General features: G+C 36.8%; 1 protein-coding gene across 3 annotated transcripts; it reads left to right on the forward strand.

Moving 5' to 3' along the window:
• The first annotated feature begins 6,356 nt into the window (after positions 1-6,356).
• On the forward strand, positions 6,357-57,331 carry LOC149239028 (uncharacterized). Of its 3 annotated transcripts, XM_089373294.1 has the most exons (3): positions 6,365-7,583; positions 24,324-24,403; positions 24,759-25,320. In XM_089373294.1, exons 1-3 carry the CDS (start codon positions 6,732-6,734, stop codon positions 24,850-24,852), a joined length of 1,026 nt encoding a protein of 341 aa, XP_089229420.1. In that variant the 5' UTR covers positions 6,365-6,731; the 3' UTR covers positions 24,853-25,320. The 3 variants fall into 3 exon arrangements, with proteins under 3 accessions (XP_089229421.1, XP_089229422.1, XP_089229420.1); XM_089373295.1 differs by lacking the exon at positions 24,324-24,403 and having other exon boundaries at positions 6,357-7,583; XM_089373296.1 differs by lacking the exons at positions 24,324-24,403; positions 24,759-25,320 and adding an exon at positions 57,175-57,331 and having other exon boundaries at positions 6,360-7,583.
• The last annotated feature ends 14,758 nt before the right edge of the window (positions 57,332-72,089 follow it).

Below are 72,089 nucleotides of genomic sequence, written 5' to 3' on the forward strand. Positions count from 1 at the left end.
AAATTTGAATCTTTTTATCCAAGTAGCACGAGTTGTGTGAGACAACAAATTCTATAATTTTGGACAAATTTTTGAGAGAAGAACCAACTCTAGTTTTGTTTGCATGGGGACATGCAAATACATTTGTCTAGGGGAGACGTTAGGTGCGAGTTTTGACATTTTATTCACCATCTTACTTAGCCTTCCATCTTCATTTTTGAACCAAAACCCCTTCTTTTTACCAAATTTTATAGGGAGAATGGCATAGAAGACATAATAAAGGTGATTGATCATTCTTAGATAATTTTCTTCTTTTTAATTCATAAATATCGATTAAAGGCATTTATTGAGTTACTAACTTTGAAACTTAGCAGAACTTGGAATAGAGGGAGTGCGGACGAAAAAAAACCCTAGCCTCACGGACTCTGCTAATGGTGATGAATACGGTGAAGGTCGTGAATGTTTCTCTTAGGACAAACCAGAGTGATATTCAGGGATCCTTCTCCTTCCCAGGAGGAATCGAACACATTGAGTTGCAGAGGGATACCGAGCATTCTCAGGTGGCTCACGTTACCTTTAAGGACCCTTAGGCACTAGAAACAGCTTTGCTTCTTTCGAAAAAGAAGGAACTGGCGGAGCGCGGAACAGAGGGGCATGGCGGGTTTAGAGATCGCGACCTGCGGCAATGGAATGGTGAGACTTGGCAGGCTGAGGGGGGAAAAGACATCAAGGTCGAAGGCGGGATCCTCATCGTATCTCGGATCCCATGCAACGTCAGCCCAGGAGAGGGAGATCTGAAGGAAGGGGTGGCCTCACATGCTGACATAACTACGACTCTTGGAAGTCGGGGAAGCTTTGGCAGCCCTGGACAAGGAATACGCCCTACTATTAATAGAAGAAAAGGCGGCTACGCAAAGGAGGTCAGACAGACGCTGATGCGTAATAGCCATCACTCAGAGGTTAGCAGCTCTATTCATTAGCAAGGATCGATTGTACTTGATCCAGAATGGAAGTTCAGTCACGGATTGAGACACATCCTATCAAATCTCATGAGCCAGAAGACAAACCTGCCCTCGATATGGCGAGATCTAGAAGTATCTACTAGATCCAGCAATCCCCAATATCTTTCCATTGATATTAAGCCGTTTATGAGGACAGATCTGGATTTTTTCTAGGGTTTACTAGACCCTACGGAGTTGGATCAACATATTATCATGACAATACCAGAATATGCCCCAGAATCGGCAAACATTGAACTCAGATACCAAAAGGGCTTCAAGGCAAGCAAACCAGTGGTGATATTGCCGACTGGAACATGATGGATCCCTGCGTGAAGGCATTGAGATGCTTAGATCTGACATATCCGGGCACAGGGACAACAGATACAGCAACACCTCAGACAGACACACACTCTAAAGAGGAGGATCTGATACAAATTTTCATTAAACCATTGGATGGCAAGACTATTTGTTGGAGGATCTGGAAAGGGAGAAAGATATTGGAGCTAAAAAACAAAATCTAGAACCACATGGGTATACCAGCATACTGGCAAAATCTGATCTGCTCAGGCTACATTTTACAGGACAATCTCACACTCTAGGATTATGGCATCACCATAGACTCGACCATCATAATAAACCTGCGTCTAAGGGGTGGAAGTGCCGGAACCAGCTCAAAAAGGACAGGATCCTTCAAGGAAGTAGTCAAAGGCAAGGAAAAAGCACAAGCCAAAACCACAACAATGCTCGAGCTACCAGAACCCTACATTGTAGAACAAAAATCTGAGAATCCCGCACTTACCATAGCAATGCCTGAGGTAAAATAACTGTATACAGATCTCTATTCCACATCAGTTATATGCAGATTTAATGGGTTTTGGCCTAAATATGATGTTTTGCACCAATGGATTTATGAGGCCTAGTCTCCAGACTGCGAGATATACTTATGTCCCAAAGGTTTTTTTATAGTCAGATTCAGAACAACACAAGAAAGGGAATATATCCTCAACAAGGGGCCATGGTTCTGGGGCAATGCAGGACTATTTATGATCCCTTGGTCTCCGAAATTCGATGCCAACACAATGGTGGTATCAAAGATGCTAATATGGGTCAGGTTGCACAACCTCTAATTACATTTTTAGCATCAAAATATATTAATCGCCATAGGGAATGTATTAGGGAAATTCCTAAAGACGGATGAGGACAGAATCACAAGGGGGATATTCACATTTGCCAGGATATGCGTTGAGGTGGACCTCAGTGAGGGACTACTAGAAAGCATAAACTTGAACTTCAATAATACACAGTGGACACAACCACTAGACTATGAAAACATAGCCTTCCGATGCTGTGGATGTCTACAAACAGGACACCTCCATAGTGCTTGCCCTAAAGTAAAACAAACTCCCAAATGGAACAAGAAGCAACAGAAACAGCCAAAAGGATGGCAATACACAACCCCCTTGGAGGAAGAAGTAGAAAGAACAAAAACAACAACATACAAAGCAGAAACTGAGGATCAAAAGGACCAGAACAACACGCTAAAGGAGAAGGAAGACCCCAGCAACCCAATGCAGCACCAAGCATCTCAACAAATAGAAATGGAAATATTTGGCATCAAGCGAACTCATGGATCAGAAGATCTGATTCGGACAAAGACACCCCCACTGAAAATCAACTTTCCATTGTATCGGCCACTCCCAACAAGGGAGGTTGGCGAAAGGTGGAAAAAAAGAAAGGGAGAAAAGAACAATAGTTAATTTTTATTTTTATTATTTTTTTGTCTGTCCTGCATCCTGTAAAAACAGGTACAGGCCATATGCATATGCTTCTCAGCCTCTACAAAATGTAATTTTTTCATATGAATAAAATTACGATTTTTCCAAGGGGAAAAAAACTTTGAAACTTAGCAGTTACATGAATTTCCTACATTCACAGGACATCGACCATAAGTGAATTCTTGCAATTCCTTCAAGGTTCATATGGTTCCATGTCAGCAAATTCAAATCTGACACTTGGGGGATGTTTAGAATGTTCATGAGATGGGTAAATATCTATTCAACCTTTTTGTAGTTAGTCGCAACCCTGAAGTCAACGTTGAGTCAACACATGGTGTCAGTTAAGTAATTCCCGCAACAAGTTAAAAATATAAGCAAAATTGTCTACAACAACTGGAATTCAAATATCAAGACTTAAGGATTAGGATTTGACATTAGAGAGGATCAAGGAAGACTATCCAACAACATATGTTGAACTAAGCCCCATTTTTGGCAAATTCAGTTCTAGCTTCATAGCTTTTGTAAAAAAATAATGAATTAGGAAGAAAAAAAGTTACTCAGTCATTTTACTTGTTATTTTGAACAAACACTATTATTTTGTACTAAGCTTTGAAGCTGTGTGAATATCAAAAGACCTCTTTTGTGACAATGGAATATCTTTTTCCAACTTTTGAGTATCTTTTATTGTAGCATGGTGCATGAGGGTCACCTGGTATGCATTGTTTATTCATTTTCAATTGTTTTAACAAGGTTACCCGTGCTTAAACTTATTTTGTTAATCATTCTTGTCAATTAATATGCATACTATGAATACTCTATTTTTCCTATAATTTCTTGTACATGATTGTTTAGCGACATAGTGTTGTTTAATGAGCGAGATCAAGTTAGAATTGTTCTCTATAATTGTTATTATGTTTTAGAAATTACCTTTAGTCATTAAATTAACTAGAATTATCATACTTTGAGTGATAATTAGAATATTAGATTGAAAAGAATTTGAATGTCAATTTAAACATTTGCAATTGTTTGGAGTGCATTTTCTTTTTACCCTTAGAACATTGGTTTTCATTTTAAGATATTTCATGCCTTTATAAACCACTTTGATTGAATGAAGTATGTTTCTAGAAAAACATCTACTCTAATTGTATGGTGTATTTATTTGGATCTGCAATTTTACCATAGTAAGGTTGTTATCACCAAAAAATTGATCATCTAGCCTAATTTACTAGATGGACGGAAGTACACCATGTAAAACCAATTTTACCATAGTAAAATTGCTTTCACTGTGAGAAATTACCTAATAAACCACATTTATTAAGTAATTTATAGTTAAACCCATGAAGAATAATTAAATAAATCACTATTTATTTGATTTTCTTATAGGAATAATTAATTAAACCATTGTTTTATTATTATTCCTTGTCAAATTTGACCCAATCATGAAAAATAAACAGATAAATCATTATTTATCTTATTTTCTCTAAGAATAATTAATTAATTATTATTCTTTGTTAAATTTGACTAAATCCCTTAGGAATAATTAAATAAATCCTTATTTGTTTATTATTCCTTAACTAATTCCTTGAGATGATAAATAAATCATTTATTTATTTATTATTTTTAAATAAAAGTTTAAATACTTTTTTCCTCCTAACCAAATATAATATTCCACGTGGTTATTCCAAGAATGGGATCAATAATATTTTATTATTGCTCATTATTCGAGGATAACTCAATATTTTGTTATAAATAGAAGAGTTTTCCTTTCATTATTTACTTTTGCTTATTTTCATTGTTGTACTCACTGTTGTAACTCTGATTATTTTCATTGTTGCACACCATATTTTCGCTGGGTTTATGAATTATAGAGGAGAGACTCTACACAAGCTGAAGACGTTTGATGATAGCCAAGAACCCATCCCATAGAGGGGGACTGGTAACATTTATCTGTTCTCTTCACGTGTTATAATAAAATTATTCTTTACATATCTGGTTTCCATTGGATGATTGAAGTTATTACTCTTTCTTTTTGCTGTCTAACTATGATTATGGCATAGATCCAGACTTTGACAAATTTTGTTTCTATTAGTTATTGTAGATCTACAATGTTTAGCAGCCATTTATATTGTTGAGATTAATTGTCATCCACAATCTTAAGTGAATTCTTTTTGTGCATCTTTGAGAAGAAAACACTACAACAAAGGTCAATAGTTAAATTCAAAACTATTAAAAACAATCTTAAGTGCAAATCAATTTTAGGAGCCACCTATCTTGAATTGCATTTTACTTTGCATAAAAACTTGCAAGTAACTAGTTTGCACACAAAATGTGTTCACTCACAGATTATTTACCGTGGATTAACAAATAAGTGTTAAGGCATTTGTTCCACTTTAACAAAAATCACTCAAAACTTGTACCTAACCCCAATATCCAAAAACATAAATATACAATAAACTAATCTTTGAAAATACCTTATTTCCAACCACAAATTTAATAAAATAACATAGAAACACGATGAAATGCCTCCAACCACAAACTCTTTCCAACCATAAATTTAATAAAATAACATAGAAACATGATGAAATACCTCCATCCACATATTATTTTTCAGCACGAAAAAAAAGCTATATATTTGTATTATATTCATCAAAATAGTAAATACATCCATATGCTTATATATGAGATGAGAGGAAAACAAAACCAACAACTATGTCAAGGGTGTGGTATAATGCCACAACATAGTGGAAAGGACATACATAGATAACCTGATCAACCTAATATGAACATGTTGAGGAAAGAGAATATATAAGAACGAAGAAAGATATCAAACTGTCCCTGTGACAAATATATGAGAATAAAAGAGGGAGAAAAAAAGTACATATAAGATATTCTTCATAAGAAAGACATTATGTACTCGGTAAGCAAAAATCTTGAATCTGGTAGGAGATATTGTCCACTGTGATTTACATTCTCCAAAAACCCTGGGGAGAAGATAGGCCGATTTTGGATAAAGTAGTTGCCTTTTTGTTTTTTTCCCTGTCAATATGTGTAATTGTGTAGTCCCTCCTGGTAAGTCATAAAGCCTCCATCCACATATTATGTATAATGAAATGATCCTTATGCGAATGATTCTTTTAAAGGTTTTATGCACATTAAAATGAGTAAAAGACTCAAATGGAACAATTTAATTAGAATTTTGAATCTCGATAAAAGGTTTGACTCCATATCCTATATTAGCATAATGTTTCATCAATTAGAAAGTAATTTATTACACAATTAAATAACTCTTACTTAATAAAGGTTAAACCTTAACTACTCCACTTTCATCATTTAGAAATTTTGTACATGTGCTACCTAGTACAAGCTTTCACGAGGCTGATCCCGAAGGACCACTCGCCAGGTAACCATTAACAATTTTTTAACAACACAAGGAAAGTTTTGCCCCCTCGATCATAAATGTGTAATTGAAATTTGAATAAATAAAACGTTGAAACGAATTAAAAAGCCTTTTTATTCCAATGGAATTTGTGTTCATGGTTGAAGCTACGGTGTCAATCGTCGGGTAATGGCCCGGGAGTGGAGTATTTGTTGGTTCGCTGCATTTTACAACATGTTGCGCTTTCAGTTTGGTGAACACGTGACTGAATGAAGGGGAGAAAGAGCTGGACGGAACGGGCTTCGATGATTTTATCATCCTTAGTAATGGGAAATAGTAATGGAATCGAGGTAGCCCGGACGATCGAAGATGGGCGCCTCTCAAAGGAAATGTGTGGTAATATATTTTCCAGACTCTTCTCATTAACAGAACCATCTAGAAAAACCTTGAAAGCACCTGACCCCATCGAGATATATATATATGGATATCTTGTAAGCCTTCGGCCATTTCATTTCTCCTCTTCTATTGCGTTTTGACCGACGGGTTGCTGTGGAGGCTATTGGCCATTGTGGTGAGCTAAGCAGAATAGGATTGGATTTGATGGCCAAATTTGGGCAAGGTGACAAGAGATGGATCGTGGAGGAGAGGCCGGATGGAACCAATGTCCATAACTGGCATTGGGTGGAGAAAGATTGCATGGAGTGGTCGAAGAAGACGCTGTCCCACCTCCTGGAGGGCATTGCCATCATGAGCGGAGAGGGGAATCTGTGGATCAAGACGACCAAGGTGGAGAAGGTGGACGGAGAGGCATATGTTAATATCCGGAAAGGGAAAATCATTCCGGGCTACGAGATTAGTGTTAGGGTCCTCTGGGAGGGCGAGGCCAAGGATGCCCAGGGGGGTACCCTTGCCAAGGTAAGTGGCCGAGTGGAATTGCCTTACATTGCCGACGAGAATGCCGGGGCGGGTGAAGATCCCGACATCAACATCACCGTGACAGACAACGGTCCCGTCGGTGTGCGACTCCGAGAAGCCTTTCTGTCCAAAGGGAAACCTTTCATATTGAAAAAGGTCAGGCAGTATGTCGATCTCATGGCTTCCGGTGGACCCGCTAAAGAGGAGCTCCAGAACAAGACGCCGCCCAAATCAACCAAAGCTGCTCAGACAGTCGATAAGAATTCCTCATTAAAGCCTGCTGTTAGAGAGGGATTTAAAACGATTATGTTAACAGAGAGATTCAATTGCAGGGCCAGTGATATTTATGATATTCTCATGGATGACAACCGGTGGAAAGGATTCTCGCAGAGCAATGCCAAGATAAGCAGGGAGGTGGGCGGATCATTCTCGCTCTTCGACGGGGCCATCACTGGCGTTAATCAGGAGCTTCAGCAAGGGAAGCTCATTGTTCAAAAATGGAGATTCAGCAATTGGATAGATGGGCACTATTCTACGGTATGCTCACTCACACTCTCTTTCTCCGTCTGCCCCTTTACATTGCCTGATGTTTTGGAGAACAATTTTAAATTTCGAATTTAAGCTCTACGCTTGCTTCCGGTCTGAAAGTCTAAATGGCATGGAAAAATATATGGGTATTCCGGAAACAACACATTACAGAAAATATAAAAAATATCATCAAGCTTCAGGAATTAGGTCTTTTATCTATATAGCATACATATACTGAATCCATATGTAGTCCGGATACAACACATTACAGAAGATATAAAATATTACAAATATCATCGAGCTTCAGGTATTGGCTCATATATATATACTTTGACATGTAATAGTTTGTGATCGAATATCTAGGCCGCACGATTTACTAAAAATTAAAATGCAGTCTTTTAGCTAGCTACCATCTACAGAATGGGTGCTGCAGTAAATCGTGTTGCCTAGATAGCCTACCCGAGATAAGATGCGATCGCAAACTATTACATGTCAAAGTAGGTGAATGAGACTGAAATAGAACATCCAGTGTAAAAAGTAAGTCAATGATACTTAAAGAAGTACGTCAGTGTAAAAAGTAGTGGTAGGTCAATGCCACCAATAGGAGTTATCCACCATGTAAATACAATGTGGGAGTGACAAAGCAACCCCTACATTCATTTCAGTATAAATACAATGTGGGTGTGCTTTTATCCTATGTAAATAAAGCCAGAGTCTAACTGTTAGATGTTTTTAACCTTTTCCTGCCGTTTTTTCCTGTCAATGCTAAAGTGTCCTCAAAATTTTGGAGAGACTTTTTGGAATTTTTAGTTTTGTAGTTTATAGCAAACTGGCACGGAATTCATTTATACATTCAAAAATTCATTTTAAACAACTAAAATTCATAAAATTCATATTCTGAACCTGGTGCCAAATTCTCTTTTAAAGTAGAAAAACTGTCTGAACTGTCTGATAGGTAGACTGCTCTGTAAATAAAATGTGGGAGTGTGAAAACAACTCCTGAGAGCAGAACTAGCTTTCTAGGCAAGAGAAGATTAAAGAAAGTGCATTCATTCCCCATTGCCAAACAACTAAAATTCATAAAATTTCTGAACCTGGCGCCAAATTCTCTTTTAAAGTAGAAAAACTGTCTGAACTGTCTGATAGGTAGACTGCTCTGTAAATAAAATGTGGGAGTGTGAAAACAACTCCTGAGAGCAGAAATAGCTTTCTAGGCAAGAGAAGATTAAAGAAAGTGCATTCATGCCCCATTGCCAAACAGAGGAGAGGATTTCTAGTAGCCACTGGAATTGGAGCGGGATTTGGAGCTTGCTGCTGAAGATGAGTAAGTGGGCAGTGATATAGGCTTGCCAGAGTCATCGATAACTGAAGGTATCAATACCCTGATGAATGATATCCTCGAGGGAGTGGCTGGAGCTAAGCTGGCCTCGTTCTATGAGCGCTGGGGAGCATTAGAGTGAAGAACGTGTATATTGGATAGAGTCACAGTAGTAATATTCAGGCATATTGGCCACTAAAGTCCAATACTTATAAGGTATGGCCAACTTACTATTCCATACCCATGGACCTATAAACCCCCAAAAGTCCAAAAGTCTCAAAATTATAAAAACACACTTAAAAAAGCAATAAAAATTTAAATATAAACTACATTGCAAAATTTTCAAGAAATGAATTCTCTTCTGGTTTACTGAGCTTTTGTGCCGCTGAAATTCTCCTAAAATATGGAACAAAATGTATATTTCAGTGTGACTATGGGTGGAAAACAGCCTCTTTATGTGGCCCTGTATGTGTTTTGAAGGAAAATCACAATCATGGCTGCAATTAGAAAATGAAACTCAGAGTACATAGCCACAATGAAAAATTATTATGCACTCAAAATTCTCACTAAAACGGGCACCATGCACACACGCAGTCATGAAAATTTCATCAGCAGATTTATAATAGTTTCTGAAGATGGAGATTTATAGTCTTCAGCCTCGAGGGATTCTACAATTCTTAAATAAAGGTATGCAGCATGCCCTCTCTAAGTCTCTAAGTCTCATAAAGAAAAACATCTAAGAGAATATTCACTAGTCTCTAATTTTTTGCAGCTGGACTCTTCAATATTCTACTGCAAATTTTTCCCTTCTCCTTCGTTTCCTTATTCATTCTTTCTCTCCATTTTTTTTTTAATGTTCCTCTCTTCATATGTGCTCCCTCACCCCTGTAATAATAGCCCCTTCCTCGTACATTTATGTTTCATAATGAATTAGGGTGGGATTCCATCAAATGATTCCACACACCCACACTCCACCGACCTAAGTACTTCCCCGCTTAATTTTGTTATTTGATGATACTGGGTCATTTAAATTTGGGCATTGGAGAAAGGGTGGATGACATTGGATGGTCATATATACACATCACTGAGAAACAGCGTTAGGTTGATGAGGGCTAAAATAATCCTACGTGGGGAGGAATTGTGGGCCAAATGAGCTGATGTCAACATGGGGCTGGCCTCATTCTGTAATTCACGTGGGCCACTTATCACGGGACTCAATCCAGTGGTGAGGAGGGATTGCAGAGATCCAAAAGCAGTTCCCTCTATGTATGCCCAACCATCTGCAATGCACAAGCTCCATTGGATTGATAGGCCATATCCAATGCTGGAGAAAAATTGTAGAGCACGTGCATAAAGTCTCATAGGTAAGAAAGAAGTGAGTTCTTGGTCACAAGATTGGTAGGAAAATCAACAGAGAACGGTTATATTGTTCCAACTCCCTTTCTGGAATCCGTGTGGCTTCATCTAGGCCTTTATTCTTCCAATGAATTACATATTCCTTGGCCTTTTGGCTTCATGTTCTTTTTGCAATCCGTTTTATCTAGAATTTTTGTGATTTTCTCTTTCTCACGTTTAGGAATCTGCCCCTTTCAATTAGTTATATGATCATCACATTCTTCAGTTATCCCTTCATGATATTCATATAAATCAACAACATTAACTTTGGGTGAGATGCCCGACTCTGCGAGCAGCTCCAAAACATAAGTTTATTTACGAGGACCAATCTTCTTCATCTTCAATGTTTCATAAGAGCCTTTAAGAAATTTTTCTTTTTTCAAATGTGCTAAAGCTAGATCTCCTTCTTGGCAACTTTTGATTCTTCCTGTTGTATCAGCACTCTGCTTGTATTGTTGGCTGCTATTTTATAACTATTCCTACACTTGTTCATGAAATGCTTTCATGTGATTTTGAAAGACTCGGTATATGCACTCTTTTGGTTTCCTTTTGATAATGGTACCAAGTCAACCACTTGTTTTGGGGATCTTATAGCAACAATTTTGGACTGGACTTCTACATGTAGATTTATTTAGTAAATTACTATATGCAAATTCAGTTTGTGCCAACAGTTGATCCCATTGTCCCGGTCCTTCAACAACCAAGAATTTAATAAGTTTCCAAGACTTTGGTTAACAACCTCAGTTTGTCCATCAATTTCTGGATGATGGGCATAGCTCAATTATAATCTGGTATTTAATTTCTTCCATAGTGTTCTCTAGAAATGTCTGACAAACCGATGTTGTGCTTCTAAGCAATCTGTGCAATCTTACAGTTTCTTTGAAAATACAAGACAACTGTGCATCATTAATCTTGTTGCAATGGTATGCCATTTTAGCAAATATGTCAACGATAACAAATATTGAATCATTACCTCATTGAGTTCTTGACAAGCCCAACAAAAAATCTATGCCAATGTTCTCCCATGGTGCTTTTGGTAGTTGGAATGGCATGTATAGCCACGTATTTTGATAGCTATCTTTTGCATATTAACAAATTGACTTAGTTAGCCATTCTCAACTAGTAGTACTGCTCCTCAACTAAAGCCTGAGTCTCATCAATCACCAAAATGTCCAGACTCCTCTTAAACTAACATTAGGCAACTCTTTAATCAGATTTCCCTTGTAATCCTCTTGGAATATACAGTTGATGATTTTTAGTAAAAGCCTTTATTGATTGAAAAAGTCTAAGTAGGGAGTTATATCAATGCTCCATGACTCTTTACTTGCCTTCCATGCTTAAGTAAAATCTGGATCTTCTTCATACATTGTTTTTTAATCTCTGCCAATCCTATTACCAGGATGATTTCCTACTCAAGGCATCTGCAACTCTATTTGATTTACCTGATCCGTGCTTCAACAAAAATGTATAATTATGCATAAATTCAACCCACTTCATATGCCCTTGATTCAACTTACACTGATTGTTTAAATACCTTAATGCTATATGTCAAAATTGGAAGTTTCAATTTTGGCAAAATTGAATCAAAATTGGAAGTTTCAATTTTGTTGATGGTTTTGAAAATTGACTTCCTTTGGTCTAGCTGCTTCTTTTCCACCTAGCTTTCTAGCTTCAATAATGTTCTTCTAAACATCAAGTTTAGGTGTGCCCTTAGCTCCTTGAGCCACTTGAGTCTTAGTCACTTGTCTTCCATTAGTATGTAAATCTTTTAGACATTCAGAAGAAGTGTCTTCTACATTCAAAGGTTCCTCTACCTTTGAAAGCTTGCTTCTTCCAAATCTTTGTTACACAACCTTTTCATTACTGCCTTTCTCACTCTTAATCCCACTACTTTGTCCTCTTCCAATTGTACCTCTACCCTTACCTCTTATGGTTTTCCCTTACAGCACTTTGTTACCTTCTTAACAATTCCTCCTTAGACTTCAGGGCAAGCTGATAGGTTTCTCCCATTATCCTAATTCTCATTATGCTTAGGTCATCTTGAATGACATACCGTAAGCCATTGATATACCTAATTACAACTCTCTCCATCATCACTATTCCATAAGGATGCATGTCCTTTCAACATCATCCAAGCCATCTTCGCTATCTTAGGGTCTTCAATTTGCTCTATAGCAAAGAAAATGTCCCTTATTCAGTCAATTAACTCCTATGGGTTTAGGCTTTCTGGATAGGTAGGGGTTTCCATGTTTTGTGTTCCCTTCAAATCTGATAAGGCTTTGACGATTCTCTGTTTTGGGGCTTCAACTGTCTTAGCTTCTTCTTATGGAACTAAGAGTTCATTATCACTCACATAATGAGCTTCTACTGTTGCTCATTTTCTCTAGACTATGTATATGGTTCTCAAGTTTCAGCCTATCTTGGATAGCTCTCAATTCCCAGTTCCTGGGTTACCTCATCTGTAGCATCTACATTTGCTTTCTACCTCTCCATTGCTTGCTTGTTCCTCTTCTATTAACCATACTGCTACTCTTACATAAATTCCCTGTTTTTACAATTTTATCCAGCAAAACTACCTTGTTGGAGTTGCAAATTCCTCCAAGAACAAGCACTTTTCAAGCTGGATTTGTTCTCTACAGTAGGTCACTCTAATACCAAATTTGATGTAGCCTTGTATATTTGAAAAGAAACACACAAGCAAGGTTGTAATTGGAAAATGAACCTTAGAGTACGTAGCCACAATGAAAAATCATGCACCCAAAATTCCTACTAACAGGCAACATGCAGACAGCTAGTCATAAAAATTTCATTAGAGATTTATGTTCGTTTTTGGAAAATGGAATTTTATAGTGTTCAGGTCTCAAGGGATTATGCAATTTTTAAATGAAGTTATGCTCCCTGATCTCTTAAAGAGTCCAGATGGGCTCTTTTAAACTCAAAAAATTTACATAAAGAAATTTATGTTAATTTTACTCAACCCCAGCAACTGGCATTTTCTAGTAAATTTCCTTCCTCTAAATTAATAAAAATTTAAACTTACTAAATAAACAACACTGTTGGAATTTTAGCAGTAAATTAAAAATAAATCAGTCGAAGCAAAAATTAGTCAATCTCACACATGCACGCAGAAATTTCTGCCCTTTAAATCTGTTGTTCAGTAATAACTTTAAATCCTGTCGTGCATTAATCTGGGAAATGATCTGCTCACCGAGAAAATCACAAGCTACAGGAAAATTGAGCCAACTCCCCCTAGAGAATTACCTGTTTTCTGCCTGTCGAACCTGCTACCCGTGGCTTGTTCTGGTTTGGCCGCGGGGCCGTACATTTACATGTGGTATTGTACGCCTGCCTGTGTGGCTGTATTTCTATCTGCGGCTTGTTTCTGGGTTACTCACAGCCTGCTGTGGCTGTATACTGCTGCTTGTGCCATGCTGTGTCTACGCTGTTGTGGCTGTACCAATGTCGCACGAAGCGGGGCCGAAGCTGATCTGTGGATGCATCATTTTCCAAAAATCTGGGAAGCTGAAGGTTCTCTTATATATATATTTTATATTTTTTTTGTATTTATATTTAAAAAATATCCAAAATACCAAATTAGTGGGAGATGATATGGAAACATGTGTATTTGTACATGAATCAAGATAGATATGACCTCCATTATAAATTAATGATTAATTATTAGAGCATTTAGATCCATCAACCTTCTAGAATCTTGATTCTTGTTCTCTTGTCTAGCCTTTGTTCATTAATTATTCCAGCGTAGAATCTTGATTCTTCTTCTCTTGTCTAGCCTTTGTTCATTAATTATTCCAGCATCAACCATCTAGATGCATTAATCATTTAGAATCTAGATTCTTCTCCTCATGTCTAGCCTTTGCTTCTACCTTGATGGACTAGGGATATTAGTCAACATTGCTCAAGTTTGATCAAACTATCTAATCCAAGCCTTAAAATATGGTAGAAAAAGCTTAACATGCTTGATTGATGATTTTGACTTGATTGAAAGGTAATTTTTTGCTAAGGGCATGACAAAGGAGTTCAACAATTAATGCCACCAACACTAGGGTACATATAGGGCTTGGTGCTCTTGATTAAATGTCAATCACATACCCTCATACATGATATAATCTAATGAAATGCCCAATCCCATTGATCCTGAATTTTGAATAGGATGTGAAACTATATTTTCTCCATATGAAGTCCGATGAGGCTGGAACCACTTTCAAACACCATGAGTCATTTCATGGTGATGTTAAAAATTTAAGTAAAAAGATGAAAATGAAAGATAAAGAAAAATGTTTCTTTTATTTTAAGAATTTAATATTACTACAAGGGAGCATCTAGGAAGCATCTAAGGAGCACCTTGGAAGTGTTTGAGAAGCCCCAACCCAACTTAAGTCGAAGAAAAAATTAGGAAAATTTAGAACTATGTGGAACCACTTTTCTCCCTTTGGATCCGCTTAGGATCCATGCTGATCTGCCGCAGATCCAGGATAGATCCACCGTCAGATCGGGCCGACCCAGTTCTGAATTTCCAGGAACCATCTTTGCTGGCCTGATCTGTGGTGTTGGATTTCTGAACCGCGGATCTGACGGTGGATCCCCCACTGATCTGTACGGGATGCAGTTCCCAGTTTGGATCCTTTTTGTGCAACATTGGGCTGTACACTGCTGGCTGATGTTGAAAATTGTAGCTCAGGAGGTACTTAGGAACTTAGCTGTGTATTTATTCAGTAAATCAGTTTTTAGCTAGGAACTAAATACCAGTTGCTAGGTTTGCAGGACTTTAACACCCAACTGCTGTGCACAGCTGTTTAATCCTCTGCATTGCTGCTGTATGGGCCCCTCTTGCGGCTCATGGTTGTTGGGTTATCTTCCTCTTGCTGCAATTTGCTTGCATTCTCCTCCATTGAGTTGATCTCTAAATCAAAGTCATTCATTTTTGCTGAGATCTCCTTGAGTCACAATATTGTGTCTCAAACTCTCCAAGTCATTCATTTTTGCTGAGATCTCCTTGAGTCACAATATTGTGTCTCAAACTCTTTCTTTTTTAGCCTTGCTTTTCTAAGCTTGAGTCTTGTGTCTTTCTCTTTTAACTTTGCTTCTATAAGCTTGAGCTTTTGATTGAGTCCACAATTCTAATCTCCAAAATGGTTGATGGTTGAAATTAAAATTAGTGGTTAAAATTCATTTAATTCACTAATGCAACTAATGCAAATAATTTTTATATGTTATTAGGTTAAACTCACTTTATTTTAATTATTCTTTTGTTTGAAATAATTTTGTTATGATTAAATCACTTTGAGAACTTCCAAATGTATGTTTAAACACCTTGACCTGTGTAAAAGTAATTGTCTAATGCTACTATTATCAACAATTCCACAAATGAAATTTTCACTAGCCTTTATTCTTCTTTTTCAAGTTTTCTTTTTACTGTTTGTCGCCTTTTTCAGCTTTTCTTTTCTTTTTTCCTCCTCTCTTCATATGCACTCCTTAAGTAAAATCATGCAACCTCCTACCAATACCCTCTTCTTCAGACATGTATGGCTAATAAATAAAATTACTGTAGGCTTCCACCAAATGATGCATTTCACCTACACTTTACCTTCCTAGTACTTCCTCGTTTAATTTTGTCCTTTAATTGGCACTTGGGTCGTTTAATTTTGGGCATTGGAGCAAGGGTGGATGACCTTGGATGGTCAAATGCACAATCACCATGAAATAGCTTTTGAGAAATAATAGTACACGAGGAGGAATTGCAGGCCAAAATGAGGTGACGTCAACGTGGGTTTGGCCTCCGTTCGTTCGCAATTCATGTGGATCACTCGATTGTAAGACTTATTCCAAGAACAAAGAGGGAATGTGGCGGTCCAAAAGTAGGGCCCATAACATAAAAAAGACAAAAAAAAAATTGTAAATAGTAATTCATAATTGAAAAGTATATATAAAATAATGAATATTTCAAAAAATCATAAAATAATAAATAATACGAATTATATATATATATATATATTTTTAATAATATGAATTATATGATTACAAAGCCATCATGGTGCATTGATTTGTCATCATGGTGGATAGATCATGTGTTACAATGACATTATCCCAAGGCAGTCTATAAGGCAGTCTATATGTTTTGTTGTGGGAGTATATGTCTGGTGAATTATTGGTTGAGAAGTTTATCTATATATATATTATAGTTTTTTAAAATTTTTGATTTCGTTTCGAAATTTTTTGATGTCAATTGGATTGGTATGGTCTCCTCTACTGGGGTTTGGATTTCTATACTTGATTTCTATATTTCAATATGGATAGTCGTTGTCCTCATTAATCATTAATTTTTTTCATGGTAAGTTTCTTAATGTTTGTTGTTGTGATTTTTTTTTTTTGAATTTATATGTTAATTTTTCACAAAAATTCGTAAGTTTAGAAATTTATGTTTGGATTTCTATACTTGATTTCTATATTTCAATATGGATAGTCATTGTTTCCTTATTAATCATTTTTTTACTTTCCCACTAAGTTTTTTTAGTGTTTGTTGTGTTTTTTTATTTTTATTTTTTAATTTTTCAATTTATATGCTAAATTTTCACAAAAATTCATAAATTTATTTGTTTTTTTTTATCAAAACAACTTTGTTTTTTTTCTTATTAGCTTCTGATTATTGTGCAAAATCACTATTGAAATGTTGTTAAAGTCTTCTAGTGTTATAATGTTACTATAACTGTCGTAATTTTAACTTCCTACAGTGCTATGTTTTTTTGTAAGAGAATGTCAAATTGCTACTTTAGGTTTAATATATAAGTCTTAGTGGTATTAGATCGGTGTTAATTGTAACTTCTTACTATGTTTTTTTTTCTTACAAGAAAATGTTAAATTACTACTTTATGTTTAATATGAAAGTCTCTGCTACTTTAGGTTTAATATGGAAGTTTTAGTGGTATTAGATTGGTGTTAATTGTAATTTCCTACTATGCTGTTTTTTTTTTCTTATAAGAAAATGGCAAATTACTACTTTATGTTTAATATGAAAGTCTCAGTATTATTAGATTGATTTTATTGGTAACTTTTGACAATGTTATTTTTTTCCCTTATAAGAGAAATTCTCTAATATTTCTACTATGTTATTTTTTTTATAAGAAAAGGTCTCTAATATTTCCACAAAGGTGAACTTTGATATATGCCACTATCATCATTAAATAAAGATTTAATTGTGAAATACATATAGAAATAAGAGTTCCAATATTAAACTATAAACTTTAAACTTTGATATATATCATTGTCATCATTAAATAAAGATTTAATTGTAAAATACACAGAAAGACTTCAAATATTAAATTATATGTTGTTTATATCATATGTATAATTTTTATTATTAAATTGTAAATAATATAATAATTGATAAATTTGGTACTAATCATATGTATAATTTCTATTATTAAATTGTAAATAACCTAATAATTGATAAATTTGGTACTAATAGAAAAATATATTTGAGAGCAATATAAATAATAATATCTTTTCTATGAGCACACCTTTTTATTTAAAGCAGCATTGATCTTCTGTAAAACCTTTTTATTTTGATTAGCAATTCGGTTAAAGGACACAGATACTTTGATCAAATGTATATCCTTTGATATTGAAATTTTAATCTTTTCTTTAATAATTGTTTTTAATAATATTTTATTTAGACCCTTGGTAATCTTCTTTCGCAATGGACTTAACAGAATATCTTAAATAAACTTTTAAAAATCCCTATATAAAAATTGGAACTCATAAGTTATAACCCTTTATGGCCCAATGGACTTGACAAAAGATATTAAATAAACTTTTAAAAATCGCTCCATAACAATTGTAACTCATAACCCTTTTATAACCCTGTATGACCGAATATTGACTAGATTTATAACCCTTTTTATGATATTAACCACTGGACTATGGTAATGGCCATTGTTGAAACTTGTTAATATTTGAAATGTTTGATATTTCGTTGGGATGCCTATGATACCTCCTTGACTTTTTGTTTATAACTTTTTGTAACTTTCTTTGTTTTAAAGAAACTTTGAATACCCTGAATACCCTTCTCACTTCATAAATGACATCCTCAATAGTTTTAGATATACCTTGATAATTGCACAAATCTCATAGATATACCTTGATAATTGCACAAATCTCATATATCTTCTGTATTTGTTTTGGTCTCCCTCCACTTAGAAATAGGGGTTTTTTGGTCTCCCTCCACTTAGAAATAGGGGTTTTTTGGTCTCCCTCCACTTAGAAATAGGGGTTTAATAACGATATTTATTGTATTAGAACCTTAACAGATGTTAATAATCTTGGAATATAAAAACTGATTTTGAGAAAATTTGGCATAAATTTTTGAAAATCTGGGTTATATCTGTCAAGCTTCATGATCTCATATATCTTCTGTATTTGTTTTGGTCTCCCTCCACTTAGAAATAGGGGTTTAATAACGATATTTATTGTATTGGAACCTTAACAGATGTTAATAATCTTGGAATATAAAAACTGATTTTGAGAGAATTTGGCATAAATTTTTGAAAATCTGAGATATACCTGTCAAGCTTCATGATTTTGAGTGTCCTAGGGCTTCCTGATTTTGAGAAAATTTGACATAAATTTTTGAAAATTTGGGTGATACCTGTCAAGCTTCAGGATTTTGAGAGCCTCAAGAGTTCTTGATAGTGCTGAATCTATTTTTGCCAAACGATTTATTATTTAACACTGCAACAGTCGGATTTTGAGTGCTGCTTGAGTTCTTGATAGTGCTGAATCTATTTCTGCCAAACGATTTAAACACTGCAACAGTTGCATTTTGAGTGCCCAGGGTTCTTGATGGTGCTGAATCCATTTATGCCATAGAAAAATGATGTAAACACTGCAATAGTGAGATTTCTCGAATTTTGTTTTGATTAGATTCCGATGAAAAATTCACAATCTGGGCGAAGTGAAATCATGGACTCGGTAAGCAATGCTATTAAGTGATCTCACTACCAAGGCTACATTTCCCAGTTTGGTGGTGAAGATTTTAACTTCTCGATTAATATCCTTGATCCCTTCGCCTTATGCATCGACAATTCTGGATGTGTGCCCCTGACGATGACATGGATATGTTTTATTTAGGTGGATTCTTCTCGGGTTCCACAACAATGTTATCAAAACCGGACCCGAACCAGCTGGTTTGGCCGTTTTTGGCCCAATACTGGTCTGAACTGGACTAGGCCGGTTCGGTACCAAAACGGCCGGTTCAGAACCGGTTTTGTGCAAAAAAAAAAAAATTGTTTTTTTTTTAAATTTTCAGTTGTTTGCATACTTCTTACTCTCCCCTAGGCTAGCCTAATAATCAAGCCTGAGATCAAATTGGCTCCGATTCAAAAGATAGGTGAAACAAAGTTTAAATGCAGTGTGGCCAAATGCTGAGATCAAATTGGCTCCGATTCTAATGAATTGAATAGTTTATTTAGTGTAAAAATATTCAATATAGAAAGGGACAATAAACTGAAATCAATAAAGGACAAATATATTTAGAATAATGAAATAAGCTACATGAATGAGATGATAGGCTAGCCTAATAATCAAGCCTGAGATCAAATTGGCTCCGATTCAAAAGATAGGTGAAACAAAGTTTAAATGCAGTGTGGCCAAATGCTGAGATCAAATTGGCTCCGATTCTAATGAATTGAATAGTTTATTTAGTGTAAAAATATTCAATATAGAAAGGGACAATAAACTGAAATCAATAAAGGACAAATATATTTAGAATAATGAAATAAGCTACATGAATGAGATGATATGAGTACAAAGTTATGTGATGGTATGTTCTGATCTGTATGTTTTTTTCCTCTCTTAAATATCTTTATGAGAAATATATAGGTAGACACCGCTGAAAGTTATTACAATAAATATTCATCACTGATTCATCAGGTCACATGCAAAATTGAATTAAGTGGGAAAGTTAAACCATGTTTTTGCCAATTACTCAGTTGATTACTATTCATTATTATTGACCAGCCATATTTCTTGATTAGGTCATGTTTTTCTTTTTCTTTTTATTTTTTATTTTTTATTTTTTATGTGTGGTTTACAGATACCGGAGATCAGTGGCCACTATGTTTACAGATACAAAAACTAACCGAGTGGATCCACACAAAGGATCACTTCTCGCTGGTTTATTAGCAAAGCTTAACTCAAGGGCATCGAGGAAAAATGACCCATGAACTCAGATTAACAAGATGCTTTAACGATGGGAACTTGACCAATTGAACCAATCCTTGAGCTGTCATGTCTTTTAATTAAAATGTGTTATGTTCACTAATTTTTTTAAAACAATAATCAAGAATTTAGTTAGGATGGGTTATGTCACTTTTTTTTTTTTTTTTTAATAATCAAGAGTTTCCATTATTTTAAAAGCACTGAGTGTATTAAAAGTACTGAGTGTGATTACAGCATAATTGTATATAGCATAGTAAGAGCACATAAACATGGTCAAAATACATAACATTCAGAGACATTTTGCATTACCCATTTGGAGGCTGATCCTTCCTGCTGTTCTGGTTATATCCGGCAACATGCTTGACTCATTCAGCCTCTGTATCATTTCTTCCAACTGAGATCTGATGTAACCCAATTCAACTTCCAATCTCTGAATCATTTCTTCCAATTGAGATCTGATGTAGCTCAATTCATCTTCCAACTGAGATCTGATGTAACCTAATTCATATTCCAATCTCTGAATCACTTCTTCCAATTGAGATCTCATGTAACCCGATTCATCTTCCAATTTCTGAAATCTGAGCTGAGTGGTTATAGGATGTTGTCTATGAGCATTGACATATCCTGGTGAACTGATAGAAGTCCAGCCTCCAAATTTTGTCCGTGCCCTCTCTGTGATGGTTTTGGTGAAATCCAACGCCAAGGAAAATTCCAGTCCTGGAGGGATGTCAAAAGGGGACCCATATTCCAATTTACAACAGCTGATGCAACACAACCCCCTGGGTTGAAGAGGAGTCCCTTCTCAGGGTTCTAATACATCACATAGCCAGAGCGCCCTGAGCTAATACTGTGAACAGGGCCAGGATCAATCCCACTCCATTAGCGATTGCTGACTGTGCGTAATTATTATTATTATATATATATATATATATATATTCACATCAGATCCTTAATGTGTCAAAACTGGGTTGGCAAAGTCATGAAAATCCTTGCACCCCTCGTAACCAAATTCTTCTTCCAGAACTTGGGTCCTATCCAAGGGATTAATGAATTCAATAATAAAAAAACTTAGTAGTGTGACTCCCCAGAGATTTGTTATTGAATTTACAAATCAAATCCTTTCCTGGAAATAATCTACATCCTCTTGAACAAAAGCTAGATCCAGATTCCAAAGATACAACAGGGTTTGAGTGAGCTTGTTAACATAAATGAGGGCTTATCAGGTGGCTTTGCAGCCATCAATTCATGAAAGGATGGGGCTGGGAGGGAGTGACCTGCAGAGGTCGATGCCACTATCTGATCACAACAGGAGAACTGAGTCCAACAAGCTGAACCAACTGTGAGCATGATGGTGAGATTGCCCCAACAGGCCAACATTCATTTACAAAATGATTTGCAATCGATGTAATGCTAGCAAGCAGAGCTGTGATCTGGGCTAAAAGAGAAACCCAAAAAACTACTGAGTTGCAGACAGAGTTGCAAGCATAAGGGGAAGGGAAGATCTGTAGATTGTCAAACTAGAGAGGGCTAGGATTTCCCAAATCCTGTAAGTAGGGAGACTCTGGTAGCTAGTGAAAACTCTAGCTGTGCAGCACCACAGCTCCATCTAGTGAGCCATAAATTACATTTGAAGTTCCTCTTTAAAATCATCTCACAGTAAAAATGAATCAACGAGCATGAAGAACATCCTTTGTGAAGTTGGCCAATGATGATTAAAATTAGCCTATAATGATGAAAAACACCTTATTAGCCTATAATGATAAAAAACACCTTCTGACTCCTTCCATCGTCGAGTCAATTTGTAGATTTGCATGATTCTTTGTGCTTAGGTTTTTTCTTTTTTCCCAACCAGTGGTATCCACAATTTATCCCAGCTGTATCCTTGCTTTGCCATGCCCTTAGACGATATATGGCTGAATCTGGGCCATATCGATATTGTATATGGGACTATACAAGGATATATCTATCGACTGAAGGCAAATTTCTGTGTTTCTATTTTTCATATTTTGTCTTTCCAAAATACAGGATAATCTTGGCCTGATTCAACCAAGTATACTAAGTCTAGAGTTCATCGGTTCTCTGTGCGATTCAGCAGGTGATGAATCTTGACCGATAGTTGGCCGTTTTCACCTTATCGCCTATGGGCTAAGCACCTAAATAAGGCTACACACCTAGTAGAAGTCTAATTTGATATGGTTGGTGCATCACTTAATTTGTGCCTCTGCAGCGATGTTTGTTAATGATAAAAATGACCAAACCAATGGAATTTTTCCTATTCTTGAAAGTTGCCCACTACTAACTGTTGAAGTAAACTGCATCAATTAACCAAATTATATTATAAGGGTTTACAGCGTCCAGATGATATATTGTACCCAAATGCATCAGCCACTGGAAAGTGGTGTTGGTCTCTCCTTGAAATGTCTAACTTTTCTGGTAGGCACAGGTAGGAAAATTCCTAAAAAGTGCTTTGGACGTTAATGTAAATAGGAGGCATTGTGTTTTAGATGGTCAATGGTTTATCAATATCGACAAAATATATCTAAGAGGCACAAGTGACCATTGCATCATCTTTAGTGGTAGTGAAGGATCTGTCTGCGGATATGTAAGTGATTTGGACAGAAAAAGATCTACTACAGGTTATGTCTTTACTCTTGCAGGTGGAGCAATTAGTTGGATGTCAAAGCTTTAAGAAACAGTTGCATTGTCCACTACCGAAACAGAATATATAGCTGCTTCAGATGCCAGTAAAGAAGCAATTTGGTTAAAGGGTCTGCTCAATGAGATTGGAAGGATGCAGGAGAAAGTGAATGTACTTTGTGACAGTCAAAGTGCTATTCACTTGGCTACAAATCCTGCTTATCACAAGAGAACCAAGCACATTGATGTAAGGTATCATTTTTTGAGACATGTGACCGATGGTGGAAAAGTAGCTCTTCAAAAGGTCCATACGCGAGAGAATCGTGCAGACAGTTACAATAGAGAAGCTGCGATGGTGCTTAGCTTCTCTTGGCTCGCAGAAGAGATGACGAATGGGTGTGGGCAAGGGATTAGGAAAATTGTTGTCAAGGTGGAGTTTGTTGGAAGTAAATTTGGGTAAAATGTAACAAGTTAGTTTTATATGTGCCTCCTCAGTTGCATAACTGATTCAGTGTAAAACTAACTTGTTACATTTTACCCAAATTTACATAATTAGTTGTCAAACTTCCAACAAATGAGTCAGCGTTGTTCATTATTTCATGGATGTGTACTACTCATTTTCTCTACTTTTGCTTGATATGTTCATGTCCGCAAATGCACATTAGATAAACACATTGAGGCGCGTTCGAGATTTGATTTGCATCTCTCGCCGACATGTAGCATTATGGTCGAGATTAAATGTTTTTGTCAGGAGAAAGCCATGGATTATTTTTCTTACAGCCACGGATTCACAAGACCTCTGTGTAAGATACGCAGCGTGTCTAGAGCCGTTGGTAATGTGATCGGTAGTGCTGACAACTGCAATCATGGTACAACTGTCTCGAAGTTCAGCTTCAGAGAGTTTCCTGTAGCACATCCTCCGAGGCATATTACATGTCTCATTCATAGAGAACTGCTTTACCTCTGGAAGATGTTGGGCCCACTGTCTGCTGCCAACATTTCCTGTAACGCAATTGCATACAAGGATAAAAACAGTACATTTAAATAATTTGTCGATGCCATTTGTGTGACGATAGTACCCCTTGTGTGCGATGCCTAGTTATTAGGCAACTTTGTTGCAAACTTATAAATCAAAGAAACTGTCTCAGTGGGTGGCTTTTGTGCAGGTTTATATGACATTCGAGGAACCTGATTCTGGAGTAACAATCGTGAAGCTGAAACAAACAGATGTACCTGAAGAGGATCGGTATGTTCTGTAAATACTTTTGAGCCGCTGGATAGATTTGATAACATTACACATGACTAGGGAAAAATAAATGCTGAATCCTGCCCGGAATCACAATTTATCCTGCCGAGAGTTCTCACATCCATGGGGAACCAGGTCTTATACCTTGTCTGGGTCATCACAAGATGCTCCACTTCCAGGACTTGAAAACCTGCTCATTTAGATCCCGTCCGAAGAATGTTGTAAATAGGCACTGAATACTTTTGGCCAGTTAGAATGAAAGCATTGGAAGGGTATTCTTTTCCGAATGTTGTCCAATGCTGTTGATTTCTATACATCTTAGTTTTTAACTAGTTTTCCCTCTGTATCATGACAGGTATGGCAATGCCACTGTTGTCGAGAACACCGAGAGAGGTTGGAAAGAACTTATTTTCCATAAGATCCGAGCAGTATTTGGTTATGGAATGTAATGGCTCTCATGTTTCTTTCCCTCTCTATACAAGCCATCTCCGTCGGTGCAGTCTAGTCTGCCATACAAGTTTGGCAGACAGTATTCTTTTGTTGAAGGCTTTGGCGGGTCTGCATATGTCAACAGTGTGTTGCAGTGCTCGTGTATCTATTTTTGAAATACAAAAATATTGAAGTTATAGTATGTATCAGCTGCCTATAATGGGACAATTGTTTTGGGTCCCGATCAATTTCAATAGAAGGAATGTTGGTACTTATAATGATTGATGGCCTGCTTTTTATGCTTCTGGTGGTCAGATTGTTAAATCAAATTGTCCTTTAATGTAGCTTCTATTTAGAATATAGGTGTGGTTTTCTGGACTCTGAAAACATATTATTTAGTGGGAAGCTGTATCATGTGAATATGTAGAACATTGCACTTAACTGCTAGGAGCAATTTCCATATGGTATTCACATTAATTTCCATAGTATTCGCATTATGTATCCAAGATGGTAAGGAGCAGTTTCGGATCCGAAGATAATCATCCCGACTGGTTATTTATTAACTGGATTTGTGTAGAGTCACATTTCAGTTCCGATGCTCGTTTGAAGCTTGTGAAATGACAAAATACAAACATTTGGCATCTTAAGTGTGTCATACAATTTTATTTATTTATTTAACTCTAGGTCACTGTTGTCCTAATATTCTATCGTTAAATAAGTCAAAACAAAATTTATATAAAATACATTTTATATTAAAACTTAAAATTAAATTTATGGGCATTGTATCAATAATATTTGGCATTCTAAGTGCGTCACTTGAACTTTTTTCTATTTCAAGTCACTGTTGTTATAGTATTCTATCGTTAAACAAACATTGCATGGCAGTGTTTGCTGTTCAAGTGGAAATTAATTATGTTTTTAGAAAAATGCAAATTAATATATGAGGTGGAAAACTGCATTTTTTCTTTCAATGTTACTAGTCAAAAAATGTATATAGCTATAATGTATAAAGACATTTTTTTCGTTTGTAGGCTAATGCTAATGATTTTCATTAATAAAAAAAATGTTTACATATGATGCAACAGACCGAAATGGCATCCTGGAGACTTTTCCTCCTAATGCACACCTCAATACCATCCCAATATGACCGAAATGGCATCCTCGAGACTTTTCCTCCTAATGCACACCTCAATACCATCCCAATCATATTGGTATTACACATTTGGAAACTAAAACCCCAATCGCAATTATTAATCAAAGATGGTAAAATTAAAATTTCTAAACACGTGACGCTAAAGACAAACGATGAAGCATAGAGACAACACACCATCTCTACAAAATGAATCTTCATCGTACTTATGCTCAAAACACACCATGACCAACTGAAATCGTGTGCCACCCTTGCGGAAAGAAATATAAGTAGGCAAAGACCTGGAGAGAGCTCGCACCTTACATGTAAACCATTGATAACTATCATTTGAGGGATAACAAAATATAAAGAACCAACTAGGGACCATAGATGATCTAAAAACACCACATAACCAGTCCTGGTAAGAGACATGAATAAGGAATAATCTGAGTTTATGATGGCCCCACAAGTAGCCAAAACATATAAAGTTCCACCAACCATGAACACTGTGGAAGACTATCAGATTCAACCATGAAGAAAACTTCAAAAGTGACTAAAAAAGCTAGAGACAGAAATCCATATAACCCAAAATTTTCAAACTGCAAATATGAGCTCCTACTCTGAAGAAAGCACAATGAAATCAACAATGTTATGTTATGAAGGACGAGGATGATCAACCAAAGGATTAGTAAGCCCTTCAGATTTTAGAGTTAGAAATAATGTAGCTTTCAATGTCATCCAAACAATAATAGATATTTCAAGTCATGCATTTCATCTCTTGGCAAAGAGTGAATGCAATAAATGCAATGTTCTTTTTCTTAAATTTCTAGGATCTGAAAGACATTGAAAGCTATTGCCTGCTACTTGTGAGTCAGAGAAATAGGGACGTCGGCGAATTCCTTCTCTTCTAGCTGTTGAATTTCCTGGCGAACTTTAGGAGGGACACAATGAAAATATGATGCAATGGACTCGCAAGTAAATAGAGGATGACAGACTCCAAAAGAGCTCGCTCTACCTCTACAACTAGCCATACGTTGACGTGGAGGCATAATGATTGGAATGAGAGGATAAAGACCACAAATTGAATGAAACCATAGTGTTAAGTTATGAAGGACTAGGAGGATCAACCAAAGGATCAGTAAGCCCTCCAGATTTAGAGTTAGAAATAATGTAGCTTTCCACACGGTGTAAACGTGCATTAATATCATCCAAACAAAAATAGATATTTCTAATCATGCGCTTGATATTCTCTTGGCAAAGAGTGAATGCAAGAAATGCAATTTTCTTTTTCTTAAATTTCTAGGATATGAAAGACATTGAAAGCCATTGCCTCCCACTTTTTGAGTTAGAGAAATAGGGACGAAGGCAAATTCCTTCTCTTCTAGCTGTTGAATTTTTTGGCGAACTTCAGGAGGGACACGATCAAAATATGATGCAATGGACTCTCAAGCAAACAGATGACGACAAACTCCAAAAGAGCTCGCTCCTCCTCTACGACTAGCCATGTGTTGTTGTGGAGGCATAGCGATTGGAATGAGAGGACAAAGACCACAAATTGAATGAAACCCAACACCCATTGAACAATGCAAATGCTTAACAATTGAATTTTTGAGGACTTGTGAGGAACAAAAGACAATCATCCCCCCATCGCCAACAACTTGATATACATTGAAGCAGGATTAGACAAAAAAACCCCACTAGGCACCACAAAGATAGATTCCCAACAAACACAGATCACTAGATCTGAGACAATAATCTTGTGAATCCCCACCAAAAAAAAAAGACCACTGGCACTGAGATAAAACAACACTAATATGACACAAAGACAGAAATTTAAGATAAATTGAAGAAACCCCATTCCCACCACGAAACTAAACAAAAGGGATTAGAACCAAGAAAGGAATAAAGAGCCCAAGTTTGATATAAACTCCACTGAAACAAAGTATAGCAGCCCAAATTACAACCAAGTTAATAAATTCCTTGAATATCAACATCCATTAACCAAAATAGAGCAGGATTAAGAAATATTTGCGAATTCGGGGTCTTAGAGCGCTAAATTCGAAAGGACAACCAACAATTCAAAGGACCACTTGATGAGGAGTGTAGGAAAATATCAAAGAATATTTGCCCAACGTTAACATGAGTATGCTTGTAATCACAAACCAAAAGTGAATGCCTCCACCCAAACTCCAAATAATCCCTACTACCAATAATAGGTTTAAAATCATGAACTAGGACTGACCGCCTCCACCTTGACTCCAAACAATATTCTAATATACTGTAGGAGCAATGAAACACCATAAAAAATTTAGCCATAGAAACTTAACCAAAGAGCACCACAATTGGTGGGGTGAAGGTATACCCTCACCACCACTAGATTGCACGATACATTGTGGACACCCTCTACCATCTACCATGCATTTATAGCGAGTTGATGCCATTGAGTATTGATATAAAACCAGTGCCACACCATAACCAAATCAAGCCAAGTGTAATGCTGCATGTTTTCCAAACGATGACATAAAAACATTCTCTAGGATCGCAACCCCATTAGAGAATGTATAAAGACACTTTAATAAGTCATAAGTGATGTTATTTATTTTCTTATTATTATTATTTCAATTTCAATGTGACTAGTCTTTAGCTGATCTTCATCAAAATAATTGATTGACATGGTTTATTTAAATGTGTTTATATGTTGAGAGATAGAATATCGATTAAAAATATGTGGTAACAATTAATTGTTTGTTGTTTAGGATTATATTGGTGCATTGTTGAATTCAACCATTTTACTGTTTTCTTGTCTATGTTCAACAATGTTGACAATGCTCTTAGGGGAATTTGAAATAAAGCTTTGTTGCTTGTCTAAAATCATATCATCCATTGAATAATATGACAAGGCATAATGTTATATAATAAATAACCATCATATCATCCATTGAATAATATGACAAGGTATAATGTTATATAATAAATAACCATTTGAAATATTGTAGCACTAGGTTTCAAATTAAAATGAAGATGTAATTAGTTGGATGTAGGTGTACCTGAGTGTTGGGATTTTCACTGTTAAGTGCTGATAAATACTCATCTTCCATGCTTCCAATGTTTAATTAAAATTGGATCATACCTCTAGTAGATACAGTAACATCCCTTAGATAAAAAAGATCAATGTGTGATGCACCTAATTAATTATTTATAACAAATCAATTTGAATGATCAAACCATGTTAAGTGCTAATAAATACTCATCTTCCATGCTTCCAATGTTTAATTAAAATTGGATCATACCTCTAAGAAATACAATAACGTTCCTTGATAAAAAATATCAATGTGTGATGCACCTAATTAATTATTTATAACAAATCAATTTGAATGATCAAACCATAAGAACAAATTGAACATAAATCTTCTACAAGTGGAGTCATCTCTCACGAATAAATCAAGCTTTGCATACATGACATATTGGCAATTCCAAAGTGCATGTCTTAGTTAATTTATTGGAAGAGATATACAACCAAAAATCTAAAAGTAGTTGAAATATTTGGTTGGTAGGCTTATATAATAATTTTTTAAAAACAAAACATTGCAATTGGGTGGAATAAAATTTTCAGATCAACCATATAGTTATAGTTTGGACTCTGGAAACTAAATTTATTACACATGGATATCGTGGATATGGATTCTTATGGAAATGACCAAACCCAAATGTTGGCAATGAAAATGTTTATACTGACCCAATCATATAATGTGAATAGTTTTGATTCAAGAATATTAAAAATTGCATTGGCAACTTTTGGGAATTAATTTAAGATACAATGACACTTTGAAGTTAAAATGCAAGCAATAACTTAACTAAAAATACAAATGTTGAAATGCACCGCAATAATAATGAGTTGAAGTAGCTGTAGTTTTGAAATGAGTTTTAGTAGTCTTTGTTGAGCTGAGAAACTCTTTCTATAGCCCAGTATGAGGGTGATGTGTAATTTCTTCAGTGCTCAATGTGGAGTTGACACGTGCCCCTTTTAGAATAAAAATAAAATATTCTTTAAATTAAAAATTAATGTCCATTATAATTAAATTAAAAATTAAATATACATATTTGATTGGTTTTACTTAAAGATATTATAAAACATAGTTTCACACTTTAACTCCACTCGTTTTTATTGATTGTTGATATTACAACCTAGAGATATGCTTGAAATATTTCTTTTTTTTTCTAAGTATGCTTAATCTATTATATACAAAAAGAGAGTACTGTTACGTCGATTGAACAAAGAAAGCCATCATGCCTGAGAGGTAGGCCGTTTGAGCATGCCTACGTCAAAAACTGGGGATTTGAATGTGATATCCTGCGCAGGGGAATCAGAGAGATACAAACAACAGACACTAGACAATAATCCCGACACAACAGAAACTAGACAATAGACCCGACACAAGAACATAAAGAAAGCTTGACAGACAGTGCCAGAAAGAACCTTTCCTCCTTTCCACTAGGCTTCAAAAAACTGATGAACAGCTGAAACACAAGTTTACTCGTCGGGTGGCTCCTCCACAATCCTGCACCATACCTCTTCCGGTTCCTTCCTGTCCGGCTGAGCATGAGCAACTGGCACTATGTTGATGGCGCTGGTTGGCTGAGAAGTCCCGTGTTGCATATCAGTAGAAGGCCGCGGAGAGTTGAGATTTTGATCTTCCTCTGAGTGAGGTATAGGGGCACTAGGCTCGCCCTCATCTTGGGCTAATTCTAAGAAGAGAACAGAGACATGAGCCGTAATCCGCGTGCGATTGAGAGCAATTGAACGAGAATATAGCTGAGCCAAAGGACGGTGAATTGGAGTCGTCTGGAGAGTTTGGGTCTAGGTATTGACTTGGTCTCAGAATGCTCTCTGTTCCCAGAGGAGGAGGAGCTTGCCTCATGGAGCCAGACCCAGCAGAAGGGCGCGAAGGGTTGCCGCGGCCGGAGCCTCTGCGGCTAAGCATGCGCTGGCGGGGTCTCGGCATAGCGGCCAGAAAAGCACGAACAAAAATGTTGAAATCTCCTTCAGAGGAAGTTCCACAACCAGCAATGAGAATTCCACGAACACCACAGGGGATGACGCCAACAGATGAGGGGAAATTACGCACTGTGAGACCTGCCTTAGGCGCAATCCGAAGACAGCAACCGGAGCATGACCCCCCCCAAGCCCAATCTGTATCAAAACTCTGAATCGTTCCAAACAGATTGAAACACATTAGCATGTTGCTAAAGCTGAAGCTATTAAATATGCGAGTGCCACCCCCTCGGTTCTCACCCGCCATTACTATAGCAATCAAGATCGTTGCAGGCAGAAATCCTCCAGTGCAGGCGTAACTGGACAACGATTTAATGCCGAGACCAAACAAACAAACAACCGTAATGTTAACCACCTGCGAGTTCATATCCACCCACCTGATATTCTGTCCGGCGAGCATGCTGGACAGGTGCCTTCTATGCTGCGCCTTCCCCCGTCCCATCATGGTTAATGCTTTTATAGATCACCCGCATTCGGGGATATGCCTGAAATATTTCACTTTCACTATTAGTTATAAATAAAATATTTCTATTTCCATATGAAATAACATGATTTATATCAACTTTTAAAATTCCTTTAAATAATTAAAGTAAAAAATAAATAAAATTGATATTATTTATGTTTTCATATTTCAATTGAATCTGTAAATAAACCATTTTAATATCCATGTTAACTAATTTATTTTAATATCAATTTTAGAAAAAACAAAAAACATTTATGTGTATTTGTTAACTGCAATAAAATATTTCAATGTGCGAATAGAAGTAATTGAAAGTATTATTGAAATGCATTTAAAGATATATTAATAGAAAAAAACTTTAATATGGATAATGAATCACTCTTCATGTTAACTAACTAAATTATTTCAATGTAAACCATTCACATATTATATATGGTTTATAATAATAATAACAACTAGAACAACAAAAAAGTAATTGAAAAATTAGATTCTTATTGTTATAGTATTTCAAGTATCATTATTTTACATTTTTGACCTTTTTATTAAGGGTTAATTTTGAATGGAACAAAACTTTGTTGGAATTGCATGTTCAAGCTATTTTATTCCATGTATTCAAGGGATTTTTAAAGGGTTGAATCCGTTTATGCATTTAAAAATGCAAATTAAAAGACATAAAATTAATATATATATATATATATATATATATATATATATATAGAGAGAGAGAGAGAGAGAGAGAGAGCCATTTTAACCATCATCTATCAAGTCCCTAGAGGGATGTAATATTTGGAAGTTTTGCACTATAAAAATGGTTTGCCCCTCAAGAGATTTGATTCCTCTCGGCTCTTGTTAGATCTGTGGCTGTTAGATCCGCGGTTAAGATATATCTATATTGATAATAAAATTGCATTAAGTAAGTTAGAAAATCGTAAGTTTCAACATCTTAAATTGTAACAATAAAGTTCCAAAATAAAAAAATAGTAGTGAGTCACAACTTGAAATAATAACGAGTTTCAGTAAAACTTATTAACTATGTCGAATGATAGTGTGGGAGGGAGTGTGTTGATAGTATAAAATTCTTATAATATAAGCATTTGTGACCAACTGTGTTTGTGCATGCATGGAACCAACTGTGCTTGTGCATGCATGGAAATCGTTTATTGCTAAAAATACAATGAATTTCACACGTAGACTAAATTTATGTCTTAGGGAATCCAATGCATAACTTCACCAAATATATCTATTTCTAACAACTTCAACCCAAATTAATCACTGAACTTCTAAATGTATAAATAATCGATCTCCTTACTTTTGTAATCAAGGTCTATTTTGTTCTCTAAATCAATCAACATTGGTACATGTTTTGTGGAGTTTGAAGTTGAAGTCGAAATGATACAATATAAAAATAACAAAAAGGTTTGCTTACTGTTCAGAATTATGCAATATCTAGGAATAAAAGGTAAGGTGATTTAGGAATGAGATATTATCAGTTAGAGTGTTGTAATAGGGGACATGCTTTTCCTTTGATGGTGAAATTTTAAAATTTTGAACTAGTGTTGATCTTATACTTCAGGATTAAGATGGATGTTGGCACTTTTAAATTGAATATATATATATGCAATACTAATTCTTTAATTTCAAAAAATAAAGTTTTATAGGTGGTTAATTGGACATTCAACTTCAATCTACATCAGTAGAAAGGTCACGTGTAACAAAAAATATCATCACTATGAATGCCGAGTTTCCTGGTCCATTGCTCCATGTTAAGATTGAAGACACTCTTATGATCAAAGTGTACATAATGTCCAATATAATGCTACAACTCATTGGCATGTCTAAATCTCAAAGTGGAATCATAGCAATAATGCGATAGTAATTTAGTCATAGTAAATATCATAGCCAATTTCTTGTGTATATGTATTTGTATTTGCATATAAGTTTTTAAAAAGAAACAGTTATATTTCTATTAATCAATGTGGAATCTGGCCAAAACCATTACATTTAGAAGCAACAAAGTTTCCACAACCCTTCATAAGTGGTCTGACCAAAGTCTATGATTAAGCATAGATGTCCTCTCCAGATTTTTTACATCATTCTCCTTGTAGTCTCACCAAAAAACTCCATTTATACTTACATACCTACATAACATAATATTACTAATGCTAAAAACTTAACTATGTAGTTCTCTCCACGCCGTTTTGCTCGAATTATTCCATGATAGTCATTTCCTCTTCCTCTTGCTGACTTGTGTTCACATCTCCTTGCCGCTCATGCTCTTGTTGTGTCTCCAGATGGTTAGAAGGCTGCGGAGGGAGAGATCCTCCCTCACCTAATGCAAAATCCTGGTCACCACTCTTACCAATACTAAAGAATTATTTTAACATCGAGACAACTGCATTCTCCACCTTAACTTCATAATTTTCCACTTTGAAGTCAAGGTTTTCCATCTTGGATAAAATTACCTCCACTGCTGCCTGCACATTCTCAACATCTCACCTCAAGCCATCTAATTTCCCAAAAACCAAGGTGAAATGAGAGTGGGCTTCAAAGATTATTTTCCCTCCTATCTTGGATATCATATTCTTAATTTCCTGCTTGAATGCTCGATTAATTTCGCTTGAGCAGCTTCCAACACCATTGCCTGACGAGGAGACCATTTCTTCAGCACAACGAGAATGAATGGAAAGCCACAGTGCTTGCATCTTGCACAACCATATTCTTATAGCCAATATTAGCTCCAAAATGACGGCAGGGGAAGTCCATTCAATTTTAATGCTACTCGATTTCATTGCACACCTGCTACCATATTGTAATTCATTGCTTCTTGATCTAGATTATGAACCCACATGATCGATCTGAGGCATTCCTTCTCGATCACAAAAATAACTACTCCTCTTGCCTGCCTTAAATCTTGAACTACAACATCCCACATGTCCACATGCCTATCATTAATCCTCAATATTATCCATTTGTTGGATGGAGATACTGTCATACTATCGGGACATCTATCGCAAAGCAGATGTACCATCTCATATCTATAGCATTTAATTAACCTGTTAAGCAGATTATCCTCATCCTTCCTCAATTCGCCTTGCTCTAGGTTGACGCCCATATTGGCTTAGACATCCACTAAAGCATTATTCTCCCTCTTTCATATGATAGAAATCTAGAATCTCAAATTTATCCATAATCAAATTGGTTCTTTGCATAGTTGGTGTTAAATTGAACTCCTTGTTATGTTTTAATTTGGTACATTTTTGAATGGTTATAAGAGTCTCCAAATAGACTTAATTGAAGAATTCCTTCAGGGGTTATCAACTTGAGCCCTTTCCATAGTCCTAGTTCTCCACATGATTATTTGAGGCTAATCCCAGTCCCCACACAAAATTTTCCTACTTTTCCAGTTGGGAGATAGGTAACCCCTCCCGCTCTTGCCTCCCCTAGATTCCCTTTCGAAGCACCATAAAAAGGAGTAGATATCGGCCCAACAAATTTCTCCACTCAAACTATTCTTTTGGCATACTAATGATATATGACATCTTCCTTTGACCATAAATTAGGGACCCTTTTACGTCAAGGGGTATTTTGACATTAAGACATTTTTTATTTATTTATTATTATTTTTTTTTTGCTTTCGAGAGATTGGCCAAATCATCAGGATCGAAACCTCTCGATGATACCGCTTCAAATGGAATTTGAGAGTATTTCAACGCTATAGATGAAACACTAAGCTTTATTTCCTTGAAAATAACGGTGTTTCTTGTGAGTCAAACTACCCAACATATATATTTCGGTATAGCAGCCCAAAAAATTGGAGATGATTAAAGAGGGGCCATGGTTCCACGGTGGGTGCAAACTCCAGTTTTCAAACATTCCGACCAATTTGAAGGAATATAATGAATTTGACTTATTGGGAGCAACACTGATCTCCATACTTCTGTAGTGAAGGGACAATGAAAAAACATATGGAAGATATCTTATTCTGCATTTTTCCATAGCACACACCATGATGGTCCCTGTATCTGCCTTCTTAAAAAAAAAATCTCTGCTGTTAATATTTTTCCGAGAACCAACTCCCAGCAGAAGGTATTTATTTTTGGAATACTAGCCTTGTTCCAAATCCTAATCCATATGCTAGAGGCTTGTGGGTGTGCCCCAAGATTGGATTCGTTTTTGGATTTTTTTGATAACCGCTTCCCAATCCTCCCTAGAGGATGGCCCCAAGGATATTGGGAGACTGAGATAAAGGAAATCTCTCCAACTTTTGGCTAGAGGGAACCCTAGTATGCAGGAATTTTCAAGCAAAGTGTTTTATGAACTGTTCCAGCCTAATATCAGAGTTTTCTTCTTATTCACCATACCTCTGGAAACCCTCAAATAACTATCCAGGACCTCTTTAAATATAGTTGCAATAATTCTAGAAGCCCCACCAAGGAGGAGTGTTTCATCGATAAACTACAAATGGTTAATCTCTTTTACATTCTTAGCTATTCTGAGCCCTGGAAGTTAGCCATGCTCCCTAGCTGCTTCTAGTCTTCTACTGAGGCTTTCCGCCATGATGATATATAAAAGGGGGGATAAGGGACAGCCTTGTCTTAATCCTCGAGAAGCCACAAAGAAGGGGGTTGGACGCCCATTAATCAATGGGGCGATCTAGGTACTACCAATGCAAACTTTTATCCATTGAATAAATTCTTGACCAAAAATAATTATTCGAGAACAAAAATAAGAAAGGAATATTTTACCCGATCAAATGCATTTTCCATATCCAACTTGATAGCCATTCCTTCATGTCCCGCTTTCTTACTGGAGTGGACTGCTTCTTGTACCATGATGATGTTATCCATTATGTTCTTGTACTGCATGAATCCTCCCCAATTCTCCTAGATAAAATAGGGGAGAAAGGGCTTCAAATGATTGGCTATGATTTTGGTTTGAATCTTGTAAGACACATTGTAAAGGGATACAGGTTGGAATGTGAAAAAATTCATAGGATTTGATTCCTTTGGAATTAAAGCTAGGAAAGAGGAATTTGTACCCCCTCCCAATTTTTTATTCTCATAGGAATAATTTAACATTTTTAGGAGATCAAATTTGATTAGGGGGGAAAATTCACAATAAAAGAAGATAGGAAATCCATCTGGCGTAGGGGCTTTGTCCGGATGAAGGGATCTAATAACCACCAATGTCTCTTCCTCAACAATCGGCTTCATCAAATTTAAATTTGCATAATGGGAGATTATTGACGACATGTACCTGAGGAACTCTCCTGCCTGATCCAAAGACGTTTTCTCTTTAGAGTATAATTCTTTGAAGTGATGATACACTTCTTTCTTAATTTCTTCAAAATCTGCATTTTTTTTATTTTCCTTGTGGCACAATTTTTTGAACCCGATTCCTCACGTCCCTTGCCTTCGCTTACTTGTGAAAAAAATAAGCGTTTAGGTCCCCTTCCTTTAGCTAGAGACTTATAGATTTGAGCCACCATAGTGCTTCCTCATGTCAATTAGTAAAGAAAATATCCCTGGTCAAATCTCTTTCCTTCCATAGGCGCCAATCTTCGATCGACGAATTTTCTGTCAATTTGTAATAATTTTTCAACTGTTCAATAAGTTCTTTCCTCTTTTGCCTCGATGGATCAAATGATTCCTTCAACCATTTTATAAGAACCCATTTAACATTGCAAATTTTGGATTCCCAAATGAAAGATGGAGAGCCCTAGACCGAGATTTTCCACGCCTAGTAATAAGATCCCACACTCCTTAAATCCATGCTACATTAAATTGAAACAGAATTGGCTCATAATTTTCCGATTTATCTAATTGTAAGGTAATTGGGAAATGATTCGAGGCGCCATTGGATTTAACTACAGACCAACATTCAATGCTTTTGAGAAGCCAAATACTATGGAGAAGAAATTGATCCAATCGAACTGCAATGTGAGCATCCCTTGCTCGCCTATTTTTCCAGGTGTATTTACCTACCTTCAGGGCCACATCAATTAGATCCCAATCCGAAATCAAATCTTCCATACGATCGATGAAAGGATCTCAGACCAGAGATCCCCCTCTTTTTTCGGAGGCACTACAAATAGTGTTGAATTCGCCTCTAATTATGCAGTTTTGAATCCTGCCCCGCCTTCGAATCTACTCTACTGAGTCCCAAAATTCCGCCTTTATTCCATACAACACAGGTTCATACACATTAATCACAGTAATGTTTCACCATTTTCTTTGTCATCTAGAACTGCCATAATCCAAAAATGATGCTTTACACTATCTACCAAAGAGAAATGAGAAGGGGACTAAAAGGTGTAGAGACCTCCATAGGCTCCCCGAGCTTGTTGGACAACTCCTTCAATTTCTTTCCAGAAAGAACCAAATATTTTATGGACCTTCTGTTCCTCCATTTTTGTCTCTTGCAGAAAAAGAATCCAAGGGGATTCTTGCTTTATCATGTCTTTTATATAGCTAGGGACTTTGTAGGGCTCCCTAAACCCTTAATATTCCAGGATAATATGATCATTTAATATGGGGGTTTGAGGCGTCCCTCCATCCTTTCCATTCTTGGTTTTATTCCTTTTATTTTTTAATATTCTGAGATTACAGGCTAGTTTCCCAGTTTCTTGTTCTGTTCAGCTTCCTTTTCTCTCAGGGTTTGATGTTTCAACCTTCCCCCTTTCTGATAGCTCTCAGTCTCTTGACTACTTCCTGCATCTGCCCAAACAAGATTTTGAGCCATATGCCTTGTAAGAACCCCCGTTATTTCCTTCGCTATGATAGTATGGCTTTGTTGTTGGATAGGTGTTTTCATGTTTGGCGATAGATCCTTATCTTGAGAGATTGTCACTACCTTTGAGCCTTCCTTTGGGGGAGTAATCCTTCATTTCTCCTTCCCCCAGATCCTTTGAATCATCCTCACTTTGACCATTCTCTTTGTCTCCTTCCGGCCTGGACTCATTCTCAACTAGTTCCTTTAGGTTTTCCAATGTGCTATATCCGATACAACCACCCTCCAATTTTTTTTCTTAACTTCGTTTTGGAGCCTCCCTACCAACCTGTCACAACAGCATGTCTTGTCTTGTCAAGTACACAAGCTTCAATTATTTTCTTGTAGAATGACAGCCTGTCCATCAAAGCTTGTTGCATTCCCCTCACAGGCTGTTTCACCGGACTTAGTCTAGCTACAGGCTGAGAAGCTCCCTCAAGAAATTGCCCAATTATGGAGGGAAACCAACCTTCCCTCCAGAATTTACGCAATTCTGTCTGGCAGCCTACTGGGCTCCAGAATTGCGCAAATTTTCCTATCACTATTCACTGAGAAATTTGCGCAACTCCTCCCAGTAGGGCTGCTTAGCCCAGAAATTGCGCAATTCTGGGCAGCAATCACCTGCTCTGCCCAGAAATTGCGTAATCCCCTTGGGAAGCCAGCCCAGCTCCCTCCTAGAAATGCGCATTTTTTCCTCCTAGCTGAGCAACTGTTGCATTTGCAGTTGAGTTGACGATTCCCTCCGGGACTGAGCAAAACTGATTTGCATGTATGGGCTTCTCCTCCCAAGCCAACATGCAAAGACATCCCTTGTTTCAGGGATCTATTTTTAGCAGTTAGAGGTTACATGCAAGGATCATTTTAGAAACCTCCCACAAAGTGTTTCTTTCCCTAGATTTGTGGCATGCACCTCGCAACCTCGATTTTATCGAAACTCATCAACGAGATGCTGCAGAGCTCATTCCTCAGATCGATCTTGCAGTTTTGACATCCCACATTGCATCTAGGAGTTGTCGGTACATTTAGATCAACGATTTTGGGGTAAGCCCGCTTTTCATGTCTCGCGCTGCGTTTCTGGCTCTTTTTGTGTTTCGCTTCGTATGAATGTTGTGTGCTTGATTTCAGTGACTACTTTCTGTCGTTGTGATACATACTAGCTTGTACTGGCACCGTTTCAGTTTTCATTAACATCTCACTGATGTTGCATGCATGACACTATTTTGCACGGACGGTCGCCATTGCGGTGACTCGCTTCACACTCATGGATGATTTCCCGTTTTCCGAATCCTGAACTTGTTGTTTGCATGAATGATCATTCACTCTTGTTTGCACTCATCTCATCATGCTTTCACACTTCTCATGTTTTTAGTCACTCGTCGGCCGGATTGGCTACCTTAGCCCGGACCGTGCCTTGCCCAGCCAACACTACGCATTTCCGGAAGCAAAGGCTCTGTCTTCCCCTCAAAAATTGCACAAGTCTAGCCAGGCACTGACCTCCAGGCTTGCATTGTGCAATTATTGGAGACAGTGTCGTATTGGCCCCAAAAACTGCGTAATGCAATTTGCTGGTTTCATGTCACTGCTGATTGAAATTGCGCATTGCGTAATTTCAATCCTCAACAGGCTAGGCTGGACTATGCATTGCACAGTTCCAATAGTCAGTCAGCCTCCTGACATCCCGGACTATGCCTTGCGCAATTTTGGTAGTCAGTCTCTCGACCTCCCGACAAAAATTGCGTGGCCTTCATGATCAGTCACACAAGTATCACAGGTGTTCATCTGCCTCTCAACAACACAGGTACAATGGTTTCCATGAGAGAAGAGTTAAAGACACCGTTTAGAGCACACTTGGGGTTGTAGTAGATCAAGTTTCTATCAACTTGCTTGCCCGCGAAGACATCAAGTTATTCGTAGATAAGGATATCAAGATATGATGACAACATCATCACAACAAGTAGTGCCATCAACAACAGCTGAAGGCAACATAACGGATGCAACGAATGCAAGAAGAAGGTTGTTAACAACACAGAGGTGAAACAAAGTCGCAAGCTTAGGAAGATCCACTTGTGATAAAAGAAACTTTGGAGACTCAGGCTCTGAGGTGATGACGCAACATGAGGATCATGAAAAGATAGAGAACGGAATAGAGAAGGAGTTGCATGTGTTGAAGCAGAAACTCAAGGAAGAACATGATCTCCATAGATGAGAGAATGAGTTGCAGTAGGAACAGGTACAATAGTGGGTGTAACATGCACTCACAAATGAAACTGCACTCGTACAAGTTATAGATCCATCCCAGCAGCTAGCATGGAGCAGACATGGTGAGTATTGTTGTTGATCACATGTAAGGGAATTCATCAGCATGAGTGTAATTGTGCGCACGCATGCGATTTAACCCATTTGGCACACTCACTGATACAAAGACAAGAAGCAACCTCGACTGGAGTTGAACATGCAGTTGACTGTTGATGTGCATGACCACCAGCACACACTGGAAGATCAACACTGACACTATGCATCAGTGTGTTGCCGGTTTGGCCACACCCAAGAAGACCATGCGCATGTTAGCAGACGAGTTGGATGGAGGAGCCACACCAATGCACTGGGATGCAGCGAAGGCAAGAGTTTGCTTCAGGAATATGTCACCAGGGAATGCATGCACACCATCACGAACGACCAAACTTGGCATCATCTCACCACCTTCACCATCACAAGCACGTCAAAGAGTTGGTCTCATCACAACGGACCGAGTGTTAGTGATGTCTTGCATGGCTTGCTCAAGCCATTTTGTCTCACATGGGCACATGTGCATTGTAATGTAACCTCTTGTCAAGTGCAAGTTCAAGTGTCGTTATTTGGATGTCACAATCATAGAGTAGATGAAGCATCATGAGGGTAGATGAACTGTCACAAAGGGGAATGTCAAGGGTCACCCCACCCTTTGCTATAAATAACCTTATAACTCATTGTAAATGCTTTTGGTCATCCAAGCTTCCAATAGGACTATCTTAGAGAGAGCTTGGACAGTATTGTAATGAGCCTTGGCTTCTCCATTGCGCAAAGCTAGTATATCTCTTTGGAGGAGCAGGCGGTTGTCGCTGAAACATTCCGCTGCCGAAACTAGTGGTTGGACATGGATGTATTGTATGATTGGAACTTACACTTCTTAATATAACAGAGCCAACACGTTTCATGCATATTTTGTATTGTATTTCAACTATCTTGAGTATTCTAAATGATATATGTATATGTTTGCTTACGCATGCATGTGCAGCTATTTCTGTATATGTATGTATGAATCTTTCTGAAATGTGCTGTTGGTTTAACCATCACTTTGGATTGCTAGCTAACTTACCTTCCATGCTGTGATGCATCTTGGCTCGTGTGTTCCCTTCTTAACTCTGTTCTATCATAGGTTTCCAAGGGGTGCACTCACCTCACTTTCCATGTGTTAGGACTGTTCATGCACCTTCCTTGATTTACCGCATATGTCACACCCTTGCTACCAACAGGGACATCATACTTGCCTCTGTGCGAAACTGCAGTCAAGGCATTACCGTATGACCCACTGTTGGGACTCCTACCCCAAAGGGTCTGAGGTTTAATTGGGACTTCTTACCGGGGAGATCCCCTGACATGTTGGCGGGTCCAGTACCGTGAACATTTTGGCCCTAGAAGGAGGGCCAGATGACAAGCCAAGTCCTCACATATGTTTTGAATCTCTGCATATATATCATGACTAACTACAAAGTTTCTCTTCCGGAATGTATGTCATATGGAAACAAATTCATTATCTCAGAAAAGCTCTCAGATAGCTTGTCACATAAAACATACAATGGTGGAGGCCACGTAGCCTTGGTTAGGCACGCGGTCAACGTTGTAGGCTCATGTGAAAGACATGGAATCTTTGAAGAATACGTGACCTGCGCGCTGTTCGTCTACATGCTTCGAGGGCACCCAATGCACTGGTGTGCCATGTTGCCCAAAAAATCTATTCATTCTCTTTCTCATCTGGTCCCAGAGATAGACCGTGATTTCCATCACTTTAACCGTAAAGCACTCGATCAAGAAATTCTGAAATTATGAAAAGCATCCGATGAATCCGTTGAATAGTTTTACACACGCTTTTGTAATCTTGCATACAGATTCCTCGAAGATGAAATTGACTGGTAATTTCTCGATGGAAGACTTGAGTATATTCTTCACATATTCGAGCCTCGTTCAGCACACTTCGGTGATGGATCCGTGCAATCATAAGCAGCCACAGTTTTTGTCACAAGTGACTGTACACCTTCACCTCATCAAACAGCTCCACCATTGCAGAGTGATGTGGGAGATCATGCACACACATCTATTGAAATGTCACATCCTCCCACCCTACCTACTCTTGATATCTACGCAGATTTAGCTTGTAAACCTGTTGGTTGTCACGTGGATTCGTTCCCTCAACCTTCATCCCCACGTTCTATTGATCCTCTAGATTGTACTGTCTTGTGTTCTTCCATTTCGGACTCCACACTTGCTGTGAACGAGGATCAAGTTGTCGATGAAGTTGATGTTATGCAAGCAACCTGTGCCATCATTCATGACGAGTGAGCGCGGGAATCTAAAGAAGAACCCACGATGAAGGATAACTCCCTTCCAGTAGCGCCTCATCTTCTTTATCCTGACATCCCTTGTGATTATTCCACTGCTGATTTCTCCTGTGAAAACTCATTTCCAGATGTTTCTACTTCCGATCGTTCACAGGACACATGGGATGTCAATCTGTCATTACAGTGCAGAGAGGACACATCTTCCTCTAGAAATCCGTCCAATCTGTCATCTGTCACTTTGAAAACACAGAGGGTGAACATCTTTGCTTCTCATCTACCCCTATGCTCGATTCATCAAATCATGAGGATGCGACAAACATCCTTAATTTTTTGATCTTGGTTGCCGTGATTTCCCTACTTCTTCATCTGATCACAATGTTGATTCAATTGTTGTTAATCTATCTAAGACACTGGTCTATGATGATTTATCTATCAATGAAGTCGAAACCCCACAGACTGTCGAGGCACTTCAGCCCGAGCTGATGGTTATGTCAGGCCCTTGCTGTCCTAAGGTTGGTTTCACTTCCGATCAGGAAATTGTTGAAACACTCAAGGCTCCTCATCACTCTCTTCTTTGCATTGAAGATAAACCAAACACCCAGATTTCACTTCCTCCACTCGAACTACATGATCCCATCGCTCATGCGTTGGAGGAATCTTACACAACAAGCACACATGCACAACGTAAGTGGTCTACATTTCTCACGTTTGATTGCATGTCACAATCAAGAGAATGCATACACTCAACATTTGCTCGCAGTGTAGCACAACACCATGGCAAGTCCATAGAGTGTATGCCGTGCACTTCCACTCGTCTTTGTTCTATGGTCGCTTGTAAGCTCAGAGTGTGTCTATCTTAATCGTTATATCTTTCATGCTTGCTAGTTTGCACAACTATGATGTTCGCAAACCGTGCCTTCACCAACATGGGTCAACTAATGCGCCGGTGACTGCATTGGAAGTATCACTTCACGTGAGACGACCCGTGCACTGTTAGCTTAGGAGTAGGAGTAGTGTTTGCTTTTGAGTTGTTTGCTTGCATGCATGTTTGATTCTTTTTTTGTGTGTTTGTTTGTTTGCTTACTCAATTTGCTTCCACATTTTTCTTCTTTCTTTGATTTTTGGTTTGTTTGCTTGTTATTGTCCATAGGTTAGTTTCACATGGACCATGTGTGACTCTTGAAACAAGCTGGGTAAAGTACAAGAGGAGTTGTACAACTGTTAACATTTGGTTATATTTTGTCCATTCTCTTATGTAAGAACTTATTGTCTTTAGTCCATGATACATCCATGGAAAATACATATTGTTTGAAGTGAACCTTGGTGAAAACACAATGCTTGCGCGCTAACTAGTATCACCTAGTCTAGTCGGTTGTTTTTGGGTTAATCCTTGTCAACTCAGTCAAGTAGAGTAAGTAGAGGGCTCAACAAGCATGTCAGAGGTATACATAAACTACTTCTCTAAAGGAACGACCTCTTCTCTCAATAAGTCGAGATCCCTCTTCCGCCTCTGAAATGAATAAGTGCTATGCACAGTTATGAAGATGAAAAATGAAAAAATGAAAAAGTGAAAAAAGTTTGAAAAAATGAAAAATAAATAAGGCAAAAGAAGAGAAAGGATTCCCGGGCAGAGAGGTGATGCAAGTAACTCTGCCGGGGTACTGACCAGGCTTCTTGGCAGCGAAGCCATGCTTGTGTTCCTCCATGACTTAGCCGGGGTACTGTCCATGCCTATTGGTAACGGAGCAACACCAGAGAGGAAACTAAGACTCTGACGACTATACTGCTTGTGCATCATATACTCCTCAACCCTAATCGAAACAACTGCGTTGGCTTGGCTTGGAATGTGTGTCAACCAACCTAGGGCTTGGCAGATGCTACCTCTTACAATCAAGAAGTGTGGAAACCAAGATGAACTGAGAACTGAACAATACTTCCGGAGGTGTTATACTTTATTTTCACAAACAAGGTCCATTGAGAGAGTTGGAGTTCTACCAATGTGTCACCAAGTGTTGTAGCGGCTACAACCACCCTCCAAAGTTTTTCCTTAGCTTCGTTTTCGAGCCTCCCTACCAACCTTTCACAGTAGCATGTCTTGTCTTGTCAAGTACACGAGCTTCAACGATTTTCTTGCAGAATGACAACCTGTCCATCAAAGCTTGTTACATCCCCCTCACAGGCTGTTTCACCGGACTTAGTCAAGCTGTAGGTTGAGCAACTCCCTCAAGAAATTGCAAAATTATGGAGGGAAACCAACCTTCCCTCCATAAATTACACAATTCTGTTTGCCAGCCTCCTGGGCTCCAAAATTGCACAAATCTACCTGCCATTATTCACTGAGAAAATTGCACAATTCGTTCCAGTAGGGCTGCTCAACCTAGAAATTGTGCAATTCTGGGAAGCAATCAGCTGCTTTGCCCAAAAATTGCAAAATCCCTTTGGGCAACCAACCTAGATCCCTCCCAGAAATGCACATTTTTTTCCTCCCAGCTGAGTAGACTGTTGCATGTGCAGTTGAGTTGACGGTTCCATCCAGGACCGAGAAAAATTGATTTGCATGCATGGGCTACTCCTCCCAAGGCAACATGCAAAGGCATCCCTTGTTTCAGGGATTTATCTTTAGGAGTTAGAGGTTACATGCAAGATCATTTCAGAAACCTCCCACCAAGTGTCGCTTCCCCTAGATTTGTGGCATGTGCATCGCAACCTCGATTTTATCGAAACTCATCAACCAGATGTTGCAAAGCTCATTCCTCACATCGATCTTGCAGCTCTGACATCCCACATTGCATCTAGGAGTCGTCGGCACATTCAACTCAACTGTTTTGGGGTAAGCCCGCATTTTATGTCTCACGCTACGTTTCTGGTGCTTTTTGTGTTTCACTTTGTATGAATGTTGTTTGCTTGATTTTAGTGAGCGCTTGCTGTCGTTTTGATACATACTAGCTTATATTAGCACCGTTTCAGCTTTCATTAACATCTCGCTGCTGTCGCATGCTTTCCCGTTTTTCGAATCCTGCACTTGCTGTTTGCATGAATGATCATTCACTCTTGTTTGCACTCATCTCATCATGCTTTCAAACTTCTCGTGTTTTCAATTACCCGTCGACCGAACTGGGTTGCCTTGGCTCGAACTGTGCCTTATCTGGCTAGCACTGTGCATTTCCAAAGTAAAGGCTCTGCTTTCCCCCCAGAAACAAGTCTAGCCAGGCACTGACCTCCAGGCTTGCATATCACAATTCTTGGAGGCAGTGTCCTGTTGGCCCCAGAAAATGCACAATGCAGTTTTCTGGTTGCATGTCACTGCTGACTGAAATTGCGCATTGCGTAGTTTCAGTCCTCAACAGGACAGGATGGACTGTGCATTGCACATTTCTAGCAGTTAGTTAGCCTCTTGACAACCCGGACTATGTCTTGCGCAATTTTGGCAGTCAGTGTCCCGACCTCCTGATGGAAATTGCGTGACCTTCATGATCAGTCATACAGGTAACATAGGTGCTCATCTGCCTCTCAGCAGCACATGTACAATGGTTTCTAGGAGAGTAGAGTCGAAGACACTGTTCAGAGCACACTTGGGGATGCATTCGATCAAGTGTCTATGAACTTTCCTACCTGCGAAGACATCAAATTGTTCGCAGACAAGGACATCAAGATATGACAGAAGCAACATCACAACAAGCAACACCATCAACAACAGCTGAAGACAACATACCGGATGCAATGAACACAAGAAGAAGGCTGTTAACAACAAAATGGTGGAATAAAGTCGCAAGCTCAAGAAGATTCACTTGTGATAAAAGAAACTTTGGAGACTCAGCTATGAGGTGACGACGCGACATGAAGATCGCGTGAAGATAGAGAACGGAACATAGAAGGAGTTGCATGTACTGAAGCAGCAACTCAAGGAAGAACATGATCTGCATATACGAGAGAATGAGTTGCAGCAGGAATAGGTACAACAACAGGGGCAACATGCACTCATAGATGAAATTGCGCCCATACAAGTTATAGATCCATCCAAGCAGCTGGGTGGAGTAGACATGGTGAGCAGTGTTGTTGATCACATGCAAGGGAATTCAACAACATGCATGTCATTGTGGGCACGCATGCGATCTGACCCATTTGTCACACTCACCGAGTCAAAGACAAGAAGAAAGTTCGACTGTAGCTGAACATGCAGTTGACAGTTGATGTGCATGACCATCAACATACATTGGAAGATCAACACAGACACTATGTATAAGCGTGTAGCCAGTTCGGCCTCACCCAAGAAGACCATGCGCATGTTAGTAGATGAGTTGGATGGAGGAGCCACACCAATGCACTAGGATGAAACAGAGGCAAGAGTTCGCTTCAGCAATATGTCACCATGGAGCGCACGCACACCATCAAGGACGACCAAGCTTGGCATCATCTCACCACCTTCACCATCACAAGCATGTCAAAGAGTTAGTCTCATCACAATGGACCTAGTGTCAGTGATGTCTTGCATGGCTTGCTCAAGCCATTTTGTCTCACATGGGCACATGTGCATTGTAATGTAACGTCTTGTCAAGTGCAAGTTCAAGTGTTGATAGTTGGATGCAATAGTCATGGAGTAGATGAAGAGTCATGAGGGTAGATGAACTGTCACAAAGGGGAATGTCAAGGGTAACCACACCCTTTGCTATAAATAGAACCTCATAACTCATTGTAAAGGCTTTTGGTTAGCCAAGCTTCCAATAGCACTATCTTAGAGAGAGCTTGGACAATATTGTACTGAGCCTTGGCTTCTCCACTACGCAGAGCTAGTATATCTATTTGGAGGAGCCGGTGGTTGTGGTTGTAACATTCCGCTGTTGGAACTAGTGGTTGGACATGGATGTATTGTATGACTGGAACTTACACTTCTTAATATAACAAAGCCAACACGTTTCATGCATATGTTGTATTGTATTTCAGCTATCTCGAGTACTCTAAATGATATATGTGTTTGTTTGCTTACGCATGCATGTGTAGCTATTTCTATATATGTATATATGAATCTTTCTGAAATGTGTTGTTAGTTTAACTATCACTTTAGATTGCTAGCTAACTTTCCTTCCATGTTGTGATGCATCTTGGCTTGCATGTTCCCTTCTTAACTCTGTGCTATCATTGGTTTCCAAGGGGTGCACTCATTTCACTTTTCATGTGTTAGGACCGTTCATGCACCTTCCTTGACTTACCGCATATGTCACACCCTTGCTATCAACAGGGACATCTTACTTGCCTCTGTACGAAACCGCGGTCAAGGCATTATGGTATGACCCACTGCTGGGACTCCTACACCAAACAGTCTGAGGTCTAATTGGGACTTCTTACCGGGGATATCCCCTGACATGTTGGCCGGTCCAACACCGTGAACATTTTGGCGCTAGAAGGAGAGCCAGATGACAAGCTGAGTACTCACATCTGTTTTGATCTCTGCATATATATCATGACTAAATACAGAGTTCCTCTTTCGGAATGTATTTCTTATCAAAACGAATTCATTATCTCAGAAAATCTCTCAGATAACTTGTCACATAAAACATACGATGGTGGAGGCCACGTAGCCTTGGTTAGCACGTGGTCGACATTGTAGGCTCATGTGAAAGACATGGAATCTTTGAAGAATACATGACTTGTGCGTTATTCGTCTACACGCTTCGAGGGCGCCCAATGCACTGGCGTGCCACGCTGCTATAAAAATCTATTAATTCTCTTTCTCATCTGGTCGCAGTGATAGATCATGCTTTCAATCACTTTAACCGTAAAGCACTCAATCAAGAAATTCTGAAATTACGAAAAGCACCCAATGAATTCTTTGAATAGTTTTACACACGCTTTTGTAATCTTGCATACCGATTCCCTGAAGATGAAATTGATTGGGAATTTCACAATTGAAGATTTGAGTATCTTCTTCACATATCATAGCCCCGCTCAGCACACTTTAGTGATGGAGTTGCACAATCACAAACAGACACGGTTGCTGTCACAAGTGACTGTCCGCCTTCACCTCATCAAACAACTCCACACATCTGTTAAACTGTCACATCCTCCCACCCACCTACTCTTGATATATGCGTAGATTTGGCTTGCAAACCTGTTGGTTGTCACATGGATTTGTTCCCTCAACCTCTGTCCCCACATTCTATTGATCCTACAGATTGTACTGTCTTGTGTTCTTCCATTTCGGACTCCACACCTACTGTGAATGAGGATCAAGTTGTCGATGAAGTTGGTGTTATGCAACCAACTTGCGCCATCATTCATGATGAGTGTGTGCGGGAATCTAAAGAAGAACCTGGTGAATGATGACTCCCTTCTAGCCGCGCCTCATCCACTTTATCCTGACATCCCTTGTGATTCTGCCACTATTGATTTCCCCTGTTAAAATTCATTTCCGGATGTTTCTACTTCCGATCATTCACATGGCATGTTGGATGTCAGTCTGTCATTACAGTGCGGAGTGACACATCTCCCTCTAGAAATCCATCCAATCTGTCATCAGTCACTTCTGAAAACATAGAGGTGAACATTTTTGCTTCTCATCTACCCCTCTGCCCGATTCATCAAATAATGAGGATGCCGACAAACATCCTGAATTTTCTTGGTTGTCCTGATCTCTCTACTTCTTCATCTGATCACAATGTTGATTCAATTGTTTTTAATCTATCTAAGACACTGGTCTACGATGATCTATCTGTCAACAAAGTCGAAACCCCATAGACTGTTGAGGAACTTTAGCCCGAGCTAATGGTTATGTCAGACCCTCACTATCCTGAGGTTGGTTTCACTTCTGATTAGGAAATTGTTGAAACACTCAAGGCTCCTCATCACTCTCTGCTTTGCATTGTAGATCAACCAAACACCCATATTTCGCTTCCTCAACTCGAACTACACAATCCCATTGCTCATATGTTGGAGGAATCTTACACATCAAGCACACATGCACAACGTAAGTGGTCTACCTTTCTCAAATTTTCTTGCATGTCATAGTCAAGAGAATGCATACATTCAACATTTGCACGCAATGTAGCACAACACCATGGCAAGTCCACAGAGTGCATGTGATGCACTTTCAGTCATCTTTGTTCTGTGGTCGCTTGTAAGCTCGGAGTGTGTCTGCTTTCATCATTATATCTTTCATGCTTGTTGGTTTGTGCAACTGCGATGTTCGCAAACCGTTCCTTCACCAACAGGGGTCAACCAATGTGCCGGTGGTTGCATTGGAAGTATCACTTCACGTGAGATGACCCCTGCACTGTTAGCTTAGGAGTAGGAGTAGTGTTTGCTTGCATGCATGTTTGATTATTTATTTGTGTGTTTGTTTGCTTACTCACTTTTCTTCCACATTTGCTTCCGCATCTTGCTTTTCTTTTTGGTTTTTTTTTCTTGTTATTGTTCATAGGTTAGTTTCGCATGGATCATGTGCGACTCTTGAAACAAGCTGGGTAAAGTACAAGAGGAGTTGTACAACTATCAACATTTGGTTATATTTTGTCTGATCTCTTATGTAAGAACTTGTTATCTTTAGTCCATGATACATCAATGGAAAATACATACCATTCGAAGTGAACCTTGGTGAAAACACAACGCTTGCGCTCTAACTAGTATCACCTACTCTAGTCGGTTTTTTTTGGGTTAATACTTGTCAGCTAAGTCAAGTAGAGTAAGGTGAGGGGGAAAACCTTAACAAGCACGTCAGAGGTATACATAAACTACTTCTTTGAAGGAACAACCTCTTCTGCTCTCAATAAGTTGGGATCCCTCTTTCGCCTTTGAAATGAATAAGTGCTATGCATAGTTATGAAGATGAAAAATGAAAAAGTGAAAAAGTTTTAAAAAATGAAAAATAAATAAGGTGAAATAAGAGAAGGGATTCCTACGTAGAGAGGTGATACAAGTAACTCTACTGGGGTACTGACCAGGCTCGTTGGCAGTGGAGCCATGCTTGTGTTCCTACGTGACTCCGTCGGGGCACTGTCCAGGCCTACTGGTAGTGGAGAAACACCAGAGATGAAACTAAGACTTTGATGAGTATACTGCTTGTGCATCATATACTCCTCAACCCTAATCGAAACAACTATGTTGTCTTGGCTTGGAATGTGTGTCGACTGACCAAGGGCTTGGCAGATGCTACATCTTACAATCAAGTAGTGTGGAAACCAAGACGAACTTAGAACTGAACAATACTTTCGGAGGTGTTAGACTTGCTTTTCATGAACAAGGTCCATTGAGAGAGATGGAGTTCTACCAGTGTGTCACCAAGTGTTGTAGTGGCTACAACCACCCTCCACAATTTTTCCTTAGCTTCGTTTTGGAGCCTCCCTACCAACCTTTCACAGCAGCATGTCTTATCTTGTCAAGTACACAAGATTAAGTGATTTTCTTGCAGAGTGAATGCCTATCCATCAAAGCTTGATGCATCGCCCTCACAGGCTGTTTCACCAGACTTAGTCTAGCTGCAAGCTGAGTAGCTCCCTCAAGAAATTGCGCAATTCTGGAGGGCAACCAACCTTCCCTCCACAAATTGTGCAATTCTTGTTTATTAAAATGTTTAATTGGAAGATATATATAACCAAAATCTAAAAATAGTCTCAACTATTAAAATATTTAGTTGGAAAACCTATATAATCATTTATTTTAAAACAAAACACTACAATTGGGTGGAACAACAATTTCAAATCGACCAAATAACTTCAACTTTGGAGAATAATTTCTTACACATAAATATCATGGATATGGATTCTTATGGAAATGACCAAACCCAAGTGTTGGGAAGGTACACACTGGAGCTTGCTTGATTAGAGAATGTTTGATTTAGCATACCCACAAGAAACATTGTAGTCTGCATTTGCCTTAATCATTGCAACGATGGATTGACCTGATCGACCTGTCCAATTGGGCTGTTGTGCACTTCAACCTCAACCACCCTTTGGGATTCCAAAATATTGAAAAGCATATCAAGTTGCAGAGTATCCACGACATTCTACCATCATATATTATATCACGAGTTCCCAAAATTGTACACTTTCATATTATCTCTTTTATGAAACCTACATATGAACTAGTTTCTTCAAATTATTTTCATGTCATTGAAATGCAATTTTTTTGTTATTTCACGGATTTTTAGAAGAGATACATACAACTGTGATTGTGCCCAAAGTGTCATCCTCGTCTAATTCCATAACCATTGGACTTGTGTTCTGTTGAGGACACGCTGACCTTGAGTAGAAGGGCCATTAGGAAGCCCACCCTTAACTCTTGTAGCTCTCCCTTTTGCACTCCTAATTGCACTCATAACCCAAGATGAATCTCCTTATCAAGATTGCACAATCCTGCTACTTGCAATGCCTAAGAAATGTGGAGAAGAAAGCAAAAAACTTAAAAGCAATGCTCTACATGCATTTTCTTGGCCTAATGGATAAGAACAATGATACTCTAACTTACAATTATTCCCATGTAGTTAGGTTCGTTATGAGATAGTTGGTAGAACATAAACAATAATGTTTAATGGCACATATTAATTAGAAGTATCAATATATCACATTGTAAAGCATGATGGTTCGCCATGAATACCATCAAAATTTCAGAGTTAGAAGAGTTTATTGGTGAGACTAGGACATATGGCATTGAGGATGAAATAAGACATCAATTTTTTTGTCCAATCAAATGTTTACAATTTTTTAATTTTTAATTTTTAATTTAATTTAATTTAATTTTTTTTTTTTTTTTTTTTTTTTTTTTTTTTTTTTTTTAATTTTAATTTTTTTTTTTTTAATTTTAATTATTTATTTATTTTGGTTAAATTATAATAAAATATGTTATTTGTTTCTAAGTTTAACATTAGGTTTTGCATAGGTCAAAGCTAAACTAATAACATTCAAACTACAAATCGATCATTAGAGTGTTGCCTAGGTGGGGGCTAATAATTCTTTGTAGGAAAACAAAAAATTAAATTCTTGGCAATCTGAGTTTGTCATGTGAATTTTTATTCATTTAAGGTCCTCGCTTTCCTAATATTCTATAATTAAATATGTCAAAACAAAATTTTATACAAAATTAGAAAGTTGAATTTTGGAGTATTGCCTTAATCCCATAATATTGGAAAAATGAAAGAGAGAAAATACATACTTAAACATGAATGCTTTTTTTCTTATTCATTTTATTAAAAATTACATGGTGATTGAAGTTTTTTTTGTTTTTTTATTTGTCCTTAGAAACCGTAATTTATTTGATTAGCAAATGATATAAAATTACTTTCTGCAGATTGAATCCCACAGATTCAAATCATCAACCAGTATCCAAAAAAGAAATTTTGTTATGCTTGTGGGCCATTACATATATCAAGTTACATTTTTAACTTACAAAATTTGTGAAAAAACTCCACTTCGAAAATACAGTTTTCAAATAAAGCACTACTCCACTACCATATATCCAATTGTAATTATGTAGTAATACCAAATATAGTGTAGATTGTTTTCATTCACTGTCGGTTGGCCCGAGTCCTTCAATAAGAGGCCTATAACAATATTAAAAAAATATGTTATCTAGTCGCTTTGAGATCTGCCATAGGTCCCACTCAAGATTTACGCATTCTTTGGGGAGTCAATTTGCTAGGGAGTTTCTCATGTGTGACCATGAAATACTATAAAAAAAGTTTTAATCACAAAATATCATACAAAATTGGAACAAGAAAAACATTTCTGCATTGTATTCCATTGATCCAATTAATCATTAGCAAAGAACCACCATAAACCTGGAAGTTTGTCACATCATTTTAAATTTCTTAGCAAAAACTAATAGATATTTATAGGCCAATAATTCTACTTGATTGCTTGTGCCCCTACCAAAGCCCACTTTTATGTGAAAAGAGTGATTCTCAGAGAGATTAAGGATAAGCCCACCCTCATTGCTCAAGTTTTCCTCTTGAGATTCCTTGTCAAAATAATCCCATGATTTTGTCACATCAGGAGCTTCTGAAATAATATAATAAGGAGGGATTTATTTTGATTGAGGATAGTGCATTAAAATAGATATCCTTTAGTAAGAACACGATCAGTGAAGGAAGACGTGTCTTGAAAGATGGCCCTGCTACAGGCTAACCAAATCCATCAACATATGATTAAGGGTAAAGCTTTAAAAGGTCTTGTTGTTTGAGAGGAATTCCAACTCCTCCATGATTCCTCCACTGAAGCACCATTCCAAACATAAGATTGTCCCAAAATTGAGTGGCAGCAATTCCACACTTGTAAGGTGAATATGTAGCTTATGAAAAGGTGTGTAGCTTATTCTCCATTCTTTTTATAGAGCACACACCACCCTGGACTGATCTTGTACCATCTTTGCATCACATCCCAAGTAGGGAATTTATTTTCTAAAATACACCAAATGAAAATATGAGATTTTTATGGACATTTGAAATGCCAAACCTTCTTCCACCACCATTTTAGATCTTCATTTACTTTGACCATATTAAGATGAACGTACCCAAGCTTAGGAGAGTAGGTTTCGAAAGGTGAAAAGGTCCATACCAATTCATCTTCCTTGTTCGATAATATAATGTGTCCCTCTTTGAGGGCTTCCAAATAATCATTCCATACTTCCAAAAATTTAGCCTCCAAACTCAAATCGGTTGCAAACTTCTAACCCTTTCTTCCAAAGTGAATTATTTTCTAGGTTTTCCAAATGGGAAGGCTTAGAAACTCCTTTGTCTTGAAGGGAATCGATGAGAAGTTGGGGAAGGAGGCGCCTCTGCTTGCTTTTTGGGCTAGGGGTCAACCCCAATCCTCACCTTGCTTTCATTTCCTATGCATCATTCTATCCTCGAGATAATTTGCTTAAAGGAGTTCAAGACAAATCTCCAGATAACTAAAACATTTGATCGAGACTTATCAAGTATTCTCATTCGATCCTCAAGTGAACTCATAGAAATTTACTCCTGATAAACAACCATCGTCCAAAGGCTTTGGTGGATGGGAGCCTCCATCCACATTTTGTAGCCATAGATTTTAAGAAAAGAAAGATGTTTTTTAATCCCCATCCTATAAGAAGTTTTGGTGCAACTATTTTGTCCCACTAAAGCCAAAGAAGGAAAAATTGGTCATGGTTCCTTGTCCATAAAAACTGGAAATAATTTCTTCTATAATTTTTCTAGAATACACTTGGGTATACAAGCCAATGACATCCAATATACAAGGATTGCCTTGAGGATTGGTTTTACCAATACTAGTTTGCCTGCCCTGGACAACCATATGTGGCTCCAGCATTTTAACCTTTTCTCCAATTTTGCTAAAAGCTAGGTCCAATCCTCCTTACTGTAGAAATTTGGTTTGAGGTGAAATCCCAGGTATTTCAGACCCTTGTCTAATTTTTTTAATTCAAAAAGAAAAATTCCTTTGATATGTTGGACCTCTCTATCCTCCAAATTGTGAAAGGAAATTGTGGATTTCTTATCATTTATGAGCATGCCAAAAGCTTTTCTAAAGTGTGTTAAAATTTCAAGAATTTTATCTACATCTATTTTGGAACGATTACAAAAAATAAGAATATCATCTACAAATAGTGGATGAGTAATAGCTAGGGCATGCGCAATAATAGTTCCAAGGAACTCTCCTTTTCTCTTTTTCTTGGCCAACATTTTGCTTAAGCCTTCTGCCACTAACAAAAGTAGAGGTGGTGACAATGAGCATCCTTGTCGCAACCCTCTCTGAGCATGGAAATAAGGGGACACTAAACCATTGATTAGGATTGCAAAGGACATTGATTGTAGACAACTCATAATCCAAACTATGGAAGCCAAGAAAAATCTATGTGGGTTAAAAATAATTGGATGCATAACCAAATAACCCAGCCATAAGTTTTTGAAAGGTAAATATTAAGAACAACTTGTTCAACTTGTGAACTTTAATTAAGAGTAATCCTTCTTAAGTCACACTAATCATTTCATGAATTTGTCTTCCTTATAAAAAACCAAATTGTTATTTTGAAATGGACTTTGAAAATATGGGCTTTAATCTCTTGGTGATTACTTTGGCAATAACCTTATAAATATAATGACACAGAGAAATAGGGTGAAAATATTCAAAGGAAATAGAATTATCCACTTTTGGAATGAGAGTGATGACAGTAGAATTGAAGGTTGGTGACATTATACCCTCCCTCCTTAATTCTTCAACTACTCTTAGTAAATATTTCCCAATTAAATCAATAGCCCCAACAAAAATTCTACTCTCCATCCATCAGGTCCTAGCCTTTTTTCTTTTTGAAAAGATTAAAGGACTGAATTTAGTTCTCCCTTTGAGACTTACTCCATGATAATCTTGTTTTCCTACTCAACAAAACTAGGGAAATATTGTGCCACTCGAATGAATTCTGCAATGGGCACCCCTTCTACCTCTTTACAAAGGCCTTGAAAGTGATTCTTCCCTAAAACTGTCAAATCTTTGAAACTTGAAATTTCTTTGCCATATATATCCACAAGATTCCATATAGTATTACACATTTTACGACCTTTGGCAATTTCCTGGAAAATTTTATATTTTCTTCTCCATATTCCAACCATATTTCCCTACTTTTTAGTCTCTAGACTGCTGGAGACTACTTCCTTTGGCTCTAGAAGGGAATTTCTTTTAGCTTCTAGATGAAGGAGAGTCTCCCTTGATTCAACATGAACAAATCCTTCCCCTCCTACATTTGAGAAAGTCTGAAGATCCCTCTCAACCTATTTAAGTTCCTGATCTTCTACTTGTCTCTTCTTGAAATCCCATTCCTTAGTAATTCTTTTGATAAGTTTTATATTAGCCTCAAACTGGCTTGCTACAGAACTGCCCACCTAGGGATTAAATATTTTCTAATGCTGCTTTATAAGGGATGACAATTACTCCTTTAACGATGATGAATTCATTTTGAAAGGGCTAGCAGGCTTCGCTTCTGGCCCTTTGACTTCCTTGGGGATCAGAGAATGATCAGACTCATCACCATTTCCAACCATTGCCTGATTAGATTGTACTAATATACTAGAGCTTCAGAAATCAAGAAACAATCTAGTCTTTTTGCAATACACTCTTCTCTTGCTCTATGGTTCTGTTGAACCTCAGAATTACCCTCTCCTTGACAGTTTTACTCACCTTTTTCCCTCACTTTCTCATAAGATTACAGACCCCAATCAATGATAAATGAAAATTTTTGTCTTAAGGAAAGAATTAAAATGATTGTCATATTATATTTTCATGTTCTTGCTATTTGAGTAGATTTTTGCAATTTAGCTACATAACATAACCTATTCTGCAACTAACTGTGGATTTCGTATCTACTCTCATGGTTTGGCAGGTTCCAAGTGTCAAATGAAGAATTGGGCCATGGGCATTTCTAGAATCATCTCCACATCGATTCTATTCTATTCACTCAGTCCAGATCGATAGAAAAGTGAGCCTAAGATAATGGTCAAAGATGGAGTCAAAATACGTTATCTAGAAGCAGTAGGACTCTTGATTTGCTCTTTCGTAGGAAATCAAAAGTCCAACAGTCCTACTGCAAATCTAATTTGAATTACACACCTATAACAAGTTTATCTCACAAACAATTATTTTATTTTCCTTTAAATATCGGTTACATAGAATCGAGAAACAGTTCAGAAATTAAGTGTTAAATTCAGGCTTTTTGCTGATACTCTATATTTAGATTTCATTTTATCATAATATAAATTTTGTGTGGCGAATGATTGGTTCAGAGCATCTTTAACTAGCTAGCAGTCCGGCCAAATCAGTTGCAGAGGGCCCCTGCACTGGAGGAGGTTTTTTTTAATTGTTGTTTTTAGTTCAATTTGCGTTACTTTGTTTTCAACGAATCTGTTTTCTAAGTAGGATAATGTTTCATTCCAATTTTTTATCAATATCATAGTGATAATTCACAACTGTGAAAACTCGTTCTTCTAAGATATTTCATGGAGACAATTAACTTTGTTTCCAAATTGAATTAAGATTGAAGTGATAAGAATACATAATTGCTTAACTTTCTTATTGTTTTGTCATTCATTTTCTTAGAATAGAATTGTCAATTAACTGTGTTAATGTATGTTTTCAAAAGCTATTTCAAGATGATGATGATCCTAAACTAAATGGTTAAATGTCTAATTCAACAGTGATTTAAATTACTCAGTACATTGTTATTAGCTTCCTAGGAACTTAGGAACTAAGGCATAATCGACTTCTTACATAGCACTCCAAGAGGGTAATGCTTCACATTTGAATGTTGGAGAAAGTGAAAAATGCATTAGTTGTTTACAGTTATTTTTACATGCTTTCATCTTTTTTCTTTTAGATTCTCACTTAGTTTCATACTCTGCTTATTTTTCTAGGACATTAGAAGTTAAAGTACAGATATTTGCTTATACTCCATCTCAAGAAGATCATACTTCATAATTGAATGCTAAAGTAACCAGAAGTACTTTAATTGATTTCATTTTCTGTCTTTACTTCAAACAAACACTACAATTTCATTTTTGGTCTTAAGAATTAGATCCATGGATTAGGACTAATGATAAGATAATATAGATGCTTTGTTTTCCAAATTAGGTTCTAACTAGCCAATAGTTTTTGGTTTAGCGAATTAGATTAACTTAGGAACATTTCTTCAAATTCACTTAAATCTTCTCATAGTTTTAGGTTGAACATTCTTAGACATCAAAGAACAAAAACCCCCAAAAACAACATAAAAGACAAAACAACGAAGTAAGAAGAGGTTAACTAAGCAAATATAGTGCACCACAGTTCATCAATTTACAAACCTTGGTTGATAATTTATGCTGGCAATTTATGACACTAAATTGAATAAACATTTTGGCATCGTTGTCTGGGAAGTGTAATTAGGTAACCTAAACTCTTACATATAAAAAGAAAATGATATGCGTAGAGAAAGAGACTCTAGGGGTAGATTCATAGCTAGAGGTAGGAGTTTAATTCCTACAACACCACTTACTCCACCAAGACTAAGAGAGATACACCTCCATCTCAAACTCATATTCCACATTTTACTAGCCATAGACTTCCTGAAGTTTTAAGGTCAGAAATCCAATTAAGAGGATCTCCTAATTCATCCGCTAAGGCAGTGCTAGAGGAAGAAAATCTTGGATCCCCACCAGAAAGAGTAACCTTTTTAACCTCTACAGGGGAACATATTTTAGTTGAAGAATTAGAAATTCCTAGTGGAGAGGAAGAAAGAGAACCCTTCTTCAATACACCATTGATAGAGGAACCAGAGGAAGAGCAATTAACCTTGCAGGTTGAATCTTATATTAGCTCCGAAGAATCTATAATAGTAGGAAGAGAAGGAGAAGAAGAAGTTATAAATGGAGAAAATTTACTATTTGAAGGAGGAAGAGGTGGAGGAAATAGGGAAGTTGATAATTTATGCAAGTAATTTACGACACTAAATTTACAAAACATTTTGGCATCGTTTCCGGGGAAGTGTAATTAGGTAACCTCAACTCTTACATCTAAAATGAAAATGATATGCGTAGAGAAAGAGACTCTAGGGGTAGATTCATAGCGAGAGGTAGGAGTTTAATTCCTACAACACCACTTACTCCACCAAGACTAAGAAGAGATACACCTCCATCTCAAACTCATATTCCACATTTTACTAGCCATAGACTTCCTGAAGTTTTAAGGCCAGAAATCCAATTAAGAGGGTCTCCTACTTCATCCACTGAGGCAGTCCTAGAGGAAGAAAATCGTGGATCTCCAACAAAAAGAGTAACCTTTTTCACCTCTACATGGGAACATATTTTAGCTGAAGAATTAGAAATTCCTAGTGGGGAGGAAGAAAGAGAACCCTTCTTCAATACACCATTGATAGAGGAACCAGAGGAAGAGCAATTAACCTTGCAGGTTGAATCTTATATTAGCTTCGAAGAATCTATAATGGCAGGAAGAGAAGAAGAAGAATAAGTTATAAATGGAGAAAATTTACTATTTGGTGGAGGAAATAGGGAATTCGATAATTCTTTTGGATTCCCTATAGTTGATGAAGATACAAATGCCACAATGAAAAATATCTCACCTTCTGTCCTCCCAAATTTCCATGGATTAAAAAGTGAAGATCCTGAAACCTTTTTATTTGAATTTGAAGTCTTGTGCAGAACTTATGAGACTCTCAAAAACTTAAGTTGTTTCCTTCAACATTGAAAGGATTTTATTTAAAGTGGTTCATGGGTTGCTCACTCAGTCTATTAGGACATGGAATGACATGAAGAAAGCATTTTTGGAAAGGTATTTGGATTATTGCAGGCCTATCAATCACAAGGATGAAGTGTTTAAAATGATGCAAAAAGAGGATGAAAGTTTGGAGGATTTAATTGAAAGATTCAACTATAACATAAAAAGAGCAAAAATGGAGAACTTAGACCAGGATACTTTAAAAGCTCTTTTATTAAAAGCCATTAGGGATGAGTGGATAGACATCCTTAGTATGATGGGGAAGGGAGATATCTCTCAAATTCCATTAAATGACATTGGAGAATTATGTATTCATCTCTCAAGAGGAAAAGCCAAAACTGGGAAAGGTCCAAGAGATCCTTCTCTTACTAGAGTGAATAAATCTGCAACTGGACCAGTGAGTAGGGCAGAAATTGGAAACATGCTTGATGAATTTAAAACAGATATTCTAGGGTGGCTTAGTGAACAAATAGACACCATTAAGATACAAAACAAGTAGAAAGCCGAGACTAATGATTTAGCTATTTTTTGTCCCAAATGCAGAAAGAAGCATGCTTTAATAGAATTCCCTTTGGATGCAAAAATCATAGAGACTTGTGTGATTTGTTCAGAAAACCATGAAACCAAGGGTTGTCCTTCAATTCCTAGTCTTAAGGCTATTTTTCAATAAGAAACAACTTCAAATCCAATAGAATCTCTTTGCTTTGTCTCTAGAAGACTTTGGCAGGGGCCACAAACCCAGGGTTTTAACAACCAAATATATAATCATCCCCCACCAAATTGGAATTCTTGGCAGCAACCTTGGCCTTAATCGCAATCTCAATCTCAATATCCACCTTGGGCTCAAGGAATGGAAAACCTCTATGGAAGATTCTCTTAATACTATAAATATCCTCCATCATATCCAAAATCTCCTCCCCAACAAATTCCTCAGAAAAATCAACAACCCCAACTTCAAAACCAAAATTCTCAACTTTCACTACCATTCCCACAGAGACCAAATCAACTCCCTACCCAACCATTACCAAAGCCCAACAATAAAAATCCTCAGAATACCTATATGGTGGAAGGAAAACAATTTCCAACCAATATAATCACTCCTATAGATTTCAATGATGTCCAACTAAGATCTGGGAGGATATTAGAAAAGAAAAAGCCTTCTGTAGTTATTCAAGAATAAGAAAATTATGAGGAAGATTCTCTACAGCCAAATAAAAGTTTTGGAGAAGGAAAATCTTTTTAAAACCAAAACACTAAAAATGAAAAACAAAAAGAACCAATAAACTCATCTCCTATCATAGAGCAACCATCAATATCTACTTCTACACCTCCTTTTCCTGAAAGATTACAAGTTGATAGAGGGGTATAAAAGCATATTATGTTGCCTAATTATGATTTTCTAGATGAATTGAAAAATGTCTGTATCAAAATCCCTTTGTTACAAGCCATTAAGGAAATTCCAATTTTATCTAAAACAATAAAGGAGTTGAGCATGAAGAAACCAAGAAGAAAGATAAAAGAAGTAAAAAGAATTCAACTTGTAGGAAAAATAACAGAAATAATGATGGGAAAAATTGCCATACAAAAATATTTAGATCTAGGAAGTCCAGTTGTAAAAACACATATCAATGGAGTTGAAATTTTGAATACATTGATTGATTCAGGAGTAGCAATAAACATCATGAGCAAACAAACTATAGAACAACTCAAGCTTCCTAATATTTTTTATACACCTACATTACTGCAATTGGCAGATAGATCTATAATCAAACCAGATGGTGTGTTAGAAGATGTTTCAGTATCCTTAGACTCTTGGGAGTACCCTGTTGATTTTATGATCTTAACCCCTAAGAAAAATCTAGGAGGACATCCACTTATATTAGGAAGACCTTGGTTGGCTACAACTGATGCTTTCATTAGCTATAGATTTGGTGATATGTATATCTCCGATGGTAACTCAACTAAGAAATTCACTCTATATCCTCCAGCAAGAACAATCACAAAGATAGATGACAAAGAATGTATTGATGACGAAAATGATATTCAACCTCTCTTTACTATTTCAACCATTAGTGAAGATAGTCAAATCTTAAATACAATGGAAAATTTTGAATCATCTCGAGAATATGAACATGATCAATTTCAAAAAAAATCTAATAATGAATATTTGTCATCTAGGTAGATGTCTCTTTATTCTATGGAAGAATTTGGTAGCTCTACAGTTGAAATCTTTCCAGGAAAAACACTGAACATAAACAATAAATTGGAAAAAATACAGCAGGAAAAGCTAATCAAAACACTACAACAACATTCTTCTGCATATGCATGGGAATACACTGACATGAAAGGAATTAGTCCTAAGACTTGTATACATTACATCTACATTGAGGAAAATTGTAAACCTATCAGACAACCTGAAAGAAAGATGAACCCCAATCTTAGGGAAATAGTGAAGGAGTTGCAAAAATTGCTGAATGTAAACTTCATTTACCCAATTTCATATAGCCAGTGGGTTTTCCCTCTAGTGATTGTGCCTAAAAAGAATGGTAAATGGAGGGTATGCATTGATTATCGAGAATTGAATAAAGCTACCCTAAAAGATAATTTTCCTCTGCCCTTTATAGATCAAGTGTTAGATACATTAGTAGGTAAGAAGTATTTCTCATTCCTGGATGGTTTTAGTGGTTACAATCAAATTCAGGTAATACCTGAGGATCAAGATAAAACCACATTCACCTGTCCATGGGGAATTTATGCGTACAAAGTACTTCCTTTTGGATTGTGAAATGCACCTACAACATTCCAAAGGGCAGTACTAGAAATTTTTTCTGATCTAATACATGATTGTGTAGAGGTATATATGGATGACTTCATAGTTTATGGGAATACATTTGAAGAATCTTTAGAAAATTTGGAAAATGTTCTTAAAAGATGTAAGGAAGCAAACATTTCACTAAGCCATGAAAAATGTTTTATGATGTTTATAGAAGGGATTGTTTTAGGACATCACATTTTAGGAGATGGAATTAAAGTTGAAGTCATTTATAAACTACCAATTCCAAATTTTCAAAAGGATGTTAGAAGTTTTCTAGGATTCATAGGATACTATAGAAGATTTATAGAAAATTTCACTAAACTAGCATCCCCACTCTTCAAATTACTCACAAAATATTATGAATTCAATTGGAATCCTGATTGCTAGTTGGCCTTTGATACTTTAAAAGCAAAAATTTCTGAAGCACCCATCCTAAGAGGTCCAAACTGGAAACTACCCTTTCACATTTCAACAGATGCTTCAGATACAACTCTGGGAGCTGTATTAGGACAAAAATATGTGAGCCCCTACACCATCTATTACACAAGCAAGAATTTGACTACCACTGAGTTAAATTACACTGTAACTGTGAAGGAATTCTTAGTTGTTGTTCAAGCTATCAACAAATTCAGACATTACATAACAGGCTATGAAACCTTTGTTCATACATAACACTCTGTAATTAGGTACTTAATGAATAAATCTATTACTAATGGCAGAGTTACAAGATGGCTATTACTCTTGTAAGAATTCAACATCACTGTTCTAGATAGACCTGGAAAACAAAACACAATTGTTGATTTCTTGTCTAGAATTCAAAATATCAAAGATGACACTCCAGTTGAAGATAAATTTCCTGATGAATATCTTTTTGCAGTAACTACTCAAACCCCTTGGTTTGCTGATATTGACAATTACTTAGTCACAAGAAAATTACCTTCACATTTGTTTCCAAGGGAGAAAAGAAAAATCATTCAAATAAGTGAAAGATACTCATAGATTACTAATGAATTGTATAAAACAAGTCTAGATATCATGATCAGAAGATGTGTTCGAGAAGACGAAATGCCTGAAATTATTAAGGCATGTCATGATGAGCCTTGTGCTGACAAGAAGATAACCTATAAAATCCTTCATTTAAGATATTATTGGCCATCCATATTTAGATATGCCAAAGAATATGTCAAAAGGTGTGATAGGTGCCAAAGGGTGCGAAAACCTGCTCCTTCAGATGAAATGCCACTACAAACTCAGGTACTCATTCAACCTTTTGAAAAATGGGCCTTGGATTTTATTGGACCAATTAATCCTCCATCTAAACAAAAGAAGTATATTTTGGTATGCATTGATTATGTCACTAAATGGGTAGAGGCTAAAGAATTACCTTTTGCTAATGAAAAATCTGTAGCTAATTTTCTTTTTAAGGATATCTTCAATCGTTTTGGTGCTCCAAGAGAAATTGTCACAGATCAGGGCTCTCAATTTACATCTAAATTGGTGAAAAGGATTGTGGAATATTACAAGATCAAATACAGAAAGTCTACTCCTTATCACCCACAAGCAAATGGTCAAGTTGAATATACCAATAAGGTGATTGAAGGAATTATCACTAAGACTGTACATATACACAGGAGAGATTGGGCAGCAAGGCTTCTTGAAACCTTATGGGCCTACAAAACTACATGGAGGAATACAACAAGACATACTCCCTATGAACTTGTTTATGGGAAGCAAGTCCTGTTCCTTATAGAGTTTCAAATCAGAACCTTCAAGATGGCAGTCCAATTGGGACTTGATTTATCGGAAGCACAAAAACATAGATTGGAGCAACTCAATGAGCTTGATAAAATTAGACAAGATGCAATTAAAAGAACCAGTATAGTCCAGCAGCAAAGGGATAAAAGGCATGATAAGTATATCAAGGACAATAAGTTTCAAGCAAGGGATTGGGCACTTTTGTTCGATTCAAAATTCAAAGATTTTCAAGGAAAGTTTCAGACTCATTGGCTTCGGCCATATGATATTGAAAAAGTATTTGATAATGGAGCAGTGAAGATAAGGACAATAGATGAAAGAAAGTTACCTCTTCTTGTGAATGGTCATCGGTTGAAAATATATCATAAGCCAATTTCAAGAGAGGATTTTATCAAGATTTTTCAGGATAACACTGAAATGAAGTTGGTGAAGAAGAATTCTTCTTCTTCACTAACTTAGCTTTTATTTTTCCTATATTATAATAATAATAATAATAAAAAGATATATAAAATAAAAAAAGTATAAGTATAAAAACCAATCATTGATTGGCATACTAATACAGAAAATACAAAGTGAAAATCAGAGATTTCTGACATCCTATATTTTCCATTTCTTTTTTGCAATAAGTAGTGACATAAAGATACATTCATTTGCAATTCATAATTCTCAAATCCATTTCATTTTACAGTTTCATTCCATCTCACTACATTTTCATTTCATTTTACAGTTTCATTCCATCTCACTCCATTTTCATTTCATTTTTTAGTTTCATTCCATTTCACCATCATATTCCATTTCCATTCCATTTCACATTCATGTTCCATATCCATACTTAATTTTTGTACAAATCACGTTCTGCAGCTGATTCCATTATGCAACTAATTCGATTCTACAACCATATCTCATTCAGCAGCTCTGACACAATTGTACAGATTACAAACAAATGATGATTGCAAGGAGTTGAAGAATTATGTTTTGAAGACCAACACACTAAAAGGGTACCTAAGGATCAACACCAAAGAAAACAACAAACGAAAAGGTTAAGTTCTAAAAGGTAAAGTGCAAAAATTTATTTTAATAGCAAGGTTAAAACATAAAGCATGTATAATATGGATATTCATATGTTTCCTTGACAAATCATCATTTGATTTGATTGCAATCTCCATCATACTAAATATAAGCCACGTCCTCAATATTTTGTTGCATAACGGTCCATAATTGACTCCCTCGTTGGTCATTAACAGTTATGACTATGATGTGACATACTTGTCTATGTTTCTCCAAAACCCCTACCATCTATTTATTCATACCAACCCGCAATTCCTTTCACCATATTCACAGACAATTCATAAAACACGGAAGGGTAATTCTGAAGGTTGAGAAATTTGCACAGTAGAAGGCATGGGAATAATTTTCGGATCACAACCGGTAGGAGCAAAGTACATGGAAGGATACCCACAACTCAAAGAATTGTTGCAGAAAGCTGGATGGCTTAAATTCATCGAGAAATTTGATGATTTTCATAAAGAGATTACAAAATCCTTTACTCGATCTTTTGATGGCACAGAGGTAGAAAAATTGGAGATATTTAATTTGCAGTGACTGAGTCATTCATGGCCGAGGCTACAGAAATTCCTAGGCATGGTGAAAGATGGTTCAAGAACAAGGAGTTCCACAATGAATCATGGAATTTAATACTCAAAAACCCCGGTATGGATATCTCCGTTTTTAGAAAAGGTATCCCCATCTCAGCTCTTAAAAGTAAATGGAGGAACATGCTCTTTATTTTACAGAAATTTATCACTTGTGAAGGGAGATTTGGTTGCATGTATATCTACCATATCCGTTTACTAATGAATTTCTTAGAAAAAGGGGAAATTAATATTCCTTTCTTCTTGCTAAATAGTTTAAAAAAGATGGCCTCAAATGTGCAAAAGAAAATAGAGTTCGTAGATACAACCATGTATCATCACGGGTTGATAAAGATATTGGTTGAGTTCCATTTAAAGAGCATAGGAGATATCTGGGAGAATTTCCTTATTAGAAACCATTTTCAAGAAGCACTAGAGTCACCTAAAGAAAATAATGTCAGAAGAAGTAGAAGAAAGAAGACAAATATAACTATTGAAAACAGACCCAAGTCTTGGTTGCAAAATAATGATGAAAATCTAATCTCTGAAGAATTTACAAAGATCAAAAAGCAAATCAAGACAAGAGGGAAGATAAGAAAGGAGAAAAAGGTTACAAATGAGGAAAATGCAAGTCCTCCACAACCTAGAAGGAGCTCTAGAATCTGAGGTTTGATAAAGAAAACATGATCAAAAGGGCCAGAGCTTATAAATTTAGACAAGGAAACCCCAGTACCATCTCCTGTTAACATCTCTTCTGCACACAGTCCTCAAAATTCTCCTGTTTATTAGTTTGAAGGTAGCCCCAACAGAAGATCTCCAGGCATAGACCCAATGCAACAACAAATATATGATTATATAGAATCACTAGAGAAGAGAAGTGCCTCAATGAACCCAAAACCTTCTGTCAATCCACAAGAACCTCTAATTGATGCTCTCAAACAGGATATTTATGAATTAGAGATATTGAACAGACATATCAAACAGGAAAATGAGACCTTGAAGGAACAAAATAAATTGGACAAGGCAATTCATGATAATACCATTCTGCATCTAGGACTGTGGTATAGGAAAAACAAGAAATTGATAAAAAAGAATAAGGCTTTGAACAAAGCAGTCATTAATCTAAAGTACAAGCTTCTTATGAGAAGGACCAGAATGGCAGTCACTTCAAAGAAGAACAAAAGAAGGAAATTGGATGTACTAGCAGAGGTGTCTGAGCAAATGCAGTAGGGAAGAAGAACTCACATTTTTGGCAAATTGCATGAGGACATGCAATGATTTTGTAGTGGGGGTATGTTGAACCTCAAAATTACCCTCTCCTTGACAAATTTTCTCACCTTTTTCCTTCACTTTATTGTAAGATTACAGACCCCAATCAACGATAAATGCTAAGTTTTGTCTTAATGAAAGAATTAAAGTGATTTCCTTATTATATTTCATGTTCTTGCTATTTGAGTAGATTTTTGCAATTTAGCTACAGAACGCAGCCTATTTTGTAGCTAACTGTGGATTCCGTAGCTACTCTCATGGTTTGGCAGGTTCCATATGTCAAATGAAGAATTGGGCCACATGGGCATTTCTAGAATCATCTCCACATGGATTCTATCCTACTCACTCGGTCTAGATTGACAGAAAAGCAAGCCTAAGATCATGGTCAAAGATGGAGTCAAAATATGTTATCAGGAAGTAGTAAGACTCTTGATTTGCTCTTTCGTAGGAAATCAAGTGTCCAACAGTGCTATTGCAAATATAATTCGAATTAGACACCTGTAACAAGTTTATCTCACAAATAATTATGTTATTTTCCTTTAAATATCGGTTACATAGAATAGAGAAACAATTTAGAAATTAAGTGTTAAATTCAGGCTTTTTGCTGATACTCTGTATTCAGACTTCATTTTATCATAATATAAAGTTTGTGTGACGAATGATTGGTTAAGAGAATCTTTAACTAGCTAGAAGTCTAGCCAAATCAGTTGCAGAGGGCCCCTGCACTGGAGGAGGTTTTTTTTATTGTTGTTTTTAGTTCAATTTGCATTACTTTTTTTCAACAAATTTGTTTTCTGATTAGAATAATATTTCATTCCAGTTTTTGATCAATAGCATAGTGATAATTCACAACTGTGCAGCCTTATTCTTCTAAGATATTTCAGGAGAAAAATAACTCATTTTCCAAATTCAATTAAGATTGAAGTGATAAGAATACTCAGTTGCTTAGTTTTCTTACTGTTTTGTCATTCATTTTCTTAGAACAGAATTGTCAATTAACTATGTTAATGGATGTTTTAAAAAGGAATTTCAAGATGATGATGATCCTAAACTAAATGGTTAAATGTCTAATTCAACATTGATTGAAATTACTGAGTAAATTGTTATTATCTTCCTAGGAACTTAGGAACTAAGGCGTAATTGACTTATTACATAGCACTTCAAGGGGGTAATTCTTCACATTTGAATGTTGGAGAAAGTCAAAATTGCATTAGTTGTTTACAATTATTTTTACATGCTTTCATCTTTTTGCTTTTAGATTCTCACTTAGTTGCATACTCTGCTTATTTTTCTAGGACATTAGAAGTTAAAGTACAAACAATTTCTTATACTCCATCTCAAGAAGATCATACTTCATAATTGAATGCTAAAGTAACCAGAAGTACTTTAATTGATTTCATTTTTTGTCTTTACTTCAAACAAACACTGCAATTTCATTTTTGGTCTTAAGAATTAGATCCATGGATTAGGACTAATGATAAGATAAGATAAATGCTTTGTTTTCCAAATTAGGTTCTAACTAGCCAATAGTTTTTGGTTTAGGGAATTAGATTAACTTAGGAACATTTCTTTAGATTCACTTAAATCTTCTCATAGTTTTAGGTTGAACATTATTAGACATCAAAGAACAAAAACCCCCCAAAACAACATAAAATACAAAACAACGAAGTAAGAAAAGGTTAACTAAGCACATATAGTGCACCACACTTCATCAGTTCACAAACCTCGGTTGATAAGTTATGCAAGCAATTTAGGACACTAAAATGACTAAATAGGTTCCTCCAGGTCATTTTGAGATTTATAAACTCAACATACACTAGTTTAGAGTTTACTAACTTGTGGGTAAATTATTTAGCTAGTGGATCAAGCCTTTCCCTCAGACCTCAAACATATGAAGCCCCAAGGAGAAATTAAGATCCCCCCCAATTATCAAAGAGTTCAAATTTGCTAGAGATATTGCAAAAAGATTGTCCCAAAATTCTATCCCTTTGAGATAGGGACCATACAATTTGATGAGGACCAATGTAGAACCAAGTTATTTAGAGAAGATTTCAATACCTTGTCCAGTATCGACACTCCAGAAATTTGAGACTTTGATGTTCTATTGACGGCCCAAAATATACCACCGATAGTTAGGGGGTTTCCCCAGTGTGAATTCCCAATTATACCTCACACTGTTTGGTATAGGAGCCCCATCCGGTATGTGGGGTTAGCTATCACCATGATAGGTTTCCTCTTGGATGTCAAATGAAGCGTTGTTAGTGTGAGGACAAGTTTGAAATGCTAGAGAATGGGGATGAAATCAACCCATGATTAATAGCTTGCAGAACATAATACAAAAATATAACAACAAAATAAGGAGGAGTATATCTTAAGAAGCAATCAATTATCCAAAACCATCTAAGACATACACAAAAGAGAATGTACTAGAAGTTAACTACAAATTAGTTCACAATAAGTTACTAGTGTAGCGTCGAATAAGAAAGCAAAGATTCAAAGCAAGCATGTAAGCCATAAGCCACAAATTAGTTCGTTAACATATACCCAACATGTAAACACACATGCACTCACAGTCAAAGTACTGGATAACCATTACAAATGCCATGAAATTGCACGAGAATCAATGCAAAGAATGAAAAGCTTCTTATTAATACTGTTGCAATTCCAAGTACACACACTACAAGCCCATCAAAATCCAATAGTGGAATGAGGGAGACTCATATCGTCTCCAACACCATAGCCCTACCCTTACCACCACTCAGCCTAAAATCTACCAAGAGAAGAGTGCTTTCAGCTCCCTAAGCACAAACAATTATCTAAATGCTAACAAAGCTCAAATGCTAGAAGTCTGCTAAATGAGACATGAGGATACATTTATAAAGGGGAAAGGGTGGCCTTTCACCTTCCCATGACTCTTTGAATTCCCTATGAGCTATTAGACTCTCTCATGATCTTTGATTAACTTTTACATGTGTTTACATTAATTATTTTTATAAACATGACAATAGATATTTACAATATGGAAAAAGAAAAACCAGTGGCTCTTCTAACATGCTTTGGTCCAAATTCTTATTGTACTTGGTACAGGCAAGATTTCACACTTGTTTTGCAACCAATTTAATTCTTTTAATGCTTTCCACTTGCTATTCTTGCCTCTCTTTGCCTTCAATTAACTTGATCTCCAAATTCTCCTCTTTCCCTAGATCATCCACTAGTATGTTCTCTTCCATTGGAGGGTAGAATCTTGTATATCTTCTTTGTGCACATGAAATCCCTCAATGTACTGCAATTGCTCTTCCTTTGAAACAATGGATATAATTGTTGTAAAAATAGTTTCTATATTTGTCATGTCTTCAAGTATGAACATCGAGAAACCACTGCATGTATATATTTTCAGTTTCAAATATATGCCATTTGAGAAATCTTGTTCTAGCACTTCCCCTTTTGAGCATTCTTCCCAATATATTGTAGCGAAAATTCCTTTTCCTTCACCCTTTTTACCTTGGCTTACTACTTGCTTTATTTAATTGGGTATTATTGCCAATGCTTGAAGCCTTTTTGCAAGGTCCATTTGGTTGTCAATGTTCTTACTATTGCAATATTCAACAATTCTTGAAATGGTCTCAACACCAAACTCATAATTTATCAATTCAACTATTTATAGATTTTAATGAAATTTTCATAAAGGCATTTTCATTTGTATCCAATTCCAACATGTCTTCATCTATGCATCCATGCATGTGCAAATTCATTTGATAAGCATGTGTCAGACATGCACATGTTCCATGCTATTCATATGTTGTCGGTTTTAGAATCAATTTCTAACCTTTGTTATTTTCATTCATGCACACAACAAATTTCAGAAGTATAGACATAAGCAAATTAATAATGGTAGTTATCAACAATAGGTCATGTGTGTGTTGATGTTTGAAATAGGGTCGCTCTAGCATCAACACCTTGAACTTCTCAGCAGCTAGTGAGAAGCAATGGAATCACTTGCCTGAGGTTTAGAGCCGCATGAGTAAGACCGAGTCCATGCCAAGACTAGCACAACTAAACCCTCTCGTTCACATTAAAGGAGTTGTAGCTCACAAGGAACTATCCTGCAACACACAACTATGAAGAAAACAAAAAATAAATAAAGAAACAATGATGTAAGAAAATTAAATGATACACTTTCCTCTTTTAAAGTAAATTACTTCTATCATTAAAATGCCAAAAAAATAGATGGAAATATCATCATGAAAATTAGTTATTCGTGTGTCATTACATTTTTTTTTTTTATTATATAATTTTTTTTTTTATTTAATTACAATAATAAAAATAAACCAATAAACAATATATACAACATATAAAATTAAAGTTTAAGAAATAAATCAAAAGGTAATAATTTAATTGAAACTAAAAAAATGACCTCGGAAGAAGAAATGAAGATTGAAATTAAATGACAACAAATTCTATACAAGGAAAATGTTTAGTATTAAAAAAAATAAAGTCACTCTATATACACTAAAACGCACATGCATATACGTAGAAGAGTGGAGCATGAAATATGTGTTT

The sequence above is a fragment of the Pinus tabuliformis genome, chromosome 8 (genome assembly GCF_031772625.1).
Source record: "Pinus tabuliformis cultivar Carrire ecotype Pingquan chromosome 8, CPIR1, whole genome shotgun sequence".
In the NCBI taxonomy this organism is placed as follows: Eukaryota; Viridiplantae; Streptophyta; class Pinopsida; order Pinales; family Pinaceae; genus Pinus; species Pinus tabuliformis.

Coding starts and splice junctions, on each gene's coding strand:
- LOC149239028 (XM_089373294.1), top strand. CDS start 6,732: ATGGCCAAATTTGGGCAAGGTGACAAGAGATGGATCGTGGAGGAGAGG. Junction 7,584..24,323: donor TAGATGGGCACTATTCTACG/GTATGCTCACTC, acceptor GCTTTTGTGCAG/GTTTATATGACATTCGAGGA. Junction 24,404..24,758: donor GATGTACCTGAAGAGGATCG/GTATGTTCTGTA, acceptor GTATCATGACAG/GTATGGCAATGCCACTGTTG.